General features: G+C 41.4%; 1 protein-coding gene across 1 annotated transcript; it reads left to right on the top strand.

Moving 5' to 3' along the window:
• Nucleotides 1-18,023: 18,023 nt before the first annotated feature.
• On the top strand, nucleotides 18,024-58,514 carry ren (renin). Its single transcript, XM_072912949.1, has 10 exons — nucleotides 18,024-18,062; nucleotides 44,432-44,661; nucleotides 45,851-45,998; nucleotides 48,952-49,075; nucleotides 49,175-49,293; nucleotides 55,508-55,704; nucleotides 57,193-57,315; nucleotides 57,520-57,661; nucleotides 57,768-57,866; nucleotides 57,942-58,514. Exons 1-10 carry the CDS (start codon nucleotides 18,024-18,026, stop codon nucleotides 58,101-58,103), a joined length of 1,383 nt encoding a protein of 460 aa, XP_072769050.1. The 3' UTR covers nucleotides 58,104-58,514.
• Nucleotides 58,515-63,880: the final 5,366 nt, after the last annotated feature.

The following is a 63,880-nucleotide window of genomic DNA, read 5'->3' as shown; positions in this document are numbered from 1 at the left end:
TAGGTTATTTATGTACACATGACCTGACACTTGAACTAATTTCTCATTTACAAAATCAAACAAAACACAAATTATGCCATTCCAGTTGGTTAATGAAGCAACCAGTGTTACGTACGGCGACGAAAGGAGACGACACAAAGGCAGGAATAAGTTCAATAGGTTTATTGACACTGATGATTAGTCAATCAATCAATCAATCAATCAATCAATGTTTATTTATATAGCCCTAAATCACAAGTGTCTCAAAGGGCTGCACAAGCCACAACGACATCCTCGGTACAGAGCCCACAAGAGCAAGGAAAAACTCACCCCAGTGGGACGTCAATGTGAATGACTATGAGAAACCTTGGAGAGGACGCATATGTGGGTAACCCCTCCCCCCCCTCTAGGGGAGACCGAATGCAATGGATGTCGATTGGGTCTGACATAATATTGTGAGAGTCCAGTCCATAGTGGATCCAACATAATAGTAAGAGTCCAGTCTATAGTGGGGCCAGCAGGAAACCATCCCGAGCGGAGACGGGTCAGCAGCGCAGAGATGTTCCCAACCGATGCACAGGCGAGCAGTCCACCACAGGTCCCGACTCTGGACAGCCAGCACTTCATCCATGGCCACCGGACCTGTGTGTCTTCCCCTCCACAAGGGAGAGGGGAGCAGAGGAGAAAGGAAAAGAAACGGCAGATCAACTGGTCTAAAAAAAGGGGGGTTATTTAAAGGCTAGAGTATACAAATGAGTTTTAAGATGGGACTTAAATGCTTCTACTGAGGTAGCATCTATAACTGTTACCGGGAGGGCATTCCATAGTACTGGAGCCCGAATAGAAAACGCTCTATAGCCCGCAGACTTTTTTTGGGCTCTGGGAATCACTAATAAGCCGGAGTTGGAGTATGTATGCTACTCAGTGGCGGGCCGTGCGTTTCCCACCTAGGCCTTCAGTGATGTCTGACTTCAATGATTACCTCTCAAAATACCATCATTTATGTCACCACATGACCATCGCTGGAGAAATACTATACAGGAACACATTTACGCACTACTGAGTATTGAATTACATCAACAGCGTGCATAACGGGTTATTTTCTGAGACATTTGAAAATCAATAAACCCGCATTAGCAATTAAAATATATCTTATGTGGTACTGTCAAAATTAAAATTGCAAAAAAAAACATATTAAAAGTGAAAAAATAAAGAAATAAAATATCTGAACTCACAATTCGTAGAACCCATTCGAGCTTCCGGTGTTGTATTTTCGTTTAAAATCATTACATCACCTTATTTTGCATAACCCTCTACCTCACATTGCCAATAAGAGATTGGAGAACTGGTAGGAGCAAGACACACACTAAGGACTGTGTTTGTTTACTTTAAGGACATAATTCACCACACCTGCTTACTTGACTTTGTCGTCATTATTCACTGCCATTTTTCTATTGTGCACATAAAAATGTTGTTCTTGTCTACCATTCATATATGCAGTTAAGAGTGAGTATTTTGGTGCGGCCCCTTTCAGTGACCGTCAAGAGTTTTACCCAAACGTGGGGGCTTGTTGTGACCACCATTTTGGGTCACTTTATGTAAAAAGATATTTCAAGTTGTCTTGCTTTCGCGTTACAAGCGCAACACTGGTGACCCCGACGCTTCACTGAATGCATTCAGTGAATAGTATCGACCATGACGGCGAATGCAGTTTCACTAAACCTACGCAGTGGCCTAGTGGTTAGAATGTCCGCCCTGAGATCGGTAGGTTGTGAGTTCAAACCCCGGCCGAGTCATACCAAAGACTATTAAAATGGGACCCATTACCTCCCTGCTTGGCACTCAGCATCAAGGGTTGGAATTGGGGGTTAAATCACCAAAAATTATTCCCGGGCGCGGCACCGCTGCTGCTCACTGCTCCCCTCACCTCCCAGGGGGTGATCAAGGGGATGGGTCAAATGCAGAGGACACATTTCACCACACCTAGTGTGTGTGTGACAATTATTGGTACTTTAAAGGCCTACTGAAATGCGATTTTCTTATTTAAATGGGGATAGCAGGTCCATTCTATGTGTCATACTTGATCATTTCGCGATATTGCCATTATTTTGCTGAAAGGATTTAGTAGAGAACATCGACGATAAAGTTCGCAACTTTTGGTTGCTGATAAAAAAGCCTTGCTTCTACCGGAAGTAGCAGACGAGTAGCGTGACATCTCAGGTTGTGGGGTTCCTCACATCTGCACATTGTTTACAATCATGACCACCAGCAGCGAGAGCGATTCGGACCTAGAAAGTGACGATTTCCCCATTAATTTGAGCGAGGATGAAAGATTTGTGGATGAGGAAAGTGAGAGTGAAGGACTAGAGGGCAGTGGGAGCGATTCAGATAGAGAAGATGCTGTGAAAGGCGGGTGGGACCTGATATTCAGCTGGGAATGACTAAAACAGTAAATAAACACAAGACATATATATATATACTCTATTAGCCACAACACAACCACACTTATATTTAATATGCCACAAATTAATACCACATAACAAACACCTCCCCCCTCCCGTCCATATAAACCGCCAATGCAACTCAAACACCTGCACAACATACTCAATCCCACAGCCCAAAGTACCATTCACCTCCCCAAAGTTCATACAGCAAATATATTTCCCCAAAGTCCCCAAAGTTACGTACGTGACATGCACATAGCGGCACGCACGTACGGGCAAGCGATCAAATGTTTGGAAGCCGCAGCTGCATGCGTACTCACAGTACCGCATCTACGCATCCAACTCAAAGTCCTCCTGGTAAGAGTCTCTGTTGTCCCAGTTCTCCACAGGCCAATGGTAAAGCTTGACTGTCATCTTCCGGGAATGTAAACAATGAAACACCTGCTGTGTTTGTGTTGCTGCAGTCGGCCGCAATACACCGCTTCCCACCTACAGCTTTCTTCTTTGCTGTCTCCATTGTTCATTGAACAAATTGCAAAAGATTCACCAACACAGATGTCCAGAATACTGTGGAATTCCATCCATCCATCCATCTTCTTCCGCTTATCCGAGGTCGGGTCGCGGGGGCAGCAGCCTAAGCAGGGAAGCCCAGACTTCCCTCCCCCCAGCCACTTCGTCCAGCTCCTCCCGGGGGATCCCGAGGCGTTCCCAGGCCAGCCGGGAGACATAGTCTTCCCAACGTGTCCTGGGTCTTCCCCGTGGCCTCCTACCGGTCGGACGTGCCCTAAACACCTCCCGAGGGAGGCGATCGGGTGGCATCCTGACCAGATGCCCGAACCACCTCATCTGGTTCCTCTCGATGTGGAGGAGCAGCGGCTTTACTTTGAGCTCCCCCCGGATGACAGAGCTTCTCACCCTATCTCTAAGGGAGAGCCCTGCCACCCGGCGGAGGAAACTCATTTAGGCCGCTTGTACCCGTGATCTTGTCCTTTCGGTCATAACCCAAAGCTCATGACCATAGGTGAGGATGGGAACGTAGATCGACCGGTAAATTGAGAGCTTTGCCTTCCGGCTCAGCTCCTTCTTCACCACAACGGATCGATACAGCGTCCGCATTACTGAAGATGCCGCACCGATCCGCCTGTCGATCTCAGGATCCACTCTTCCCTTACTCGTGAACAAGACTCCGAGGTACTTGAACTCCTCCACTTGGGGCAGGGTCTCCTCCCTAACCCGAAGATGGCATTTCACCCTTTTACGGGCGAGAACCATGGACTCGGACTTGGAGGTGCTGATTCTCATCCCAGTCGCTTCACACTCGGCTGCGAACCGATCCAGCGAGAGCTGAAGATCCTGGCCTGATGAAGCCATCAGGACCACATCATCTGCAAAAAGCAGAGACCTAATCCTGCAGCCACCAAACCAGATCCCCTCAACGCCTTGACTGCGCCTAGAAATTCTGTCCATAAAAGTTATGAACAGAATCGGTGACAAAGGGCAGCCTTGGCGGAGTCCAACCCTCACTGGAAACGTGTCCGACTTACTGCCGGCAATGCGGACCAAGCTCTGACACTGATCATACAGGGAGCGGACCGCCAAAATCAGACAGTCCGATACCCCATACTCTCTGAGCACTCCCCACAAGACTTCCCGAGGGACACGGTCGAATGCCTTCTCCCAAGTCCACAAAACACATGTAGACTGGTTGGGCAAACTCCCATGCACTCTCAAGGACCCTGCCGAGAGTATAGAGCTGGTCCACAGTTCCACGACCAGGACGAAAACCACACTGTTCCTCCTGAATCCGAGGTTCGACTATCCGGCGTAGCCTCCTCTCCAGTACACCTGAATAGACCTTACCGGGAAGGCTGAGGAGTGTGATCCCACGATAGTTGGAACACACCCTCCGGTTCCCCTTCTTAAAGAGAGGAACCACCACCCCGGTCTGCCAATCCAGAGGTACCGCCCCCGATGTCCACGCGATGCTGCAGAGTCTTGTCAACCAAGACAGCCCCACAGCATCCAGAGCCTTAAGGAACTCCGGGCGGATCTCATCCACCCCCGGGGCCTTGCCACCGAGGAGCTTTTTAACTACCTCAGCAACCTCAGCCCCAGAAATAGAAGAGCCCACCACAGATTCCCCAGGCACTGCTTCCTCATAGGAAGACGTGTTGGTGGGATTGAGGAGGTCTTCGAAGTATTCCCTCCACCGATCCACAACATCCGCAGTCGAGGTCAGCAGAAGACCATCCTCACCATACACGGTGTTGATAGTGCACTGCTTCCCCTTCCTGAGGCGGCGGATGGTGGTCCAGAATAGCTTCGAAGCAGTCCGGAAGTCGTTTTCCATGGCTTCCCCGAACTCCTCCCATGTCCGAGTTTTTGCCTCCGCAACCGCTGAAGCCGCACACCGCTTGGCCTGTCGGTACCTGTCCGCTGCCTCAGGAGTCCTATGAGCCAAAAGAACCCGATAGGACTCCTTCTTCAGCTTGACGGCATCCCTCACCGCCGGTGTCCACCAACGGGTTCTAGGATTACCGCCACGACAGGGACCAACTACCTTGCGGCCACAGCTCCAATCAGCTGCCTCGACAATAGAGGCGCGGAACATGGTCCACTCGGACTCAATGTCCAGCACCTCCCTCGTGACATGTTCAAAGTTCTTTCGGAGGTGGGAATTGAAATTCTCTCTGACAGGAGATTCTGCCAGACGTTCCCAGCAAACGCTCACAATGCGTTTGGGCCTGCCAGGTCTGTCCGGCATCCTCCCCCACCATCGCAGCCAACTCACCACCAGGTGGTGATCGGTTGAAAGCTCCGCCCCTCTCTTCACCCGAGTGTCCAAAACATGAGGCCGCAAATCCGATGACACAACTACAAAGTCGATCATGGAACTGCGGCCTAGGGTGTCCTGGTGCCAAGTGCACATATGGACACCCTTATGTTCGAACATGGTGTTCATTATGGACAATCTGTGACGGGCACAAAAGTCCAATAACAGAACACCACTCGGGTTCAGATCCGGGCGGCCATTCTTCCCAATCACGCCTCTCCAGGTTTCACTGTCGCTGCCAACATGAGCATTGAAGTCCCCCAGTAGAACGAGGGAATCACCCGGGGGAGCACTCTCAAGTACTCCCTCGAGCGAATCCAAAAAGGGTCGGTACTCTGAGCTGCCGTTTGGCGCGTAAGCGCAAACCACAGTCAGGACCCGTCCCCCCACCCGAAGGCAGAGGGAAGCTACCCTCTCGTCCACCGGGTTGAACTCCAACGTGCAGGCTCTGAGCCGGGGAGCAACAAGAATTGCCACCTCAGCCCGTCGCCTCTCATTGCCGGCAACGCCAGAGTGGAAGAGAGTCCAGCCCCTCTCGAGAGAACTGGTTCCAGAGCCCTTGCTGTGCGTCGAAGTGAGTCCGACTATATCTAGCCGGAACTTCTCAACCTTGCGCACTAGCTCAGGCTCCTTTCCCCCCAGCGAGGTGACGTTCCACGTCCCAAGAGCTAGCTTCTGTAGCCGAGGATCGAACCGCCAAGTGCCCTGCCGTCGGCTGCCGCCCAGCTCACACTGCACCCGACCTCTATGGCCCCTGCTATGGATGGTGAGCCCATTGGAGGGGGGACCCACGTTGCCTCTTCGGGCTGTGCCCGGCCGGGCCCCATGGGGACAGGCCCGGCCACCAGGCGCTCGCCATCGTGCCCCACCTCCGGGCCTGGCTCCAGAGGGGGGCCCCGGTGACCCGCGTCCGGGCGAGGGAAATCTGGGTCCTTTATTTGTATTCGTCATGGAGGTCTTCGAGCTGCTCTTTGTCTGATCCCTCACCTAGGACCAGTTTGTCTTGGGAGACCCTACCAGGGGGCATAAAGCCCCCGGACAACATAGCTCCTAGGATCATTGGGACACGCAAACTCCTCTACCACGGTAAGGTGGCAGCTCAGAGAGGAGATACTGTGGAACTTTGCGATGAAAACAGACGACTTAATAGCTGGCCACCATGCTGTCCCAAAATGTCCTCTACAATCTGTGACGTCACGCGCTGACATCATCATACCGAGACGTTTTCAGCAGGATATTTCGCGCAAAATTTAAAATTGCACTTTAGTAAGCTAAGCCCATATTGGCATGTGTTGCAATGTTAAGATTTCATCATTGATATATAAACTATCAGACTGCGTGGTCGGTAGTAGTGGGTTTCAGTAGGCCTTTAACTTTAACTTTAACTTTTACTTTAACTGAAGCTGCTTGAGTTCTGTTAATCTTCCGCAACTGCATGGTTTGCCTGGGCCGAAGCACCGTTTGCGTTGCGTGGTATCACCAAAGACGACACAAAGTTTTATTGTGTAATTTCCTCCCTCGGGAGTGCAACGGCGACCAGAGTGGTTAGCGTCCTTAGGCGTCCACCGGAGGGGAACAAGTATCTCACGTTGAAGGCTCATCTCTTAAAGACATTCAAGCTAGCTGCCTTTTTTCGTTCCAGGGGCAGTATAAATATACAGTATATATATACAGTATATATATATATATATATATATACACAGTATATATATATATATATATATACAGTATATATATATACACACACTATATATATATATATATATATATATATATATATATATATATACATATACATATATATATATATATATATATATATATATATATATATATATATATATATATATATATATATACATATGTATAGATATATGTATAGATTTGTCTTGCCCAACGATTTCCCCTTCTGTCTTCTTTTTTCTTCTTCTTTCTAGTCAAATACAAATAAGGCAACAAGAGAAATATTCCACACTTCTCTTTTCCCTTTTTTTTGGTAAATCTGTACAGTAGATATGGGCACCTATACCAACAATATGATTTGCTTGCACAGTTGGACAGGACATATTTAAAAAAATGAAAATACAAAAAAAAAAATTTGGGAAAAAATAAATAAACTTGGGATATGTTTTGTAGATTGTGGCGGGCCGGCCCCGGCTGTATATGGTAACGTGCGACACTTTGAATTTGAAGAAGTTGTGTGACTGTTTTTTGTCACGAACTCGCATGGCTGCGGTAACAATCCTCGAGCCCTGACTGGAGGGCGAGGCTGGCATAAATAGCAGCCTGATTGACAATTATGACCAGGTGTGGCACTGGCCACATATATATATATATATATATATATATATATATCAATCAATCAATCAATGTTTATTTATATAGCCCTAAATCACAAGTGTCTCAAAGGGCTGCACAAGCCACAACGACATCCTCGGTATAGCCCACATAAGGGCAAGGAAAAACTCACCCCAGTGGGACGTCGATGTGAATGACTATGAGAAACCTTGGAGAGGACCGCATATGTGGGTAACCCCCCCCCCCCCAGAGGAGAAAAGAAAAGAAACGGCAGATCAACTGGTCTAAAAAAGGGGGGCTATTCAAAGGCTAGAGTATACAAATGAGTTTTGAGATGGGACTTAAATGTTTCTACTGAGGTAGCATCTCTAACTGTTACCGGGAGGGCATTCCATAGTGCTGGAGCCCGAATAGAAAACGCTCTACAGCCCGCAGACTTTTTTTGGGCTCTGGGAATCACTAATAAGCCGGAGTTCTTTGAACGCAGATTTCTTGCCGGGACATATGGTACAATACAATCGGTAAGATAGGCTGGAGCTAGACCGTGTAGTATTTTATACGTAAATAGTAAAACCTTAAAGTCGCATCTTAAGTGCACAGGAAGCCAGTGCAGGTGAGCCAGTATAGGCGTAATATGATCAAACTTTCTTGTTCTTGTCAAAAGTCTAGCAGCCGCATTTTGTACCAACTGTAATCTTTTAATGCTAGACATAGGGAGACCCGAAAATAATACGTTACAGTAATCGAGACGAGACGTAACGAACGCATGAATAATGATCTCAGCGTCGCTAGTGGACAAAATGGAACGAATTTTAGCGATATTACGGAGATGAAAGAAGGCCGTTTTAGTAACACTCTTAATGTGTGACTCAAAGGAGAGAGTTGGGTCGAAGATAATACCCAGATTCTTTACTGAGTCGCTTTGTGTAATTGTTTGGTTGTCAAATGTTAAGGTGGTATTATCAAATAAATGTCGGTGTTTAGCAGGACCGATAATCAGCATTTCCGTTTTCTTAGTGTTGAGTTGCAAGAAGTTTACGGACATCCATTGTTTAATTTCATTAAGACACGCCTCCAGCTGACTACAATCCGGCGTGTTGGTCAGCTTTAGGGGCATGTAGAGTTGGGTGTCATCAGCATAGCAATGAAAGCTAACACCGTATTTGCGTATGATGTCGCCTAGCGGCAGCATGTAAATACTAAAGAGTGCAGGGCCAAGAACCGAACCTTGGGGGACTCCGCACGTTACCTTAACATAGTCCGAGGTCACATTGTTATGGGAGACGCACTGCATCCTGTCAGTAAGATAAGAGTTAAACCACGACAAGGCTAAGTCTGACATACCAATACGTGTTTTGATACGCTCTAATAAAATATTATGATCGACGGTATCGAAAGCAGCGCTAAGATCAAGAAGCAGCAACATAGATGACGCATCAGAATCCATCGTTAGCAGTAGATCATTAGTCATTTTTGCGAGGGCTGTCTCCTTAGAGTGATTTGCCCTGAAACCGGATTGAAAAGGTTCACAGAGATTGTTAGACATTAAGTGTTCATTTAGCTGCTGTGCGACAATTTTTTCGAGGATTTTCGAGATAAACGGAAGGTGGGACACCGGCCGGTAGTTTACCATGAGGTCAGGATCGAGGTTAGGTCTTTTGAGCAAAGGATGAATAACCGCTTTTTTGAATGCTAGTGGAACAGTGCCAGAGGAAAGTGATAAGTTTATAATATTTAGCACTGATGGACCTAATAATACAAAAAGCTCCTTAATAAGTTTCCCAGGAAATGGGTCAAGTAAACATGTTGTTTGTTTTGTCCCATTGACACATCTTAACAATTCCTCTAATGTTATTTCATCAAAGAGAGAGAAACTATTTTGGAGGGCGGTATCCTTCGTAGATACAGTCGTATCTGTGTTAATAGAACCCAGTTGTAGCTGCGATGCATTGTCTTTAATCTCCTTTCTAATGAGTTCAATTTTCTTATTAAAGAAATTCATAAAATCATCTGCTGAGTGGGTGGAGCTACTGGGAGGAGTCCCTTGTTGGGTTAGCGATGCTACTGTACTAAACAAAAATTTCGGATAATTTTTGTTGAGGTGGATGAGATTTGATATTTAGCTTTAGCTAGGGTAAGCATGTGTTTATAAGTTGTTAAACTATCACTCCATGCTTGATGGAAAACCTCAAGTTTAGTAGCGCGCCATTTGCGTTCCAGCTTTCTACATGATAATTTATGGGCTCTAGTTTCTTCTGTAAACCATGGGGTGCGCCTTTTAGGGGCTCTTTTAAGCTTTAGCGGTGCTATACTATCAATGGTGTCGCGCAGGGCGTCGTTAAAGTTGTTAGTGAGGTTATCAATAGAGCCGACATAATTTGGGAATGGTGCCATTACCGAAGGCAGTAGGCCAGCAAGAGTCATCGTTGTGGCAGCATTAATGTTGCGGCTGCTATAGTAGTTATTATTATTAGTTTGTTGACAATGAGTCAGAACTTCGAATTTTATAAGGTAATGATCGGACATTACTTTAGTATACGGGAGTATCGTAACTTTGGAGGTGGTGACACCCCTGACCAGCACTAGATCTATCGTATTTCCGTTGCGATGCGTAGGTTCATTTATTATTTGTGTAAGACCACAGCTATCAATTATAGTCTGGAGCGCCATGCATTGAGGGTCCGATGGGGTATTCATATGGATATTAAAGTCCCCCATTATGATTATATTGTCGGCGTGCGTCACTAAATCAGCAACGAACTCTGAAAATTCACTGATGAAGTCCGAATTGGGTCCTGGGGGGCGGTAGATAACAGCCAGGTGGAGAGGCAGCGGTGTGACAAACCTCATAGTAAGCATCTCAAACGAGTTATATTTGTTATTTAGGTTCGGGGTAAGATTAAAGTTTTTATTGTGGATGAGTGCAACTCCCCCACCCCTTTTAATGGGACGGGCAATATGCGCTCCCGCATAGCCAGGAGGAGACGCCTCACCCAGCGCAAAGAAATCGTCTGGTTTGAGCCAGGTCTCGGCGAGACCAATAACGTCAAGATTATTGTCTCTAATGACCTCATTAACTAATAGCGTTTTGGAAGATAATGATCTTATGTTTAAGAAGTCCATATTATAGGTAGTGGGCTGTTTTGAGGAGTTTTTGTTGATATATATATATATATATATATATATATACTGTATATACCAGTGACGTGCAGTCACTAGAGGCAGGTAAGGCGGGGCCTCACCTGCCATCATGGAAAGAAAAAAAATGTAAAAAGAAAAAAATGTAATTAAATTGTTATATGTATGCAGTGATTATACTATAAAGTTATTTTCCATTTAACTTCACCAGTTTTAGATTATTTTTTATTCAAAATCGCTGAATTTTCACATTTGCCATTCAAATACTGAGAAGAGACGGTGCGGTGAACAGCAGCCAGTTGAGGCACGTCACTCAGTGCCTCAACATGGACGGACTCGGCTAACTGCTGGCCTGCTGTGCAGTGAGACTGTATTGCTATATGAATTATATTATATATTTCCATAGTTTATTTAGCTGAGGTATATAATGTACAGTGTATTTTGTCAACAACTGTATGTGTGTAACGTATTTCTTGTGCTGAGCGATCATAAAACGGCTTCAAAAGACGCACTGGCTGAGGCTCCAGTAGCCCCGCCTCCTGCACCCCCGCTGTAGAATTGTTATATCAACTAAAGCCCACACTTAAACTTTCCATGTGCAAGATTGAATCTATTTAAAAAAGTTATTTCATAAGAAGCCAAAAAGTGCAAAAACAATAATGTTCGTGTTGGAGGAGTTGTGAATGACTGCAGGGCCACAACATTAGGTACACCTGCAGACTGCAGGTGTATCTAATTCACAACTCCTCCAACACGAACATTATTGTTTTTGCATTTTTTGGCTTCTTATTAAATAACTTTTGTAACCTATTTTTATGGGCTTTCCTCTTTGTGATGTTAAGTTCCTGTTATGCGCTGTTATACAGTATATGCCTTGAGCTCTTATTTTGAAGGCGCCAAGAGCGGAAGTGATGACATGTTGTAGTGGAGCGGAGGTTTTTGAAAGAATGTAAATAAAGTGGTCCTCGTGTAAACTGGAGTCTCCGTGTTTGTTATTTTGTAGTTTCATACAGTATAGGCGACATTTATAAACCCTCGGTTACACTTTTTTAAATAGATTCAATCTTGCACGAGGAAAGTTTAAGTGAGGGCTTTAGTTGATATAACACTCCTGTCAGGAGGTGCATTAATCCAGCACAACAGCGGCGAATGGACTTCATTTATAACTTAGTAAAGGTAAAACCATAATAATGTTTTTTTTATTAAATGTGCTTTTTTGTGTGCTACAGTTTGTATGTGTAAAGTTAAAGTTAAGTTAAAGTACCAATGATTGTCACACACACACTAGGGGGTAATGAAATCTGTCCTCTGCATTTGACCCATCCCTTGATCACCCCCTGGGAGGTGAGGGGAGCAGTGGGCAGCAGCGGCGCCGCGCCCGGGAATAATTTTTGGTGATTTAACCCCCAATTCCAACCCTTGATGCTGAGTGTCAAGCAGGGAAAAATGCTGGTATGAGCTTTTAAACATAACCCGTTAACTGCTGCCAATCAAATGGTGAATAAGATACTCTTTAGGGTTCATATGTTTGTAAATCTGACTGTGATGAAGTCAGTGCCTCACCAGCCATGAACCTCACCGCACGTCACTGGTATATACATATATATATATATATATATATATATATATATATATATATATATATATATATATATATATATACTGACGGCTGTGCTGGTGAGGCAGCATAGCTGCGGCCAGCAAGACCACTACCACCGGTCTTTCGGTTTGCCTGGCCGCACCCACCAACCAGACTACCAGCACCCGCTCCCAGGCTAGTTCTCACGCCAGTACCCGCTCCCGGGCTGGTTTCCATGCCAGTACCAGCTCCGACTCCTAGACTGGTGCCCACGCCAGTACCAGCTCCCGCTCCAAGACTGGTGCCCACGCCAGTACCAGTTCCCGCTTTTAGACTGGTGCCCACACCAGTACCAGCTCGCGCTCCCAGACTCGTGCCCACACCAGTACCAGCTTTCGCTCCTAGTCCTCGAACCAGTACCAGCTCCAAGACTGGCCCCTGTACCAGCACCTGCACCCAGGCTTGTTCCCGCTTCAGCACCACAGCCAGTGCCAACTTCTGCTTCATGGCCGGCCCATGCTTCAGCACCTTGGCCAGCTTTTCAGCCGTCCTCCACATCTCCGGCTCCGACGACGTCGTATTCCACTTCTCCGGCTCCTACGACATCGTCTTCCATGTCTCCGGCTCGGACGACATCGTCTTCCAAGTTTCCGGCTCCGATGACATCGTCCTCCACGTCTCCGGCTCCGACGACATCGTCCTCCACGTCTCCGGCTCCGACGACATCGTCCTCCATGTGTTCGACTTCGACGAAATCGTCCTCCACGTCTCCGGCTCCGACGACATCGTTCTCCACGTCTCCGGCTTCGACGACATCGTCCTCCACGTCTCCGGCTTCGACGACATCGTCCTCCACGTCTCCGGCTTCGACGACATCATCCTCCTCGTCTCTGGCGGACATCTCCACAGCGCCACCAGCCTTCCCGACGGCCTAGAAGGTGGCCGTTCCTTGGCCGTTTGACACGCCAGCTGCAGCGGCGGTCTACTCGCCGCCGCCACCAGACTCGTCCCCGATGGTTTCGGGGACACTTGGGCCGGCGACCCACCACCAGTTCCCCCCTCCACCCTCCCTTGTCTCTTGATCTCGTTGTTCTGCTTTCAGTCCTAGGACATCTGGACTCTGTCCATAAGGAGGGGGGTACTCTCACAGCGCGAGCTCGAACCCGCTTTTCTCCGGCAGCTGTGTCTGCCAGGACCCCCGTTGGCAGCACGCCGAGACACGCCCCTGCTCGCCCTGGCCGCGCCACGCCCACATGCCAGCAAGGCTGTGGGCGATCAGCAATCTGCACACCTGGGACTGATGAGGGCGAGCAGATCCTCTCCGGAACTTAATCTTCTATCGTGTACCGTAAGCCGACTACCCAGCTTTATGCTCTCTCTCTCTCTCTCTCTCTCTCTCTCTTTCTCTCTCTCTCTCTCTCTCTCTCTCTCTCTCTCTCTCTCTCTCTCTCTCTCTCTCTCTCTCTCTTTTCATTGTCCCATTTACTCTCTGTAAAGCACCAGTTCCATTGGCAGCAAAACAGGCCCAGAGCATAATACTACCACCACCATGCCTCACTTTTTCTCCTCCGAACATATTGCTGGGTATTGTGGCCAAGCAGCTTAATTTGTGTTTCATCTGACATTCATGGACAAAGATAAGACCTTCTGGAGGAAAGTTATGTGGTCAAATTGAGCATTTTTAATATTAGATGAGTTGAACTAATTAAATAATTTCTTGTTGGTTAATTAAAATAGAATTTACAATGAGGGTGTCAGAATTTTAAGAACTACATGTGAAAGACTCAACACTTTGTGTTGGAGCCTATCTATATTATTTATTTATTAATTGTTTTGACAATGAAATCAAATAATGTCAATAATGATGTTGATGAATTATTGGATGTTTTAGATTTCATCTTGATTGACTGATTGTTTTCAGCTGCTCACGCTCCTACTGGTGAGCCACTTCCTCCTCCTATAATTAAGAAGACGGGACAGCTGGGTGTCCTTTGTCTGTCTATCATGTTGAAGGAGTGAGGAGTGAAACAGTTTGTTTAACGCTAAACTATTTGGAAGCCACGCTAAACTATTTGGAAGCCACGCTAAATTATATTGAAGCCACGCTAAATAAGTTATTTTGATTATTTTGAAAGTCAACCACGGAGAATATGTTTTGTTTGTGAAAATAAATTATGATCATTTGGAATCTCGACATATCTCCGCGAGTGCTTATTAAGGAATTTAGTGAGTCAAACACCTCCTCCTCAAGACTACTCTGCATTACTTTATTTTTATTTTTTCGAACTTTTTGGAACGCAAGAGTAGCCGTAACAAGTAAACAAACTTCACTGAAGACCAAAAGGACCAACCACGATCGCTCTGCACCGAGGACAGCAAGCAGTCGGCGGGCCGTGAGTAAAATCAGCTGATGACGTCATGAATAAATGAATGAACGTGCGCTGCGCTGTATGGAATCATTCGAACGCTATGGAAAGGAAAGTTGCAGAATGTGGATGTGAAATGCAATAAAATAGGATGTTGGAAGGACATTTAAGAATGAAATAAGTGGACATTAATTGAGCTGTGTAATTATCTGGAATGATGTCTGGCACACCTGAGAAGGCAGCTGAACACGAGGACATGCTGAGAACGCGCATTGCTTCGCGCAGAGGCAGACTGGGCGCGTGCACGAGGAGGCTAAATGAAATAAAGACTTTGATGACTGATGTTAGAAATGCTGATAAAGTCAATGATGAATTTGAAGTGTTTAAAGGAGCTGTGAATGAATTTAAAAATGCTCACAACTTTGTGCAAGAACTATTTTCAGAAGAGGAAAAGGAAAATGATTATTATGACTGGTATGAACCCAGAATAATAAATTTGAATTATTTCATGAAAGATGTTGAAACATGGGAAAAAGAAATTGCACAATCAAAAGTTGGACCACTGGACAGCATATCAAATGTATCTCATGAATCAAAGTCTGCCACTGGATCAAAAGCCTCCAGATGTTCCTCAGTATCTTCAGAATTAAAAAAGGCCAAAGCGGAACAAGCTGCTACAATGGCTCGAGCTGCTGCACTGAAGGAAAAACACACCTTGCAACTGGAGGAAACAAAGCTTAAAGCAAAGATGGAGCAAATGGAGTTGGAAGCAGACCTCGCAGCATCAACTGCTAAAATTGAAATCCTTCAAAGTGATTTATTTCATGAAAGCCATGATGTGGCTCAGGAACCTCCAGGTGATGGCATGACTGAGTATTATGATTCTCACCATGATACAGAAACTATGGAGAGCAACGTGGACTTTATAGAGTTTGGTGCAATACCCAAGACCCCACTTCACCAAACCATCTTAAGTCTCCACAGACCTCTACTTAAAAGGAACACCAACACATCAAAAGATCTAAATAAACCTCAAAACAAAAATGCAACTGAAGGACACAAGACCCAGAGTGTAAATTGGACTCAAATAATAAATCACTCTGCACAAGATAATGTGGTTATTAATGCTGCTCATGATAACTTGGAAATGGTTATTCAAAGACAAAGTGACATCGCAAAACTCATTGTCTCACAGCAAAAACTGTCTCTACTACCAGCAAGAGAGATTTCGGTGTTTGATGGTAACCCACTGGCATATCAGTCTTTCATCCATGCATTTGAACACTTGATTGAAGACAAGACTGAGAATAATCAAGACCGACTCTACTACCTTGAGCAGTTTACCTCTGGTTTGCCAAGAGACTTGGTTCGCAGTTGTTTGCACATGGAAGCCAGTAGGTGCTATAATGAAGCAAGGCGCCTCTTAAAAGAACATTTTGGAAATGAAATGAAAATTTCAGGAGCTTACTTGGAAAAAGCCTTGAATTGGACAGCGATTAAAGCTGAGGATGGGAAAATGCTGCATGCATATGCACTGTATTTGAGAGGATGCTGTAATGTAATGCAAGATTTACAGTTTTTGGAGGAACTTGATATCCCATCAAACCTAAGGCTAATTACATCTAAACTACCCTACAAACTCAGAGAAAGGTGGCGAAGCACAGCTTATGAGACACAACAGAGAACTGGCAGGAGAATCAGATTTAACAACTTTGTGGATTTTGTGGAAAACCATGCCAAGATGCTTTTGGATCCGTTGTTTGGAGACATTCAGGACCAAATAACAACGAAAAGGCCTCTTCCAAGAAGCACAAGTGGACTAAAACCAATCAGCCAAAGAAGAAGCAGCTTTGCTACTTCAGTAGCTGTGAATACAGAGCCAGCAGCATGCACTGTAAAACAATCATCTGTTCCACAACAACCTGCTCAAACCACACCCAGTGGTATCAGCCCTTCATGTGGATATTGTCATGGCAAACATGCCCTGATTGACTGCTCACAATTCAAAACACAGTCACATGACAACAAGGTTGAATTTTTAAGAAGGCATGGATATTGTTTTGGTTGTCTACTAAAAGGTCATCTAAGCAAAAATTGCAAAAGAAGATTGTGTCATGTTTGCAAAATGAAACATCCTACTGTACTTCATATTTCAAGTGAAAAAGGCCCAAGTCAGGAAAATCAAGCAAAGCCCACTGCTGAGACAGAAGAAACCCCTATAAGCATAGCTCTTGTTTCAGCCGGTGATGCAACCGGGGCCGGGAAAGACTGTGCACTTGCAATCGTGCCAGTCAGAGTTAAGGCGGGAAAAGGGAACAGGTATGTTCAGACCTATGCCTTCCTCGATCCAGGCAGCACGGCAACATTTTGCACGGAGAATCTAATGGACCAACTAAAGGTGAAAGGACGCAAAACAGAAATTATTTTGCGAACAATGGGACAGGAAAAGCCTGCGAAGACCTATGAGGTCAGAAGACTGGAGGTTGGAGACTTGGAAGGGTTCACATCACTGGACCTGCCGAAAGTGTATACACAGAGCAAGATACCTGTCTCAAAGAAAAACATCATCACAAAGGCTGACTTGAAGAGGTGGCCATATCTTGGTGGCATCGACCTAAAAGAAATTGAGGCAGATGTTGAACTTCTTATTGGGACTGATGTTCCTCGGGCAATGGAGCCGTGGAATATAATAAACAGTCAAAAGAATGGACCATATGCAGTCCAAACCATACTGGGATGGGTGGTAACTGGACCACTCAGTTGCAGTGCTACAGAACATGCTGGGCCCACTGCAGTGTCAACTAACATAATCTCAGTATTTGAGCTGAAGGACCTCCTCATCAAACAATATAACCAGGATTTCTCTGAGAACATATTTGAGGAGAAAAATGAGATGTCAGTTGAGGATAACTGTTCTATGGAGATCTCCTCAAGTTCAATGTTTCTTAAAGATGGTCACGATCCTCTGCCACTGCCTTTCTGGGATAAAGACAATGTCACACCTCAGGATAAGTTCAGAGAGAAAGAAAGACATCGGCATTCCACCTCTTCTTCTTCCAAAAAAAGGCCATGACAAAGATAAAGAAAATGTCAAGAAGGACAAAGGAGACAAACGTGACAAAACAGAGGAACTCAGAGACCTGTACGGTCGAATGGGAAGCTTACCTTTTGACAAAGAGCCAATACCCTTAGAGGCTGATCCTTACACATTCCCATACGGCGGCAAGGGAGATGGCAAAGACGTGCACAGAACAATCGAAAAGGAGAAAAATAAGAAAATCAAGGACTCCACCAAGAACAAGACCATGGACCATGGAACAAGGAAACACATAAGACCATGGACCATGGAACAAGGAATCGCATAACAAGACCATGGACATAAGACCATGGAACAAGTAAAGACATCTCCAGATGCCAAAGGCTTTGTGAGAAGTGTTTTGGTTAAAACCAAGACCAACACGGTTCAACGACCAATAGATGAACTCTGCCTGCTAAGGGAAGCAGCTTGATGGACTGAGGGGGGATTCGGTTCTCCAGCCTCGATGACTCGATGACCGCTTCAGATACGACTATGGACTTTGAAGAGACTTGACCAATAACTCAAGTAACTTAATTAATTTTGAATTTGAAGAACATAATTGTTTGGATTGTATTGTTCCATTATGGCTCCTTTGAATATTATTATTTATGTAATTGTTTTGCTAAAGCACCCAATTAGGGGCCGGGATGTTGGAGCCTATCTATATTATTTATTTATTAATTGTTTTGACAATGAAATCAAATAATGTCAATAATGATGTTGATGAATTATTGGATGTTTTAGATTTCATTGTGATTGACTGATTGTTTTCAGCTGCTCACGCTCCTACTGGTGAGCCACTTCCTCCTCCTATAATTAAGAAGACGGGACAGCTGGGTGCCCTTTGTCTGTCTATCATGTTGAAGGAGTGAGGAGTGAAACAGTTTGTTTAACGCTAAACTATTTGGAAGCCACGCTAAACTATTTGGAAGCCACACTAAATAAGTTATTTTGATTATTTTGAAAGTCAACCACGGAGAATGTTTTGTTTGTGAAAATAAATTATGATCATTTGGAATCTCGACATATCTCCGCGAGTGCTTATTAAGGAATTTAGTGAGTCAAACACCTCCTCCTCAAGACTACTCTGCATTACTTTATTTTTATTTTTTCAAACTTTTTGGAACGCAAGAGTAGCTGTAACACTTTGTGTGACCACTGATTAGTGATCTAAATATATGTAATATCTGATATATTTGTAGACTAAAATGAGTGGTCAGGTGAAAAACAAATGCCCTTGCAGAGAGCGCAAATTAGCCTCTTTGTGTTTGAGCTGAAGGAAAGAAACTGGGACTCTGCCACACTGTTATGAAGGCAGTGGCCTGAATAGACATTGTGTGAAAGGTAGCTTTCCATCCCATTTCATCTCAATGGTAAGTGCTGGAAGAGTTCATTGACTGAGCTGTGCCACTGCCAATTTGTCTTGGGAAGGTTATTTGTCTTTACTTTACCAATCACATTCGCAGTGGTGGGTGGGGGGGTCTATAGGTATTATCCAATGTAAGAGACTGCTTGCTTCATCATGTCCACTGGTGTAAGTGTCAGCTGTAGATGGCAACACAAGTCGTCAAAGGTACAATGTATTGTATATGCAAGTCCTAGACTACTTGCATCGCTAACATCTTTTAAGTATTAAGGGTTTAAAGGGGACCTATGATGAGTTTTGTCTTACCTGAATTATAAATGTTACAGTGTTAGATTATGATGTTAAACAATGCCAAAGCATCAAATCATAAGGTTCATGCATTTGAGTGTGAGCACGCACACAGTTTTGGACGCCTCTTGCAGTCTAACTACGTTGTGACCTCACAGCGAGGTGGACCTATTTATTTGGACATTAAATGGTAAATGGGTTATACTTGTATAGCGCTTTTCCACCTTCAAGGTACTCAAAGCGCTTTGACACTATTTCCACATTCACCCGTTCACACACACATTCACACACTGATGGCGGGAGCTGCCATGCAAGGCCCTAACCACGACCCATCAGGAGCAAGGGTGAAGTGTCTTGCTCAAGGACACAACGGACGTGACGAGGTTGGTAGAAGGTGGGGATTGAACCAGGAACCCTCAGGTTGCTGGCACGGCCACTCTCCCAACGGCGCCACGCCGTTAAGAGCATCATCTCCTAAAATAAAAAAACCAGGCGCTAAACAGCCAGTGCAAACAATAAAATTGTGTGTACTATGAGTGCGTATGTTGCGTGTGATCGAGTAAGACTGTGTGTGCAATTGAAAAGTGGTGCAGACCGCCTTATTTGTATAGGTCATATTATGATTTTTTCCCTACATTTAAAACACTTCCTTGTGGTCTACAAAACATGCAATGGTAGTTCTTTGGTCTAAATTTTGCATCGATTATATTTTACAGCCATCTTCAAGCCACTTTGCGACCGTTTCTTCAAAATGTGCCGTTTTGTAGGCGGTCTTATTTGTCTGCCTCCACTTTAACTATGTCTTCTCCCTATCATCCATGTTGTAGTTTTTAGCGCTTTCCTATCGAATTTACTGACAGATATACATTAGAGTGGAGTATGCATGTGCATGTACAAGTCAGTCTGCCCCACAACAAGAGGATAGAAAAAAATAAGGAAATTAATATTATTATATTAACAACAACGTTGGACAATGGCGGACTTGCGCAAAGCTCTTTTGGGTATAACGTTACCACTTATGGAGATATCTGCTGACATCACCAAACTCAAAAGTTGTGAAAATTCCAAAGGGCTCGTTTGGAGGAAGTACTGTATGAAAGGTGGCTAGATTGTTTTATAAATATCTTTGCCCTGCCTCTATGGTTTGATTCCAACATTTCTGGACTTATACAAATCACAAATACACCAATAGGTTAGAAAAGTTGGTTTTGCAAAATAATTATTTTGCTATGTTTTGAAAAAAGCAGCAAACATGTACCACTTTTTATAAGCATTTTAGAAGCAGTCCTGTAGTGCATCTACAATAGAACCCACCGTTCTTTTCTTTTTGCACACTCAAAGTGCGCTCATGGAAACTACCAATGTGGGAAAAAAATGCAAAAAAATGCATATTGCAAGAAGTAATTTTTTCTGCATAGGACATATGTTAATATACAGTATCTTCTACATGAAACAAACAACCTCGTACAAAACCCACCAGCAGACACAGAAACACATCAATTGACTTTATTTTAATCAGCCCCTTAAGTGATCCAGCAGCTTTAAAATTATAAAATGATATTGCTGATTAGACAATATGTCTGATATTTTCATTTTTGTCCAGTTATGTTGACAAGCATACATGGGATGAAGCTGCTGCGCAATCGCCTCCTTTCTCACAGTCGTCTCTGTGACTGTGTCAGTTTGCACATACTTTTCAGATGTGCTAAAGTCAGACTTCCCTCTGCCCAGCCACTTCGTCCAGCTCCTCTGGATCCCGAGGCGTTCCCAGGCCAGCCGGGAGACATAGTCTTTCCAACATGTCCTGGTCAGGATGCCACCCGGACGCCTCCCTGGGGAGGTGTTTAGGGCACGTCCGACCGGTAGAAACATAAGAGAAGGTAGAAGAGATTTTAGATAATCATGAATCCCCTTTAAGCTTTTTTGTCAAGCTGATAGAACTCAATGTGCAATGTTACAATTACAATGTTACAAAGTAACACAATTAAACAACAATCACCACATGGATAATTAATCAAAATATAATGATGGTTTATAATAATTTAATCAATGTTAATAAATAATCATTTTTTAAAATACAATCTAGCTATTTCATATGCAATTTTTAAAGGTTTTTTATTTTTATTTTTTACAGGCAATATGAACTTTTAACGTACGATGAGGGGGCGACTTGTCCAGGGTGTACGCCGCCTTCCGCCCGATTGTAGCTGAGATAGGCTCCAGCGCCCCCGCGACTCCAAAAGGAATAAGCGGTAGAAAATGAAGGGATGGATGAACTGTTAACATGTTTAAAGTCCATGATGATGAGGCGACTTCCTTACACACCTTGTTCGAAGGCCTTGCAATGTGGTCAATTTGAAAACTGCTTTCGTTATAATGACAAGTGCAAATTGTCCTTCTACAATGATCAGGTAGTGCTGGTTCCAGTATTCTATATTGTTGCGGCATTCACATTTAGATTTCATGTTTAAAATAGATTAGATTCTGAGTTATGAGATGAGAGTCCACTATTCATTATGAAACATTGTGGAACACAGACTGTTTAGTCACAGTCAATAATCTGGTGAGTAGAGTCAACAATCAATGCAGAGGGATCAAATATTAACCAGTACATCAAACATTGTGCTAATTTGTCATGGTGGCCAGAGAACAAAAATATAATGTACAACATTAATGCATTGTGTTTTTAGTTTAAGGGACTTTGATATGAAACTGTTTGTTAGATTGTATAAAAAAATGTTTCGCTACATTATATGATAAAATTGGAATCATTAAACATTTTTTTTCCCCTCCCATACTGTACTTTTTATTTAACTCATAATTCTATTGAACTCATAATTCACTCGATACTTACTGAAGAGTAGTAACGTACCATCCTACGTTTCACCCCAAAAAAAAAAGTTTTATTTGTGAAACCTATATGGAAAAATTACCTATAATAACTAGGATCTAGTGGGACAGTTTTTTTTAAACCACAAAGATTGGCGACTGTCTAAGCTGTTCCACGACGTGGTGGTGCATTATTTATCTCCATATTTAACAAACTACATATATTATTTATTTTAGCTACTTCATATGTACATTAAAGCTGGGTAACAATCATGTTTTTCAGTCCAAATCCAGCGGGGCTGCAGTTCACCAGGGGGTTACTGAGCGTGGCCTATAGTTAAACACCTTTCAGCTTTCTTCTCCTGTCACTTCCTCGTGTGGTTGCATAACAGAATACATCAGGCTCATTTTTATATTAAGTGTGTCCCATGAAGAAGAACTGTCTATTTTGACCTTGTACACTATATATATATATATATATATATATATATATATATATATATATATATATATATATATATATATATATATATATATATATATATATATATATATATATATATACATAAGGTCCAATCGTGTGTGGCGTAAATTAATCATACAACTTATTTTGAGTAATGCGGGTTTGAATGTTGCCTATCTATCTGTACCCTGCCTTCTGCTCAAGTGCAGCTGGGATGGGTTTCAGCCCCCCTGCGACCTCGAGAGGGACAAGTGGTAGAAAATGGATGGAAGCACATGCTCCTTTACCATAACTAAGGATGCATCTTCACGCATCTTTGCACTGACGTATGCATTGACCTGATAACCGATCGTATAACAACCCGCGCTGCCTTTTAGGTAACCACACATAAATTGTGTGATCAATCTGCATATTACATGATTAATACAACAATTTCGGTGAATAATCACATGAGTTAACTTCTTATCATTGACATCATACCCAGCCCTATACCTGTTACTTAAGGTGCAATGCTTGGCCTGTCGCAATGCATAGAACCGTCCTATGTGCTTGATGGTCACCACCTAGTGCAAAACAAGAGCAGCAAATAGTGAATTATTCAAGCACAGAGAATACTGAATTCATGCAAGAAACAAAGCTCTGAAGCCTGCAAAACATGTCTGTAGGAATTCACTCATTGGAGAAATTTTCTTTATTTTGATATCAATTTCCATTCTTTTACTACTAAAAAGTACTTTCACATTGCTGGCATGACTTTACCAACATGTTGGCAATTTAGTGTTCTGAGCCCAAATATTTACTACTTGGCCTGCTTTGTCTGCATGCCTGTAAGATGATGGCTGGTATTTTAAAGGCCTACTGAAATGAAATGTTTTTATTTAAACGGGGATAGCAGATCCATTCTATGTGTCATACTAGATCATTTCGCGATATTGCCATATTTCTACTGAAAGGATTTAGTAAAGAACAACGACGATAAAGTTCGCAACTTTTGGTCGCTGATAAAAAAAAGCCTTGCCTGTACCGGAAGTAGCGTGACGTCACAAGTTGAAAGTCTCCTCACATTTCCCCATTGTTTACACCAGCAGCGAGAGCGATTGGGACCGAGAAAGCGACGATTACCCCATTAATTTGAGCCAGGATGAAAGATTTGTGGATGATGAACGTGAGAGTGAAGGATTAGAGTCCAGTGCAGGACGCATCTTTTTTCGTTCTGACCGTAACTTAGGTACAGGGGCTCATTGAATTCCACACTCTCTCCTTTTTCTATTGTGGATCGCGGATTTGTATTTTAAACCACCTCAGATACTATATCCTCTTGAAAATGAGAGTCGAAAACGCGGAATGGACATTCACAGTGACTTTTATCTCCACGACAATACATCGGTGAAGCACTTTAGCTACGTAGCTAACGTGATAGCATCGGGCTTAACTGCAGATAGAAACAAAATAAATAAACCCCTGACTGGAAGGATAGACAGGAAATCAACAATACTATTAAACCATGGACCTGTAACTACACGGTTAATGCTTTCCAGCCTGGCGAAGCTTAACAATGCTGTTGCTAACGACGCCATTGAATCTAACTTAGCTACGGACCTCGACAGAGCTATGATAAAAACAGTAGCTCTCCACCTACGCCAACCCTCATCTGCTCATCAACACCGAAACTCATCTGCGTTCTAGCGATCGACGGAGCGACGAATGACTTCACCCGATCATCGATGCGGTCGGCGGCTAGCGTCGGATAGCGCGTCTGCTATCCAAGTCAAAGTCCTCCTGGTTGTATTGCTGTAGCCAGACGCTAACGCTAATACACCGATCACATCTACAGCTTTCTTCTTTGCAGTCTCCATTGTGCATTAAACAAATTGCAAAAGATTCACCAACACAGATGTCCAGAATACTGTGGAATTTTGCGATGAAAACTGAGCTTTTTGTATTGGATATAATGGCGTCCCAATACTTCCGTTTCAACCATCGACGTCACGCACATACGTCATCATACCTAGACGTTTTCAACCGGAAGTTTCACAGGAAATTTAAAATTGCACTTTATAAGTTAACCCGGCAGTATTGGCATGTGTTGCAATGTTAAGATTTCATCATTGATATATAAACTATCAGACTGTGTGGTCGGTAGTAGTGGGTTTCAGTAGGCCTTTAAAACCTCTCTAATATAACGGCCTCGGTTAGTCATTCGTGGCTATTATCTAACGCAGTCATTATTCTTGAACAAATAAGAAACCAGTGCAATTAAAGTGGAGTAAATGTTTTTACAAGTGCGCATCAAAACCATGTAATGTAGTCCTTGTGTGGCATGTTTGCACTGGCCAGCAAACAGCCCAAAAAATGATATATTGCACCAGTCAAGTGTTTTGCCACGTCTTCTCGTTTATAGATCAAATGCGTCCAAACAACTTTTGACGGGTACTGCACGCCAAATATAGTATATCATGGAGCAGCCCTGTCCAGGATTATACATGCTCACCCACACTTACTTGTGAATCTTAGCGGCAAACATTTTGTATATATGACTGTGAATCTCATATGGGGGGCGAAGTTGGTAGAGTGGCCGTGACAGCAATCGGAGGGTTGCTGGTTACTGGGGTTCAATCCCCACCTTATACCATCCTATTCAAGTCCGTTGTGTCCTTGGGCAAGACACTTCACCCTTGCTCCTGATGGGTGCTGGTTAGCGCCTTGCATGGCAGCTCCCGCCATCAGTGTGTGAATGTGTGTGTGAATGGGTGAATGTGGAAATACTGTCAAAGCGCTTTGAGTACCCTGAAGGTAGAAAAGCGCTATACAAGTATAACCCATTTATCATTTATATAAAAGTGTTTATTTGTGTATTTATTTTTCAAACATAGGATGTCAATTTTCATGCAATATGTTTTGATACTCTTGGCAGGCCATCGTATTACTGTGTGGGACTTAGACTTGGAGCTTCGTCCAACCCTTGTGATGAGAGTGCAAGGGCACTAGTTATCGAGCAAAATGCCCGAGCTGTCAACTCGATGCTTAACGCTAATTTCTAATGCTCTAAAGGGGCCAAATTATGATTTTTTCCCCCACATCTTAAACACTTCCTTGTGGTTTAGATAACATGTAATGGTGGTTCTTTGGTCAAAATGTTCAGGATGCGCCATTTTGTGGGCAGTCTCATTTACGTGCCTCCACTTCGACTGTGTTTTCACCCCATCATCCTGACAGATATAAGTTATAACTTTACGCTACATTGTATTAGAAATGGCAACAACGGAGGACATATGTGCATGTATGAGCCAGTCAATAAGACAACAAGAGGATAGAATAAATGAAGGAACCTATTGACTACAATGTCGGACTCGTGCAAAAGCTCTTTGGGTATAACTTTACCATATATGGTGATATCAGCTGACGTCATAATTGGGAAAAATTTCACAATTTGTCCAAATTCCAAACACATGGTTTGGAGGAAGTATAAAGTAAGGCAATATTGTTTCATAAATGTGTCGGCCATGCTTCCATGGTTTGATTTCAAATGTTTCAGTTGTTTTCCATCATCTGCCTACTTCCTTTACACAAAAGCCACGTCACAAACCCACTAACGCGCTGACCTGTGGCGTCCATGCTTTCTCCTGTAGTAGACAGTCCTTGTTCATTTACAGAATCCAGTGTTCTGTGGAAATAAGCTGCTTTATCGAAAAAGGCTACCAGTGGTGTCTATCAATTTACGCTGCTGCTGCATAAAAAAATGATAGCTTAAAAGTTTCGAAACTCTGATTTAGATATCAAATTAAGTTCCTTTTGTCACGGCCCGAGCTCACCTCAGTGCGCATTCATGTGTGCGCTGCGCTGAGCGAACCTCCGGGAGCGTGCCGGGCGCGTGTCAGTCCGGCTGGAGCAAGGAGCTGCAATCAATCGCCAGTAATCAGCGCACCTGTCACTGATCAGAGGACCTGCCTTCATAAACCTGCACAACCTGCTATCCTGCGCCAGAACGTAGACATCTGTTCCTGTACAGCAAACAAATATCTAGCTCTATGCACTCTTGCGCTCTCTCTGTTTTCTACCCCGTCGTGTTGAATTGTCTCGTGTCCTCCTTGTCGTCCTTCCTGCAGCCTGCCTTCGTTCCCACGTTACGAGCTATGTGTCTCGTCTTCCCACGTTACCTCTGCTTCCCTGGCTGCCTTTTGGATCACGACCTCCCACCTGGACACAGACTTTAACACCTCTATATTGCCCCCGACAACCTGCCTGTCTGATGGACCTTCGAGCCTGCCTTTCCCCTCCGGGACTTCCGCCTCTCGCTTAACACTCCCGGTAACACACAACACTTAATTCCCACAGATAGTTGCACACACACACATTTTGGATTATTTACACACTCCATTCTATTGTGTACATATGTATATTAGAATAAATAGAGCTAAAACGACGGCCCTCCTGTCTGTGCCGTCTCCTCCTCCTGTACACATAACATCTTTGTTTACACTTTATCGAGCTGCACATGCAGGTGACATCAAGGCCATATTTGGGCCACATTGGGGGCCACATACGCATATACACTGCAGTCTGATAAAGATCACATTTTAATTGCAGTGTAAACAGTCAGCTGGATCAAATCTGATTTTGAAAAAAAATGAGAATATTGGCCGGAACAATCCATCCATCCTTTTTCCCTGAGTTCTCTGGCCCCGTCCTGTGATGGAGTGCTTTACGCATTTTAAAATTCTCTGCTCTCGTCTTATATTATCTTCATACCACCTTCATTGGTCTCTATCTCAGTTCCAAATCATTCTTGTTTGTACACATTCATGCTTTTCACACCATAGATCATACATCTACAATTATCTCTGTGCACTGAACATTTTTCAATCATCATTGTAGTTAATAAACTTTCAGTAGTTTGTAACCAACAAAACTACAATTTAAATATTTCAACAATCAGCCATTTCTATTTTTTCTCATTGGTAAAACATTGTGGTCCACATTGGGGGCTTATTAAACTAAAACATAGAAGAACCACCTTTTTGAGGGTCAACGAGGCCTTTCAAAATAAATCAGGCATGTCTGACCACAAACACACACGCACACACACACGCACACACACACACGCACACACACACACACACACACACACGCACACACACACACACACACGCACACACACACACACACACACACACACACACACACACACACACACACACACACACACACACACACACACACACACACACACACACACACACACACAGGGCAATGCTGCACCCTGCTGGCCAGATTTAATACAGCAATGTTGTTACCTTCAAAGCTGCAAGGAGGCAGAACAATGTGACAAATAACAATAATTTTGGCACATCAGCTTAAAAAATGTGTGATACACAAACCGCTCATATAGATGTACCCCCTGGTTCATGTTTTATTGGCCCTTGGATTGGAACATAAAGAGAATCAAATTGGTTGGTTTGAAAAAATTATTTCCAACTCTCATGTTCTGAAAAATGTACCACTTCCACCTCTTTACTTCGCTCTTACCACAATGGACAATTTCAAAAAATTAGAGGTGGTGAAACACCTTACAGATTTATAACCTAACCCAAAACCTTAAATAACAGTGAGTATACTGAGCTATTTAAAATGCATCTTTAAAAAAATCTACTTGCCATCTGTCCTCCCCTGATGACCTGATGTTATACTGTAATCAATAATATCATCCTAAATGATTATGATAATACCTCACACCTGAAGCGCCCGCTGGCACCACTTATATCTATCCTAACTGTGTTCGAGTTCTTCTCATTGTTAAAATGGTTTATCTTTAAAAAGTAATAACAGGATAACGCATATTTCACTAATTTATGACCTCATCTGAGCTTCTATTTTTTCAGTCTCTCCAATTTTTACTGCTATAACTGACTCACAATTTTATGTACTATCCTCCTCCTGATAGGACATTTTAAACATAACATCAAATATGTCATACATGTTGACATATTGATTAGGTGTTATGTAACTGGTATTACACTGCAAAAAAGAGCCGTCAAAACGTTGGATTAAAAAAAAGACGATTTTAGGAAAAAAGACTAAAAACTATTGAAATTAACTGGCTGCATTGAAAGATCATTTTACTTGAAAAGACATCTTAAATTAAGATTTGCACATTTAGACTTTTCGGCTAGAAATAACTACTTCATTCTGAAAGCAAGCATTATTCAACTTGCAATTTTTAAATTAAGCATACCCGAGATGTTCTTTAAACACGATTTTGAAACAAAATATTTTATTTGAATAGTTATTTTTCTCAGAGAAAAAATAATCTTAGAGAAAAAAGTCATTTAAAGCATTTGTACGCACGTACAACACTTAAGACCTTCAGTATATCAGTATGTGGAATTAAATTATGGAATGGATTAAGCAAAGAAATCAAACAACGTACTAATGTGATCCAATTTAAAAAAACTCTTCAAACTTAAAGTGTTTACAAAGTACAACGAAGAAAAACCATGATAAACATTCTGAATGTATCCATTCATTTTTAAGATAATCTTACTTATTTCACCATATGAAATATAACTTACTTTATCAATTATTATTTATTTATTTATTTTTATTGTTATTACTTATGGAGTATATTGTGAATAAATTGAGAACAGGAAGTGAACAAAAGTTTTAGCAACTGCTATGCAAAAGAAAAGAGGTAGGATTAAATAAGATTTGCTTCATCCTACTCCTTTTTGAACATGTTGAATAGAAAAACTGGAAATTGTGATGTATCATGTTGTATGCAGGCCTGTTCGAAATAAACTCAAAATCAACTCAACTCAACTCCATCCATCCAACAATATAAAAAATATTATTCATGGTAAGATTAAGTTTAGTCAGTGACTAAAAATCTTGGCATGTGGCAAATAATTTGCAGTGTAAATGGGTTACACTTGTATAGCGCTTTTCTACCTTCAAGGCACTCAAAGCGCTTTGACACTATTTCCACATGCACCCATTCACCCATTCACACACTGATGGCGGGAACTGCCATGCAAGGCACTAACCACGACCCATCAGGAGCAAGGGTGAAGTGTCTTGCTCAAGGACACAACAGACATCACTAGAGTGGTAGAAGCTGGGGATCGGACCATGAACCCTCAGGTTGCTGGCAGGTCCACTCTCCTAACCACGCCAAGCCGTCCCCAGTGTACTCACACTGACGTTACTCCTAAAAAACTGACCTGCAGCTGTTTTGGCATTGTTTTGGTGTTAATTTGGCAGTGAAATTAGATGACAACCCATTTAAACTATTGTTGAGGTTAACAATAAAATAATGGATACATTTTCGTCTTAGGATGATTTGAATTCACTCAAAAGACATAGGCCTATGTAGTTTTAATTACGAATGTAAATTAACAAGACTTTATAAAGAAACCTATGATGAGGGGTTAAATATTTTAAAATCTAATATTTTTCTTCTGTGCAGTTTAATTTTTAGATGGGACGAATGAGGGACGGTTTCAGGGGCTTGACTGATTCATGTGGGGGCTAAAAAACTAAACGATTTTCATGACTTCAGTTTTCCATTTTTTTACATCAAAATCAGTTATGATACAGATACAAAGCATATTCCTTATACAATTAATCTTAACTGAATTCGACCACAGAATAATCAACATATTAGTGAAGCCTAACACAAGCTACGATGGCAAAAATGTTTCACGTGCAAAGGTGACAAACACAGCAAAGGACAGCGCTCATGCGCTTGCTAATAGCCAAACAATATATTCAAAATGTGACAAGTGTTTTTATCCATATGCTTAATTGTTGAAACCTGACAACTATGCATTGGATATATTGTTTTGAATCACAACATTTTTCTGAAGTCAGCCATTGATTTTATTGCAGAACCACTTACACATATTTTTAATCTTTCCTTGTCTAGTAATGCGATTGCTAACATATGGAAATCTGCCTATATGTTACCTTTGTTGAAAGGAGGTGATCCCACAGCTGTTAACAACTACAGACCCATCTCTAAATTATGTATTTTAGCGAAAGTTTGTTTGCGAACAACTTAAAGAATTTTTAGACAACCATGGTCTTCTATCAGTCAGAGTGTGTAGGTGACGAACCCCAAGATGCAGAGAAGGAGGCAGGCATTGTGCAGGAAGACATGATTTAATGTCCATGAAATAAAGACAAAAAACACAAACCAGGAACTAGGAGGACAAACTGGAAACAGGGAACAGGGATCCAGCAAACAGGGACTAAGAACAATTAGACAGTAAGCTACAAACAGCTACAGAATATAGCTTTCCGCTACCGCATACAGCTACACTGACATCGACACGACAGGTAGGAACGACAATAATCCAGCGCAGAGTGGAGGACAAAGCAGGTCTAAATAGCAGCTGGCTGATTGACACCAGGTGTGGCCCGGTGCCAATCAGCCACAGCTGAGGGAAAATAAGCACTCAGGGAGACAATCAGGAAATAACCAAAATAAGAGTGCTGACAGGAACTAAAGACAGGAAACAAAGACAAACGCAGAGGAAAAACTAAGACAGCCAGACTGTCAGGGACAAGCCTGACAGTAGCCCGCCTTCCCATAACGGATACCAGACGTTCTAGAACCCCCCCCCCCCAAAAAAAACAGTCCAAAGTCACGGGAGGGTGGAGGGAGGACAAGGCGGTGGGCCGCCAGGCCAGGTGTCCCCGTAACCAGCGGGGAAGAGTCAGGTGGCGACGGCGAGTTGAACGCCGCCGCAATTGGTGAGGCGGTCGCCTGTGAAACGACCACCACAGTTACACACACTCTTGTATCTTTTGTCAGCTACATATTTTTAAACCTTTGCTCTTACCTTAACTGTAAATGTATTTAATTGGGTTTACCAAGATTTTAGGCAAAAATCAATGTTATGTTATAGTTTTCCTGATTAAATGTATGCAGAAGTCAACCATAATTTTGCATTTTTAAAACAGTTAACACAGTCCTAAACAGCGGCACTCATTGGTCAAAATGACACATTTTACATTAGTATTGCAGCTTACGAGCTTAATTGATTCTGTGACAAAACTTTTAAAATTTTAATTGGTGCAAATGTTTGCTTGCAAATTAAAGCATAACAATCATCTGACTAACAGCTCTTGTCTCAAAACACTCTTAAAGGGGAACTGCACTCTTTTTGGAATGTTGCCTATCGTTCACAATCATTATGAAAAACATGACGAGTAGACAGATTTTTTTTTAGGGCATTCTAAATATTAAATTAATTAATTTAAAAAAGTCTGCTTACCGTTGGTAACATTTGGTTACCGTTCAATTCTTCCTATAGAGCCCCCTAAAAAGCATTAATTTCAAAAACGCATCACGTTTGCTTTTTTTCCTTCTTCATCAATGATTATTAGGGTTGTACGGTATACCTGTATTAGTATAGTACCGCGATACTAATGAATCATATTCGGTACTATACAGCCTCTACACCTGACATCCACTGTAATGCTACCAAGTACAGGAGCGTACTATGATTACGTCGATATTTTTTGGCATCACAACATCTTCTTTCGGTTTTTTACTTTATGTATATTATGTTTATAAACTCAGGAAATATGTCCCTGGACACATGAGTACTTGGAATATGACCAATGTATGATCCTGTAACTACTTGGTATCAGATTAATACCCACATTTGTGGTATCGTCCAAAACTAATGTAAAGTATCAAACAACAGAAGAATAAGTGATTATTACATTTTAACAGAAGTGTAGATAGAACATGGTAAAAGAGAAAGTAAGCAGATATTAACAGTAAATGAACAAGTAGAATAATTTTCTACCACTTGTCCTTAATAATGTTGACAAAATAATAGAACGATAAATGAAACAATATGTTACTGCATACGTCAGCAGACTAATTAGGAGTGTTTGTTTGTTTACTTACTACTAAAAGACAAGTTGTATTGTACGTTCACTATTTTATTTAAGGACAAACTTGCACTAAGAAACATATGTTTAATGTAGCAAAATATTTTTTATTGAAATAAAACCAATAATGCAATTTTTGTGGTCCCCTTTATTTAGAAAAGTATCGGAAAGTACCGGTAAGTATCAGAAATAATTTTGATACCGTTACCAAAATATTGGTATCGGGACAACACTATTACTGACTGCAGACTTCATGAGCGCCAACAAACATAATAAAACATCACTTACTGTACAAGGTCTGCTGTCATTAGAATGCCGACTGCTAGGATGTTAATATATTCCCATTTGGATAAAAGATTACTCAAAATCCTCGCAAAGAAACATGGTGGGAGGTGGGGTTTTCGTCCTCGCCAGTCCCAGGTCCTAAATAGCTGTCAAAATGTCCCAACTTGTCGGATTACCTTCTCAGGCATCTCATGTCCAGGTGAAATGCATGATTTATGATCTACAATAAACTTACAGGGAGCAGGGAAGCCAGAAAGCGGCAGACCACACGATGATGTAAACAAAGGGACACCCGAAAGTGATCACGGCGCTGCTCTAAATAGTTTATAAACGTTAGCTCTTATAATAACAACATCACTAATACTTGGTTAATATTGAAGTCACAAAATGTAAAGGGAGTATTGTTGGCGCTTTTTGAATGGTTATTTATCTGATTTTTATTTAGTATTTAGAATGCATTCAAAAATCAATCTATCGTCATGATGTAACTGGGCAAGCACTCGTTGAACTGGACGAAAAGGGGACGTTACAATTCTCGGGAGGGGCACTGAAATTTGGGAGTCTCCCGGGAGGTTTGGTAAGTATGAGAATTAGCGGTGTACCAAGGCACCGCCGCTGTATATGATCGGCGGGCCAGCTCTAGTGTTAATTTGATATCGCCTCACGGGCCAAGTGAAATTACACGGCGGGCCAAATTTGGCCCGCGGGCCAGAGTATGACACCCATGCTCTAAATAATTTCAAAAACGCATCACAGCGTTCACTTTGTTTTTTAACAACATCACTGATTATTACACACTGCAGACTTCATGAGAGCCAACAAACATAATAGAACATCACTTACTGTACAAGGTCTGCTGCCATTAAGATGTCGACTCCTAAAATGTTTATATATTCCCATTTAGATAAAGAATTATTTATAATCCTCCGGAAGAAAAGGTGGGTGCAACCAAGCGTCTTGCCATTTCCGTGTCTAAATTGGCTGTCAAAGTGGACCAACCAATCACCCTCGTCCTTCTACTATCCAGGTGAAAGGCATGATTTATAATCTAGAATCAGTTGTTCATGTCAACATAGGCACACAATCTCGTGATCACGGCGCCGCTTTGTGTTGTCTGCGTTAGCGCTTATAATAACAATATCACTAATACTTGGTTAATATTCAAGTCACGAAATGTAAATGGAGTATTGTTGGCCATTTTTGGATGTTTTTTCTATTGGGTTTTATGGGCAGAATAGAAGACATTCCATTGGAATAAAAGCAGACTTTTATTTACATTTACTCACAAGTTAGAATTCCTTAAAAAAAAAATACATCCCTCGTCATGTCTTTCATAATGATTGTGAACGATAGGCAAAATTCCCCAAAAAAGTGCAGTTCACCTTGGAATTTTACCAGACACATTTGGTATACTTGCACCAAGTATCAGCACCGGATCAGAATCGCCGATACCAGCTTGAATATGATTGGGTATTGGATCAGAATGAAAATCAGTGGTATCGGACATCACTAGTGTAAAGGCATGTCAAACAGGTGCTTCAGTGTTTTCATTTGGTTTCTGTTTGGTTACCAGAGCTTAAACAAACGGCATGGACTGTTTGAATAACAGCTGTGTCAAATGCTTTGCAAAAGGGAGTAATGGGGGGATATATCTCAATCCAATGACAAACGGTTAACACATTGAGTAGAGGCGTCTCTTGTTCTGCTGATGAAAACTGAGTGAATCCCACTTTCTTTCTTTCTTTTCGCAGGCCAAGCAATCACGGACAAAATTTAAGACATGAAGACATTTGGACTCCTGGTGATTGAGTATTCACTTGACGCAGGGGGACTCCAAGGGATTATATGTTACCGTTTTTCTTCAATCTTATAAGAAAAACAAATGATCTTTCTGCTGTTTTATGTTTCCCATGGCCAGCAGTGGGATGACCTCTCAGGGGTGGAAGGCCAGGGTGAAATGACATAAAGGTCTCCCTCCGTAATGTGGGAAAAGGGCTAGCTGGTATCTAGCTTGGTGGGGGGTTAAATGTCAGATGTCAAATGTGAGATTGTCACCAAAATGCACTGTCAAAAGTTTTATTTTAAGCCTAATTGTGGAAAAAGGGATAATTCAAGCATAAAGCTATATTTTCTATAATGGAATAACTTTAGATACCAAAACCAAATGGCAGTTTTATTTAATTATTAATGAACCACAGGAGCTGTTTTTTCCAGCTGTTTCACCCACCCAGAGTTAGCACACACAGTAAACATCAATGACTTTATGTAGCCGGTCATAAACATGTAAAGGCATACATACTTCTGGATGGTGCAGAGACAACTCTGAAGTAAACCATTCAAAATAAAAGTTGATTTGCACACCATGCTGAACAAGTCCTCTTGCAAGCGTTTCAAACATGTTGAAATGCTAAAACATTGCTAAAAACTGATTCAGCTTCACGGCAGGTTGCCAAAACGTTTATGTCTTTAAAATGAAATACAAAGCAAGTAAAAGTCCCTTATAAATAATACATGCCGTATAATTATTAGGTCTGTCAAAGGTTAAGCATTAATTCATGCGGTTAATCTTAATGCATCAGTCAAGTAAAAATAAAGATTCATATATTTATTTAAATACACAATTAATTTTTAAACAATAATAAACCCAAGGCAATTCATCTGGCAGGTCTGATAGAGGCTCAGTTCAGAACTTGGGGGACAAATTTTAGCAAATTCCTAAAAACACTGTAGTATTCCTGTTGTATAGTCAGTAGTCATTTGTTCAACTTCTTTAGTTATACTTGTGGTGTTCCTCAAGGTTCCATTTTAGGCCCTCGCTTTTTCATCATTTGGGCTTTTCAACTGTTGGCCCGCGAGTTCTGTTCATAAGACTTAAGGAAGACTCACATTTTGCAGCAGATTCTTAAAAAACACTAGACATTATCTTTGACAAACATTTATGCAGAAGGTCCTTAAATACAGCAGAGCGCTCTTGTAACGTTGACAAAATAAATAGACCAAAATCAAATGTCTACCGTTGAAGATACCGGTTCTCCGAATATACAAAATAAGACTAATAGTGAAGGGAGAAGTCCAGCAACCCCCCAGAAATGTGGCCCCAAAACAATGTAACCTTGACCGTTACGTTGTTTTTTTTATTGAATTAAGATCAATTGAAAAACGCTACAACTGGTATATTTATGGTAAAATTCTGGTGACTGGGCTGCCAGTTTTTACCCATGAAATCTACTGACTTTTTGTACCGTGTAGATTAGTACAAAACTGATTTTCTTTCCAATCCGATACCGAGTAAAATTCAGGCTGGTGTCGGGGATACTGATCCGATACCAAGACTAGTGCAAGCGTATCTAATATGTTTGGTAAAATGTAAAAAGTTGTGTATTGCATGTCTCATAGCATAAAGCAGGGCTGTCCAAACTTTTTGATTCGGGGCCGCATGGGGCTAAACAAATTTGGCTGCGGGCCGAAAGCTGACTGCATGTAAAGTAACAATGTATACACACACACACACACATAAATATAGCCTGTGTCCTGGGCATGACGTTACAGTGCATCCGGCAGTGGAGGCTCCTCTATGGGGTCTTGGGGCACTAGGAGGTTAACCCCTTTACTACTGTTACCCCAGGTCGCCCTTGGCAAAGGCCTAGTACCTGACTGCCCCCTAGCCAGGGATACGGTGAAGACCTCAACGGCGGAGCAGGCGGAAGACGGTAGATTTAAGAACTACCACAACGGCTGCAATGGCGAAAGAAGGCTGCAGCAGAAAACGGTCCCCAGTCATCTTGGACTCCATGCCACTGGACCCTGACCCGATTCGGTCAAGGATCGTGTGGTGACTGTCTGTGCACCAGTCTCCCCACGTAAAACAAAGTCACGCACAGGCATCCTTCATAAAGAGATACACCCCTACCAGGAGGATCGTCATACTCGTTCGAGTGACCGCCGATGATGATGAAATATAGCCTATACATACAAATATATATATATATATATATATATATATATATATATATATATATATATATATATATATATATATATATATATATATATATATTAGGGATGTCCTGATCCGATATTTGGATCGGATCGGCCGCCGATATTTGCAAAAATATGCGTATCGGCAAGGCATGGGAAAATGCCGATCCAGATCCAGTTAAAAAAAAAACTCCATTACATATAATACATATTATATTATATTATATTAATACATATAATACACATTATATATACATACACACAAGGTATACATTTATATAGTTCTGAACTTAATGTACTTATATAGATATTAAATATATGTGTAATGTAATTAAATATGCATACATTTGATATTGAAATCCCTACACTAACTTCAATTTTTTTTAAATAATTATTTTAAAAAAATATGTGTGCGGTTTTAAAGTGATCTGTGATAACATTTAGCTGTTTTTACACACATAATCTGCGATTGCAATGCTTTAAGTCTGCATATTAATTTGATACCAAATTAACGAGGGAAGTTTTCCAAACATGTAAAATTACAGTACAACCTGCGGTTAAACCATATTTTCGATGGCTGTCGGGGCTGACGAACTGTGTATATGTATGTATATGTGTGTGTATGTATGTATGTTTATATATGTGTATGTGTACATATGTGTATGTATATGTATATATGTGTATGTGTGGGTATGTATACGTGTATGTGTGTATGTGTATGTATATATGTATGTATGTATGTATATTTCTGGGGGTACGCTCTGGGCCTGCCTGTCAGACGGGGGTCGACGCCTCAGGCTACTGCATCCGAACTGCGTGTCTGGAGCTCCTGGGTCCCGCTGTCCATCCCTTCCGGGTGCCCGTCTTGGTTGGGGCCTGTTGGGCCTAGTCCCTGCGTCTATTGTGGTAGCTTGGTGCTGCAAGGTATTCCGAGGTGCTGCGAGTCGGCCAGTTGCTGGGGTAGTGACCTTGTTTGTCAGCATGTCTGTGATCTTCTTTTAATTCTTTTTTTTTTAAATTAATTAATTAATTAATTAATTAATTAATTAATTTATTTTTTAATATATTTTATTAATATTATTTTTTAATTTTTCCCCTCCCTCAGGGGGGGGGCTCGGCGGGGCGGTTGCTGGTTGTTCCATCTCCATCGTTGGGGTCCCTGCGGGTGGGGTGGGTGGTTCCCGTGGCCCTGTGCCTGGGTGGTCCTGCGGCGGCCGGTTTGGGTGGGGTGGCCGGGGGCTGGCCTCGCCGCGCTCTCCGGGGGTGGGGGGTGGGCTCGTGGGGGCCCGGTTGCCGGTGGGGCGGGGGCGGTCTTCCCGTCCGGTTGCGGGGAGTCTCTGGGTCCCTCGGGCGGGGCGTCTCGCCTTTCTGCCCGTGTGGGGTGTGGTCTCTCGCTGGCTTGGGGTCTGGCTGTCCCCTGCTTTTCTCGTGCCCTGTCCTCTGCCGGGTGCGTCTGTCTGCGGCCTGCTGCTGGCCCTTGTGGGCGGTACGGTGGGTCGGGCTCTGGGGTTCCTGTCGTTGGCCGGCTTGGCTGCGTGGGGGCGGTGGTCCCTGGTTCCCTGGGCACCACGCCTCCTGTTTGTGGGTTGGGCTCTCGGGGGTGATGGGGCCGTGCTCTGGCTCCCACGCACTCTGGGAGTCGAATGTATTGTACATGCAAATTCACATATGCTCACATACGTACATAGGTACCTACGCTCCCACATACATACACAAATACAGTACATATTTACCTACCTAATGTTCGTACATCCACACGCACATTCAATATACAAACATACACATACACATACTGTACATATACATTCACTGTACAAACACATATACACATTCTGTACATATACATTCATTGTACAAACACATATACACATTCGGTACATATACAAGTACATATGCATACTTACACTCATGCACATAATCACGTTTCATCAAACATATATTAACGTTGTTGCCCTAGGGTAAACTGGGTGTAACACATGGCACACTGACAAAGCTTAACCTATTGTGACTATAACAATCTACAAGGTTAATGTAGGTTGCTTCTCTTTCCCCCCCTCCATTTTTCTGCATTCTTTCGTATCTCAAGTTATCATTACGTATGTGTGTTGTTGCATTTGAACAACTGTGTTGTTGATAATAAAGGTAAATTATTGGTATTGTTCATTATCAATAGCGCTATTTCTATTGGTATTTGTATTGATCCATTTGTAGTGTAATAATGCTCATTGTCATTTCTGTATTATTTTTTATTTTTCGCTAACTGCTTATTTGCTATTACTTTTACCATCATATTTGTACATGTCATATTTGCTGATGTTGCTCTATTGTTGTTGTTGTTGTTGTTTGCTGTTGTTGTTTTTGTCTCTCTGTCTAATCCCCCTCTTGTCCCCACAATTTCCCCCTCTGTCTTCTTTTTTTTTCTCTTTCTATCCCCTCCTGCTCCGGCCCGGCTGCACTAAATGATAATATAAATACATTTAATAAAGTCAAATACAAATAAGGCAACAAGAGAAGTATCCTACACTTCTCTTTTGTAAAGTAAATCTGAACTGCCGACATGGGCATCTACATCAACTATATGATTTGCCTGAGAAGCTGGACAGGACATAAAAAAAAACCAAAAAAAACCCCCATATTTTCGAGGGTAATCATCAATACGCTGTTATATGGATGCGTGCATGCACAGACACACACACACACACACACACACACACACACACACACACACACACACACACACACACACACACACACACACACACACACACATTACAAAACTATTTTACGCCGCCACCACACACACACACACACACACACACAAACACACACCCACACATTACAAAACTATTTTACGCCGCCACCACACACACACACACACACACACACACACACACACACACACACACACACACACACACGCATCACAAAACTATTTTACGCCGCCACCACACACACATACACACACACACACACACACACACACACACACACACACACATTACAAAACTATTTTACGCCGCCACCACACACACACACACACACACACACACACACACACACACACACACACACACACACACACACACACACACACATCACAAAACTATTTTACGCCGCCACCACACACACACACACACACACACATTACAAAACTATTTTACGCCACACAGCAGAGCGTTGATTGTGATGTAACAACAGTAATTTGTACCAAAATAACATTTCAGTTTGAATTGATTAAAGCAAGCTAAAACAGACTGAACACCAACACATAACTTCAACTACTTCAACTGTAACCCCCCACCCCCCACCCCCCAACTCAGATCCCGACGACAATGATAAATGATAAAATAAATAAATGGGTTGTACTTGTATAGCGCTTTTCTACCTTCAAGGTACTCAAAGCGCTTTGACACTACTTCCACATTTACCCATTCACACACACATTCACACACTGATTGAGGGAGCTGCCATGCAAGGCGCTAACCAGCACCCATCAGGAGCAAGGGTGAAGTGTCTTACTCAGGACACAACGGACATGACGAGGTTGGTACTAGGTGGGGATTGAACCAGGGACCCTCGGGTCACGCACGGCCATTCTTCCACTGCGCCACGCCGTCCCAATATCAAGTATAAACAATAAACCGTTGAATATTAAGACTATGTTTGACTCCTACCTTATTTACTTCCCTGACAACCTCCTTAAAGTTTGGTAATCAATCAGAACTATCAAGCAGCTAAAATGTGCCAAGCATGGGGAACTGTTTTGCATATCACCCAACATGCACTGTAAAGGACTCATATATGTGTAATTTCAAATTATATATACGTGTTTTATAATGTCACAACGTTCAATGAGCAGGAGCTGTGTTATGTGTGACCATGATTTGTTGGTTATAGTTAATATATACCATGAGTGGGAAAATGTGTTTAGATTGGGTACTGTAAATTGATGCTGTGTTCTAGTCCCTTTGAAATTAAACTCTTGGTTAAACACCATCAATGCTGTTAAAATGCTTAGAATCAATCCACAAAGAGGATACAGTTGAGGTAAAAACACTCTGTGATGTCTAGCGGGCCGCATTGAAGACTGAACCCATTTGCGGACTGTAGTTTGTACACTCCTGGCATAAACAATACAAGACAGAGTTATTTATTTATTTCAAGCTCTGAAGTATATTGAGGTAGTAGCATGAATAACAATATAGTCAAGCTAATAAAACAGAAAATATCGGACACAATCATACCTGGCACACGAAAATGGTGGTTCAAACACTAAACAAAGGAAATGAGTAAAATAATAAAAACATTAATATAAATGTATTATTCAGAACAACCGTTAGAAATAAAATCTAATGCACAATTCAGTTACGGGAACATGTTAACGTGAAAATACTGCACATGTAAATTAACACTCTACAAAAGCATCCAACACTGACACATTGCCTCATTCACAAGTTTAGTTACTTTTTTTTAATGTGAGAATCGATATTACAACATAAATATCTGGAATCGGCGCTATTGATATTTGCGTCATGATCAGAATCAGAATCAGAATCAGATATACTTTTTTAATCCATCCATCCATCCATCCATCCATTTTCTACCGCTTATTCCCTTTGGGGTCGCGGTGGGCGCTGGAGCCTATCTCAGCTACAATCGGGCGGAAGGCGGGGTACACCCTGGACAAGTCGCCACCTCATCGCATACTTTATTAATCCCCGAGGGGAAATTAAAATGTTCAGCACAATCCCATTCAAGATCAGACAAACATTACAGGGAGACAGAACAGGATCGCTGACGGGTCTGCCAACTTCCGGCGCTCCTTACAAAAAAGGTGAGAAACAGGTAAACAATGGGGGGGGTGAGGAAAAGAATAAAAAAAATCGATGATCTGCACATAACTAGTGGAAATAGTTTAGTACAAATAAATGATGTGCATTCAAGTAGTGAAGTGAAGTGAATTACATTTATTGTAGCGCTTTTTCTCAAGTGACTCAAAGCGCTTTACATTGTGAAACCCAATATCTAAGTTACATTTAAACCAGTGTGGGTGGCACTGGGAGCAGGTGGGTAAAGTGTCTTGCCCAAGGACACAACGGCAGTGACTAGGATGGCGGAAGCGGGGATGGAACCTGCAACCCTCAAGTTGCTGGCACGGCCGCTCTACCAACCGAGCTATAACCGAGATGTTACTGTTAAAAATGTTAATGTTAAAAATGTTACTCTTTGACATTCTGACTATAAATTGTCATTTGTATTTGTAATTGTCATATTTCCTTGAAGTGAATTTAAATAATGTAATAATTTATGCAAAATTAATGTGCTTGAAAAATGTAATTGACAGCACTAATAATTATACAAAAGATTGAAAGTGATTTTTCAATCTTACTGCACTCGTCGTGTGCGTCATATGTAACCACGTACTATCATTTACTGGAAGGTGGACTTATTTTCTTTGCGGCTGACCTCTGACCTCTGCCAGGGCTGATGAGAACCCTCTCATATCTCCTCACTCGACTGGGTGGTCAGTACATGACTCCGGACTGACAGGCTAGATACTGTGGGAATCCTCCCTGCAGTAAAACCCAGGAAGCGCAAGCTTGCAATGATTAGGTGTTCAGCTGTGTTGGGTCGATGCGACGCAGCAGAATTTACAATTTGAAAAATCAAAACACTGCCAAAATACAAAATACACTCACCATCGGCAAAGCTCAGCTGCCAACAATTTATATCAAATACTTTGCAGTGAATTCACAGATGTTCACTGTCCGCCTTGTCTGTTGGAATAGAAAACGGATATCTCAAAAGTTGAATTAACTTTGCGTGCCTCAGACTGAAACGCTTCCGATGTTCATGCAAATCTCAGCAATCTCTGCAGCTGCAAAAGAAAGCTGCATGCGCACCTCCTGCTTTCTGTCGTCAATGGCTTCCAGAAGGTCAAAGTGCAGACATTTCACTGGGACCTGTTTATCACAGGAGGGGTTGTGGGACCAATTGGGACATGCCGGTGGGGGGGGGGTTGAGTTTTTTTTTTTTTCAAGTGGACACCTCAGGGAACGCTCCCAGCCAGAATCAGTCGCCTGTCGGTGAAGAGGACAGTTGAGATGCTATAAAACAGTTGGGCGGACAGGACCCCTCAGCTACAGCTTCAGCTTTCACAACTTTAACTTAATATTAAAAGAAGGAGTGGATTCAAAGGTCAATTATTCAGCTTTCATTACTGGCCTCCGACTGTACATCTGCCACCTGATGTCCATGAAAGCCACCATGCCAATGTTAACGGCTTATTGGGGGTGTTTGGTTGCGATGTTACTGACAGTCAGCACAGGCCATTCTTTGAGGAGGTAAGACTTCTTTTTTACATCAGTTACTGTAAACATCTTCAGACAATGGGTGTCATACTCGTTTTCATTGAGGGCCACATCCCAGTGATGGCTGCCGTCAGAAGGCCATTTTTAACAGTGACTAATATGTGAATACAAATGTATAAGGTTTGGCTTCATGATATTATTACACCATGGCCGATGCTTTTGATTATTTTATATTTTACAACATACACAGTAAAAAAAATCGGTAGACTTTATGGCGGAGCTAATCAACGAAATTGTTTTGGGGGCCACATTTCCAGCAAATTAAGGACATCTCTCTTACCTATTATTCTTATTTTAAATTCCTGCAAATCTGCTGTACTTAAGGACCAACTGCAAAAAAGCTAGTCAAAGATCATCTACCTGGTATATGACAGCACCCGAGTGTTTTTCGGAATCTGCTCCAAAAATGTTTGTCCAAGTTTTTCAACTGAATTGGGCAGCTTAGTTGCCAGAATTTTATTGTAAAATTAACTGTAAATATTAGAAATGTACCAATGTTTTTTACGGTAAAATCTAAGGTTGGAAAAACAGTACAGTAAAATTCTGGCATTTGAACTACCATTTTCTTTTCTTTTTTATTATCTATTTACAGTGTACAATTTGTTGGATAGGTTCCATTGACATGGGTCAAGCTGATATTTAATTATTTATTTTCATTAAAAAAAAAAAAATTCCGATGTATGATAATGTAATACATGTTGCAATATAAAATAATAATAAAGTTTAAAAGATGTGCAATTGCATTCAGTACATGTATTTTAGTGCTGTCAAATTTGTCATTAGATTAGTCACACTTTTGAATGGGATTGAATCATGATTAATCACAGTACCGTATTTTTTCGGACTATAAGTCGCTCCGGAGTATACGTCGCACCGGCCGAAAATGCACAATAAAGAAGGAAAAAAACATATATACGTCGCACTGGAGTATAAGTCGCATTTTTGGGGGAAATGTATTTGATAAAATCCAACACCAAGAATAGACATTTGAAAGGCAATTTAAAATAAATAAAGAATAGTGAACAACAGGCTGCATAAGTGTACGTTATATGACGCACAAATAACCAACTGGGAACGTGCCTGGTTTGTTAACGCAACACATCATGGCAAGAGTCATTCAAATAACTATTACATATAGAACATGTTATACGTTTACCAAACAATCTGTCTGTCAGATTTGTCACTGACAGTTCAGTTAGGTTTTGGTTTTTCCTGTCTTTGTTTCCTGTCAGCGCTCTTATTTTGGTTATTTCCTGATTATCTCCCTGAGTGCTTTGTCCCCTCAGCTGTGGCTGATTGGCACCTGGCCACACCTGGTGTCAATCAGCCAGCTGCTATTTGAACCTGCCTTCCTCTCCAGTCAGTGCTGGATTATTGTCACTACTACCTGTCATAATACTTGTCGTTGTAGCTCTGTCTACTTTTGTTCACTCTCCTCATGTCATAGTTCCTTCGTGTCACAGTAAGTGTTTTTGTTTCTTGTCGACAGTTAGCCTTTGTGCTATTTTAGTTCATAGCCAAGTTTGTTCTCCGCCTTGTGCGCACCTTTTGTTTGTACCCTTTTGTTTGTTTTTTTGCTATAGTATTAAATTATATCATGTTTTCTCGCTCAATGCCTGCCGTCATCTCTGCATCTTGGGGTTCGTCACCAACATACTCTGACACTGTCACTCCTAATTGCTAAATCCGATTAAATCTTCCTCCCCGGTGTCGCCTCTGGTATGTCCTTTCTTTCTGCTGCTCGATTGCCGTTCTCTGCTGCATATTTCACTACTTCCAGCTTGTAATCTGCAGTATATGATTTCCTTTTCGGTGCCATTTTTGTTCAGTCCTTCTCAGTTTTTATAAGTTGCCGCCAATGTTGATGTGATCCATTTTAATAGCTACGGCAGTAGCATATAGCATATAGCAGTTAGTATCCCATGACCCACAATACACTTCTACCATGACCCTCCCCCACTGAATTCTTATTGGTTGACGTGTGTGTGACGATTGCTGCCATTTGCTTCGTCTCTTACGCGAATGAGATAAATAATATTATTTGATATTTTACAGTAATGTGTTAATAATTTCACACATAAGTCGCATGAAAACTATGAAAAAAACTGCGACTTATAATCCGAAAAATACGGTATATTACGTGCTTGTAAATTTAAATAACTTATCACTTACAAAATACCCAAATATTTGGACACAAATGCAATGTAAATGCTTTTTTTTTAACCTTTTATTACTTTACTACAATATGAACTTTACGAATTATACTTCATTTCATTTGCGTCACGTATTGTAACAGTTTTATGTAAAGTCCTACTGGGCTGTATTTTGAAGCGCCAGTCTCCTCACTCATCTTTGCACATGTATTGACCTGATCACTGACTACAAGACAACCCACGCCACCTCTCAGGTAACCATCTGCGGTTAAGATAAAGGAGCGTTTGGGGCCAAAACTAGCTGGGTGACAAATCTGTGTTGATTCATGATTATATGACAGGTCCCTCATTTATTCTATAAGTGGCTTAAAACTATGGAATGATGTCCTTGACAGGAATAAAGTGGTTCAAGATGTATGTGCACATTGTGGGTTAGTTTGTTTGTTTTTCGTCTTCCTCACGAGGATGACTTTTCTGTAAGGTCTGCTTTGTTTTCAGAATACGCTTGAAAAAGATGCCGTCTATCAGGGAGACACTACAGGATATGGGAGTTTCGGTGGAGCAGGTGTTGACTGAGCTAGCCCAGATGAACTCACAAGACCTAAGCAATGGAACTGTTCCCACACCTCTTATCAACTATTTGGATGTGAGAAAAGTTGCTCCTCTGAGTATTAAGAAATGCATTATTTGTGTTTGCGTATGCGAATGTGTGTGTGTGTGTGTGTGTATGTGCTTGTCCAGCCGACAAAAACTCAAAATGTCCATTTTAAACAACTTACACAATGGTTTTAAGGTATTCTTTAAAGGGGACCTATCGGGATTTTTTACTTTTCTGACTTATAAATGTCGTTACAATATTGGATACTCCTGTTAAACAATACCAACGTGTTAATTCATAAGGTTCATGTATTTGGGTGTGAGCTGGCACGCAGTTTGGAAGAATGTGTTTTTTAACAGAGGATACAGTCAGGGCCCTGGGGCTAATGGGGTTTTGCCCCCCCCCCAAACAGAACACGAACAATGCAAATATATGAAAAAAATATTTTGGTCATGAATACATCTCCTTCGCGACGGGTGCATGCACATCTGTGTGAGTGTAATAGAAGCTAATCAATTTCAAGCAAAATGCTGGCAATGCGCGAGACTGCCTGTGTTATAGCTCAATAGTAGTACGCTGGTCTTTCACACGGGCGATGCGAGTACAAGCCCCGCTCAGAGCAGTAGGAAAAAACAACGCAGTCGAGAGAGAGAGAGTACACAATCGCAAGATGAGGCTCAGCTATTTGTGATTGACAGCTATGAACACCAAACATTGCATTCTGCTGTCAAAATCGGGGGCCCCTGATTGGGTGGGGCCCCCAGGCATCAGCCCAGGTAAGCCCGTGCATCAAGGCGGCCTTCGATACAGTGTGGTGGACGTACAGTGCTCGTAGGCATTTCTAGTATTTGCTGTCGGCCAGCCTTTTCCCCCTGTGCCTTAGGCTGTAAGACAGTTATGGATGTAGCCTCCGGTGTCATTCCTTCTCCCGCTTGCTCAGATGTCTACGCGGTATAGCTCGGTTGGTAGAGCGGCCGTGCCAGCAACTTGAGGGTTGCAGGTTCGATCCCCGCTTCCGCCAACCTAGTCACTGCCGTTGTGTCCTTGGGCAAGACACTTTACCCACCTGCTCCCAGTGCCACCCACACTGGTTTAAAAATGTAAATTAGATATTGGGTTTCACAATGTAAAGCGCTTTGAGTCACTTGAGAAAAGCGCTATATAAATATAATTCACTTCACGTCTAGAAAATAAATATTTCCGTATTTGTCCGCAACAATTTACACAGAACTGTTTTGTCAAAATTGGCCACTATGAAATGGGATTATCAGGGAGACACTACATGATATGGGAGTTTTGGTGGAGCAGGTGTTGACTGAGCTAGCCCAGATGAACTCACAAGATTATCAACCTTTTTTGAGCTAAGGCACATGTATTTCATTGAAAAAATCCGAAGGCACACCGCCAGCAGAAAATATTAAAAAATTAAACTCAGCCGCTGATATTGACAATAAAAAGTCGTTCTCACAAGTGTTGGATATGAATTCAAACAATAACCAAGCAGTCATCTATAGCTCTTGTCTCTAAGTACTGTCACGACTTGTCACTACACACCTTGACTTATTTGGAGTTTTTTGGTGTCTTCCTCTGTGTAGTGTTTTAGTTCTTGTCTTGCGCTCCTATTTTGGTGAATTTTCCTGTTTTGTTGGTATTTTCTTGTAGCAGTTTCATGTCTTCCTTAAGCGATATTCCCCGTACCCGCTTTGTTTTAGCAATCAAGACTATTTAAGTTGTCGCTGCCCTTCTTTGTGGGGACATTGTTGATTGTCATGTCATATTCGGATGTACTTTGTGGACGCCGTCTGCTCCCCACGCTGTAAGTCTTTGCTGTTGTCCAGCATTCTGTTTTTGTTCACTTTTTTTTTAGTTTCATTTTGCATAGCCATCCCGAAGCTTCTATGCCTTTTCTTAGCGGAATTCCCCCTTTGTTGATTTTTGGTTTAAGCATTAGACACCTTTTTACCTGCACAATGCCTCCCGCTGTCGTCGAGACAGCACTGACACTCAACGGCACATTTCCATCCATTTTCTACCGCTTATCCCTTTCAAGTTCACGGGGGGTGCTGGAGCCTATCTCAGCTACAATCGGGCGGGTACACCCTGGACAAGTCTCCACCTCATCACAGGGCCAACACAGATAGACAGACAACAAACACACTCACATTCACACACTAGGGCCAATTTAGTGTTGCCAATCAACCTATTCCCAGGTGCATGTCTTTGGAGGTGGGAGGAAGCCGGAGTACCTGGAGGGAACCCACGCAGTCACGGGGAGAACATGCAAACCCCACACAGAAAGATCCCGAGCGCAGGATCGAACCCAGGACCTTCGTATTGTGAGGCAGACGCACTAACCCCTCTGCCACCGTGCTGCCCTGGCACATTTGTGGATTATAATTACTAGTTTGCAAAGGATATTTTTAACCCAAATAGGTGAAATTACATCATCTCCCACGGCACACCAGACTGTATGTCACAGCACACTAGTGTGCTGCGGCACAGTAGTTGAAAAACACTGTGCTAGACGCCGAGGGGAAAAGACGGCATCTTGGCGACATTATTACTTAGTTTGAAGGACCACAAGAGAAAGTATGATAAAGAATTATTTTCATCTAATCGTGGCATGCAAATGACGACACCGACATGCAGCGACATACATGCTGATAAAAGCAGCTTTTTTGTGTAGTACCATATCAATGTGAGTGTGCAGGTGTACCCAATGGTATGACCCGTGAGTTTTAATACTTTAAGTGTCAGATAAAAACATAGCAGTGATTTTAGACTTCACACTGCTTGCAGACACACGCAGGGTTATAAATTTGACTGTGGAGCAAAATTTACACAAAAGCATATCCTATACGTTTTATCTAGACCACAAGAAAGTGTGTTAAATGTAAATCAAAAATAATCATAGGTTCCCTTTAACAATGTTTCAGGAACTTCCACTGTCTGAATAGGAATATGCAGCATGAATATAAAAATATCTGTTTCCTGTTTAAAGACTCAGTACTACGGGGAAATCAGCATCGGCTCCCCGGCTCAGATGTTTAACGTGGTATTCGACACGGGGTCAGCTAACCTGTGGGTGCCCTCACAAAGCTGCTCTCCATTCTCCACGGCCTGCTGTAAGTATTACGCACATGCAGCGCTAGATCTGTTTGCTTTGACTCAAAGTGAAAGTGTTCCACCACTTCAGTCAACTACAATGAATTGTGAACTTTCAGTCACTCATAATCGGTATGATGCCTCCCTGTCACGCACATACATGGAAAACGGAACAGGATTTTCTATCCAGTATGCTTCAGGAAACGTCAGGGGATTCCTTAGTGAGGATGTAGTTGTGGTGAGTCCAAAACATTTCAATACTTTATTGGTGCCATATTCCTTTATTTAAAAACTACACAACCAAAATACAATTGTAACAAGCATATGCAGCAATATAGATCAATATATTGCTCTTGTTCTTCTTTCAAGCAACACATTTTCTGGCCATTTGATGCAATGCATAATTTGTAGGATCAAGATAGTTTCAGACGCTAAATTACTCGCAAAACAACACTAGCAAGGATTATTTTTTACATACTATCTCCATTCAAGTCACTGCTCTGCATTAATTATAGAATGCATATTGGAAATCAAATGATCCTGGGTTGTTTAGTGTTTACTTCGGCAAATTAGCTTTCATGCAATTTAAAAGGGAACTGATTTACAGTTTGGTAATTAAAGTTAAAGTTAAAGTACAAATGATTGTCACACACACACACTAGGTGTGGTGAAATTAACCTCTGCATTTGACCCATCCCCTTGTTCACCCCCTGGGAGGTGAGGGGAGTAGTGAGCAGTAGCGGTGGCCATGCCCAGGAATCATTTTGGTGATTTAACCCCCGATTCCAACCTCTTGATGCTGAGTGCCAAGCAGGGAGGTAATGGGTCCCATTTTTATAGTCTTTGGTATGACTCGGCCGGGGTTTGAACTCACAAACTACCGATCTCAGGGCGGACACTCTAACCACAAGGCCACTGAGTAGTAAGGTAAGGTAAGGGTATTGTACATTTAAACGTACAAAGTTACATGAATGTACATTAAAAAAAAAAAGAGTAGGAAGAAGTCAAAGTTATTTAATCCTATCCCATGTCAATGTCACAGCAATTACTATTAATTTGTTCACTCCCTGTGAACAATATGTTATCAATTGATGATAAAAAAAAAGGGGTACAGCTCTGTATATTAGGGCAGTCAAAAATAACAAGTTAACTCATGCGGTTAATCTAAAAAAATATCACATGTTCCTGAGATCGGTAGGTCATGAGTTCAAACCCCGGCTGAGTCATACCAAAGACTATAAAAACGGGACCCATTACCTCCCTGCTTGGCACTCAGCATCAAGGGTTGAAATTGGGTGTTAAATCACCAAAAATGATTCCCGGGCGAGGCCACTGCTGCTGCCCACTGCTCCCCTCACCTCCCAGGGGGTGAACAAGGGGATGGGTCGAATGGAGAGAATAATTTCTGCACACCTAGTGTGTGTGTGACAATTATGGGTACTTTAACTTTAACTTTAACTTAACTTAATGGTTACCTGAAAGGCGGCGTGCAGTGTTATACGGTCAGTGATCACAGTTATAGCATACACAATTTCACTTAAAAATAAGCCCTGTCTACATTTGAGATAAAACGGTTACTAAGTTTTGAGCAAATAATTGAACTGCATAGAAGTAAAAACATTTAAAATATGTTCTTCTATGACATTCTGACATTGAAATTGCATGTGTATCGCAAAACAAGCGAGTTAGCTCTCTGTTATCAATGTGCCGCTAACACATAGTTTGTCTGCCTTAGCGATTATAATAAAAATATCACTAATACGTGGTTAATATTGTTTTGAATCTACATACTCAATGTAAATGGAGTATTGTTGGCGGTTTTGGGATGGTCATTTAGAGTGATTTGTGGGCTAAATAGAAGAGCCCCCCTTGACTCAATCATTGTTAGCTGACTTTTATTTATTTATTTATGATTCAAAATGCAAAAAAAAAGAAGAAAAACTTATATGTTCTTGTCTTACATGGGGATTGTGACTGATAAACAGCACAGCTCTTTCCCATGTTTGCGTCTTTCCGGTATGACTGATCTGCTGAAAAGGTCAGTGTGCAGACAAGTTCCTACCGTGACGCCATCACATCTCCAACGTACGAACATTGCTGAAGGCATATGCAGCAGAATATTCCAAACGGCCGTTTGAAATTGTTGGATTTTGTGGATGTTTAGACAATATTTTCACATAATTTGCGGATTGGAAATATAATTGGATGTGGTTAAACGGATAAAATGAAACACAATTCATCATGTAAAGATAATACATTTTTCCATTGGTACTTTAAACAATCTTGCCTTCTTTCAAACTTGCACCAAACGAGCCGTTTGAAATTTGAGACTTTAGTGACGTAAATTGCCTTACTTAGGTAAGCCGATATATTTTACAATTTCTCCATTTATTTGCATAAAGAGTTTTGCACGAGTCCTCAATTTTTATTAAGTTGTAGTCCAAAATTGTAGTCAGTACGTTCCTTATTTTTTCTATCTTCTTTTTGGGGGACATACATGCTTGTAGAGGCACATGCATGATAACATCCTCCGCTGTAGCATACAGTGGCGTATAGTTCCAACTTACATCTGTAAGACTCTATATGGAAGCACTAAAAAATACAACATGGTGGACATGCAATCGAAGGAGACCTGTCTTGGGCCCCTTTTACAATAAGCCGGATAAGGTTATCCACGGTAAATCACACCTAACCTTATCCGTGTCCATACACAACAATGCCACCGTTTAAGACTCCCTCCCCCTCCGTCGAAAATGCGCACGTCATAGTCGCGTCCAGTGTTGCTTTGTGTGCACGTTCTTAAATGTAACTTATCTGAACAATATCCAGTGTTATGGTATTTCATTTAACTGGTATCCAGTGTGCTGTGGGGCCCTATTGTAGTGAATCACACCTGAGCCATCATAAATGAATCAAATCTTTATTAGAGACGTAAACAATGTGATAAAGAACATTTTACATCAGTTAATCTAGGGATCTAGATATCTGGTCAGGACACTCCTCACTCTTTTGCCTTCACCTTCATTGTCCATTCCTTTTTGGTGACTTTATATACTCTGGACCTAGACGTTGAGTCCACGACATACATGGCGGACAATAACTGATACAGTCTGCTTTGCCAGTCCAAAAGCATTCGCTATTTTCCGTAGTTAGTCTTCCCTCGACGACCAGGTAATACAAAGCACACGCTACCTTTTTTATCACATCCACGGGAGTTCGCATTCTCGTTGACAAATGGACAAAGTTTTTCACCAAGTAGAATCACAGTTGACCTGGACAATGGAAAGTTATCTTGCTGTCTGAGAAGTGTTGTATCCCAAATAGCTGCAATCACTTTCTCTTAAGGTATTCATGTGTGATTTCCACAAGCGTCTGTACATGTAGAAGAAGGAGAAACACGGGCATGTCTGGATGACTTGCCTTCAAATTTCCAGTGGTTAGCTTCGAGTTACAAAACCGCTTTATTATGAAGCTGGCTGTGGCGCGTTCTTTCTGAAGTCACTTCCTGTGTGGGGCGTGGTCTTTCTAGCGTCACTTCCTTTTCGAACTCAGTTTGTAAACGATCAATGAGTCCATACAAAGCTAAGTGCCTGAGATTACACTTAGCCGTGTAAAAATGTATCCGAGGAGGTGAACCTTAAACGATGGTTTAGTGTGGCTGACACGGGGCTTAGACTAAATAATTATTCGTTTAAGGCAGTGGTCCCCAACCACCGGTCCGGGGACCGGTACCGGTCCGTGACGCATTTGTTACCGGGCCGGAGAGAAACATAACATAATTTATAAAGGAGTGCATTTTCTCCGACTTAACTTTGGTCTGTCCCATTAGACCAGGGGTGTCAAACTTGTTTTCATTGGGGGCCACACCGCAGTCATGGCTGCCATTAGAGGGCTGTTTGTAACAGTAAATAATTAACAAATGTGCCTATGAATTAAAATAGTTTAAAAAAAATCTACATAAAGAGTAAAACAAATCTGCTGATTTTACCACTGTTTTTTACAGAAAAAAACTGGCAGCTTAGTTGCCAGTAAAATATATGGTGGTTTTTTTTAATTGTTATTATTATTATTTTTACAACATATTACCGTAAATAGAAATACAGTACCAATGTTTAATTTTATTTTGGCAAGTCAGATGCCAGTTTTTACCATAATAAAATGTGGGACCATAAATTCATCAACCGTGAATTTTACAGTAAAAAACAAAACAAACCTCCCTAAATTTTACAGTAAAATCTATTGGTCATTTTTATAGTGTACAATTTGATGGATAACTTCTAGACAAAAAATCACTTCATAGTTCTAGACAAAAAATCACTTCATATTCTCTACTGCTCACTAGTGTTACCATATCTGAGTTACTGTGTAGAAATATGGGGAAATAATTACAAAAGTACACTTCATTCATTAACGGTGTTACAAAAAAGATCAGTTAGAATAATACATAATGTTGGATATAGAGAACATATAAATCCTTTATTTATTGAATCAAAGATACTGAAATTCTACGACATAGTGAATTTGCAAACAGCTAAAATTATACACAAAGCAAACTATAACCTGCTACCCAAGAATATACAACAATTCTTCTCAAAAAAAGAGGAGAAATATACCGTAATCTTAGAGAGAAATGTAATTTCAAACATTTGTATGCACGTACAACACTTAAGACCTTCAGTATATCAGTATGTGGAATTAAATTATGGAATGGATTTAGCAAAGCAATCAAACAATGTACTAATATGTATAAAGTTGATTTGATTTGATAATATGATCCACTTCAAGAAACTCTTCAAACTTAGTGTTTACAAAGTACAAAGAAGAAGAACCATGATAAACATTCTGAATTTATTTAACTCATCCATTCTTTCATTCTTTCACTCTCAAAATAATCTTACTTATCTCAACATATGAAATGTAACTTACTTCACCAATTATTATTTATTTACTTATTTTTATTGTGATTACTTATGGAGTATATTGTGAATAAATTGAGAACAGGAAGTGAACAAAAGTTTTAGCAACTGTTATGTAAAAGAAAAGGGGTAGGATTAAATAAGCTCTGCTTCTTCCTACTCCTTTTCGAACATGTTGAAAAGAGAAACTGGAGATTGTGATGTATCATGTTGTATGCTTGCATGTTCGAAATAAACTCAAACTCAAACTTACTTCAAAATCATAAGTTAAGCAGATATGTAAGTATTTATTTGGATTTTGACCAACAAAGTTAAATAATATAATATTTCTTGCAATATTGGACACTATTTGTTTTCCCTGTCAAACTAGAAAAAAAACCCTAATATCTTTAGTAAGGAAATAAGAAAGTAGAGAAAGAAAATATAAGGTATTTTATTGAAACATATTATTTCCAGGCTTTTGCGGGCCATATAAAATGACGTGGAGGGCCAGATCTGGCCCGCGGGCCTTGAGTTTGACACTTGTGCACTAGACACACCAATGAGCTTGTTTATAGATGTACAATAAAACTCCTCATGGGAAGTTGCCAATTGTTATAACTTTGTGACATGATACAATGCACATTAATAAACCTATCAGACAGAAAAGTGACAGATTGTAGCCAAAGGCTGATTTCCATCTGCATCTCATCGCAAAGAAACACTAATTCAGCATTATAGTGAGTTGTATTTTTCATGCACTAATTCTTGCTGTATTTATCTGGCACAAGTGGAAAGCCGGTACCTGAAAATAATGCCTACATTAAACCGGTGCAAAAAAGGTTGGGGACCCCTGGTTTAAGGGGTTAAACGACTTAGTGTTGACATGGCCTTAGAGAAGGGCTTTAACAAGTAAATAAGACCGCCCACAAAACGACGCATTCTGAAGAGACCGTCAGGAAGTGGCTGGAAGATGGTCTGTAAAACAAAATCCATGCAAGATGTTGACCAGAGAACCATCATTACATGTTATGTACTGCAGAACACAAGGAAGTATTTTGAATGTAAAAAAAAGAAAATCATAATATTACCCCTTTAAAAAAGACCCCAATATATGGACTTAATGCAATTTTATGTCAGAATGTCATCCAGTAACATTTCCAAGTCCAGCCAGTGTGTATTTTGACCTGAAATTTGCACACCAGTCAGAGTCTCCTCACTTTGCAGTGACCATATAAAAACCCACACCGCCTTTCAGGTAACCATCCACAGATAAGGTAAAGGAGCATGTACAGTCAAAATACATTGCGTGATTAATCTGCATATATACATGAATATTGCAATTAATTTTTGTGATTAGTTAACTCGTTATTTTTGACAACCCTAATATAGTATTTTTTGTTGCGCTCAAATATAAATTATTACAATATTTGTTAGTTCGACAACATCCAAATTTAAAATGTTACAATCTTTATTAAAAATGACAAAAAAACAACTTGTTTTTAAGAGTTGATGGTTTTTGATTGCATCTTACCGTAACTTTTCCTCTGCTCTGAGGTTGGTGGCATCCCTGTGATCCAAGTGTTTGCTGAAGCAACCACGCTGTCTGCCATGCCCTTCATCTTTGCTAAGTTTGACGGAGTCCTGGGGATGGGCTACCCAAATGTGGCCATCGATGGCATCACTCCAGTGTTTGATCGCATCATGTCTCAACATGTCCTCAGGGAGGAGGTGTTCTCTATCTATTACAGCAGGTATGTATAGTGGTGAGGTCAGCTGACCTCTTACTGCCATGGTTATTAAAACATACCGGTAGTCACATATTCATGAAATGGCTTCACAATGGATGAACTTGTGTCTAGGGAACTTGAAGGTCAACGCAGTCACAATGCTGTTATCTGTTTCAATTGTATTTTGCATGGCATTTTGCAATGCAATAAGATGATATACCAAATAGCAGTATATGTAAGTCAAATAAATCATTATATTCCCTTTATGCTTTCGACCAGTGGTTTCCAACCACCGGTCCGGGGACCGGTACCGGTCTGTGACGCATTTGCTACCGGGCCGCAGAGAAACATTAAATAATTTATAAACAACTGCATTTTCTCCGACTTAACTTTCGCCTGTCCCACTAGACACACCAATAAGCTTGTTTATAGATGTACCCTTTTTTTCGGAGTATAAGTCGCACCGGAGTATAAGTCGCACCTGTCGAAAATGCATAAAAAGAAGGAAAAAAACATATATAAGTCGCACTGGAGCCCGGCCAAACTATGAAAAAAACTGCGACTTATAGTCCGAAAAATACGGTACAATAAAACTCCTCATATTAAGTTGCCATTTGTTATATTTGTTATAGCTTTGTGACATGATGATAAACATCCATCCATCCATCAATTTTCTACCATCCATCCATTTTCTACCGCTTATTCCCTTCGGGGTTGCGGGGGGCGCTGGAGCCTATCTCAGCTACAATCGGGCGGAAGGCGGCGTACACCCTGGACAAGTCGCCACCTCATTGCAGGGCCAACACAGATAGACAGACAACATTCACACACTAGGGCCAATTTAGTGTTGCCAATCAACCTATCCCCAGGTGCATGTCTTTGGAGGTGGGAGGAAGCCGGAGTACCTGGAGGGAACCCCCGCAGTCACGGGGAGAACATGCAAACTCCACACAGAAAGATCCCGATTGAACTCACGACTACTCAGGACCTTCGTATTGTGAGGCAGACGCACTAACCCCTCTTCCACCGTGCTGCCATGATAATGAACATATAAAATATAAATGTGACAGATTGTAGCCAAAAAACTGATTTCCATCTGCATTGCAAAGAAACAAGCCCAGGGCTCCCACTAATTCAGCAATATAGTGAGTTGTATTTTTCATGCACTTAATTTTTGCTGTATTTTTATCTGGCACAAGTGGAAAGCCAGTCCCTGAAAATAATGCCTACATTAAACCGGTCCGTGGTGCAAAAAAGGTTGGGGACCACTGCTTTAGACAACTAAGAGGAATCTATACAACAATTTTAAACATTTTGACTGATTTCTTAATGTATTTAATACAATTTTGCTCAGACGAGAGAAAGCACAGCAACTGTTTTCTTTTACTTTGCTAAGATACCTTATGTGAATCAGAGATCATAAGTTTCAAATCTAATATTACAATGGCAGCACTGAGAATGCACTACACGATGTATTTAAAAAATCTGTAAAAGTGCTGCATTGGTTTTTAGGGACCCCCAACATTCCCCAGGTGGAGAGCTAGTCCTGGGCGGCACAGACCCAAACTACTACACTGGAAACTTTAATTACATGGAGACCAAAGAAATGGGCAAATGGGAAGTCATGATGAAAGGGTATGTCCTTCTTTTCCCTCTCCCACTGTCGATAATTCCCTATGGTGTCAGACTTTTATAGAGACATGGGTTCGATTCGCCAGGAAAGGCATTTGGCATAAAAACTAAGTTACAACCGTTCATGTGATTGACTCACTGCGATGACCCCTGACAGGGGAAAAGTCAGAAGAAAACAGCATCTAATTCATTCATCACTTCTTTTAGTGTTTCTGTGGGGACAGAAATGATCTTCTGCGCAGAGGGCTGCACAGCTGTGATAGACACGGGCTCCTCCTACATCACTGGCCCGGCCTCATCCGTCTCTGTGTTGATGAAAATTATTGGAGCCCAGCAGGACGAAAGTGGGGTAAGCATGTTTTTCTTCCACAAATGCAACATGGTTTCATGCTGGAAATATTTGCCAGACAGAATGTTCTTTTCGTTACTGCACCATGAGTGATGTTTTCAATCAGTACAAAGTCAACTGTGACACAGTGAAGACGTTGCCAAGTATCGCCTTCCATCTGGGTGGCCACGAGTACTCACTTACCCAGGAGGATTACATTATATGGGTAAGTTGGACAGTGGTTGCTGAACAATTGATGTTTAGTATACTGTCGGTCATAAACTATTTCCTTTGGCTCCAGCAATCCCAGATGGAGGGGGATGTCTGCATTGTCACCTTCAGGGGCTTGGATGTACCACCCCCTACAGGTCCCATTTGGATTTTAGGAGCCAACTTCATCGCTCGCTACTACACAGAATTTGACCGTCGCAATAATCGGATAGGCTTCGCTGTAGCAGTCTGATGCTCTTTTGGTTTTTGCGGTTCATAAATGCAACATAATAAGGAATCGTCTGCCATCGTCCTTTGCTTCTTTGAATTTCTGCTTTCCTGAACTGCCAAGCTTTGTTTCATTCAGAATGTTTACATGCACTAAAACAGACAGATTCCCCTCCATTTTTACACTTCTATAAGAAGTCAGTCATTAGTGTAGTGTACGGTATCTACGAAATGCTAGAGGCCAAATTTGGTGATTTGAAGGAGAATGCTACACAATAGCTGTCACTGGTTGTAGCCATCTATTCAAATGGATAACTTTGATTTCCACAGCTCTTACATGGTAAGCTTTTAATGTGTTTAAATGACATTTAAACACATATACAAATTCCCAGTGTGAATGATTAAAAAAACATTTTCACAATGCTTTGAATTATTATTACATGTCAATGATGTTGTCCAAATTATTGTATATGGGAATTCCATTCTTACTTCACTTAATAAGTTTGACAAAGCAGGCGCTTGCACTGTACTTTTTAGATGTTCCTCTCATTCAGTTAAATATATTTATTGAGAGGCATTGAATGTGTTATGTTATGTTGTGTACTTATCATAGACTGACAAAATAAACAGATAATATTTTAAGTGTATTTTTCTTCAATTTTAAATAAAATGAAGTTTTGGGCATTGAAATACAGCTGTTCACTCAGTTGTATTTGTGCTCAGTCACCATGTCACATACTGAAACTGGCTTTTTCTACAAAATTCTACTATGTATTGAACAGGTAGGTTTTTATTTTGCTCATTTACTGTCAAAATATTGAATTGTTTCAGCTATTGTAGCATTAATTTGTCTCCTTGTTGGTGTAAACATCACACTTTTCCCTGGCTTCGTCTTCTGGTGCATGCCAAGAAAGCCCGCTCCAATGATTGATCAATAGAAGTACATATATACAGTATATATATTGTTTAAATGTTAGGTTTCCAATTATATAGAACATGTGTGTTGATCCAATCCAATAAAAGTCAAATGCAATCTTAGGTGTTTCTATGTGTTTTCAACCAAATCCATACAATAACTCACATTATAAATGGTAAATGGTAAGTACTTGTACAGCGCTTTTCTACCTTTTTAAGGAACTCAAAGCGCTTTGACACTATTTCCACATTCACCCATACACACACACACATTCACACACTGATGGCGGGAGCTGCCATACAAGGCGCTAACCAGGACCCATCAGGAGCAAGGGTGAAGTGTTTTGCTCAAGGACACATCGGACATGACTAGGATGGTAGAAGGTGGGGATTGAACCAGTAACCCTCAGATTGCTGGCACGGCCACTCTCTCAACTTCGCCACGCCGTCCCCATTATGGTTGTACATTCAAACGTAGTGAATGAAGACCTTTCTGATATTTGTTGATAAGTACTTACAAGCCAATGCAAAAATGTGTATAGTGTGGTGAAATTAATTTTTTACTGACAATTCAACCGGCTGAAATCTGTGTCAAATTATTTTTGCGATCACAAGTTTTATAAGGATAAGTTAACACAAAGAAATGGCTGAAACTCCTTAATCTCTAATATGTTTGTCATGGCTCATTAATAATTGAATATCTATGTAAAGTAACAGACAATCAGTTTTACAAAGAATTTGTCGTTTTTCATGTGTACTGCATATACATTAGTATCACATATAAAAACACAATACTTCTCCAAAGTTTTGGAATAGCCAACAGAATTTGTGATTCAGCATTTGCAAGCCCAGCAAATCTGGCAATCTGAAACATTTGAAACAGTAGTCTATATATCGAGTACACAGACTACCAACTACCTACCGATACATCTTTGGATCAACAGGTTCACTCTCATTATCTCTTTGTTTTCGCATGGAGTTGCTTTACAATGAGTCATATCAGCAGTAGGAGAAAAACTCCCGTCATAACCACTGCCAGCCATCTGACTACACAAATCTGGCCTTATAAATTGTTTTAACAGGATTGTGTTTAATAGTGTAAACCCATCTGGCCTCCATTGAATGTTTAAGATAATTTGGAATTACAAAATAAACATATTCTATAATTGTCAGAGGTGGGACCAAGTCATTGCTTTGCAAGTCACAAGTAAGTCTCAAGTCTTTACCCTCAAGTCTCGAGTCAAGTCCCGAGTCAAGACAGGGCAAGTCCGAGTCAAGTCCAAAGTCAAGACTGGAAAGTCTCAAGTCAAGTCCCAAGTCCTGCATTTTGAGTTTCGAGTCCTTTCAAGTCATTTAACCACAGACTAATATATTTACACAGATTGTGTATGCTTTTAAAACGCTGTATTTATTTATTAAAACAAGTGCATTTGAAATTGCAGGGAATAAGATAGTGCTGACATTGCACTTCAAAATAGCACTATTAACCAGTAATTTTAAACATGTAACTCATTCCTTTACAGAATAAACACATTTGAAAAAAAACAAGTGCAACTGTACTTATTTGCACAAAAGTGTTAACATTGTATTTCCATGGCATATTGCATTGTAACTAGTTCCACAGCAGTTTCTATCCTGTTCTTACCTTATCTCATTGATCTCATCTCATACTGTATGTGTGTTTATGTGTGCGTACACATGAAAAACATAACAAATATATGAACATAACAATGAACAGAGTTGTACTTTTTAGATGTCAGGACCCTATGCAATATGTACACATACTCTTAATATAGTATACATTTTAACTGACCTTTATTTGACTATGTTTGTCTTTTTGTAGGTGGCTAAAATACACGGTGCTGCTGACTGCCGTCTAACGTTACGTTACTGTGTGTGATACATTGACTAACGTAACGTTATGTATAGGTACCTCATGAAACCCTGCTTAAAAAAAAATCACTTGACAAAAAGTATGAATAAGGTAGCAAACTTCAGTGGACGCAACAGATTGCCGTGTTTGCAATGACGTTATAACCATAGACATCTTTTAAGTAGACGCAGCATTGGTTGCTGTGACCTGAGCAATTTGGCCGCCATCTTGAAGTGCTGATGAGGAGCCGGCGAGCAGCCGAAACTGACAGTTGACAGGTAGAAAACAAAGATGGTGTTCAGCGTTTTCCTGCTCAAATGAGCGGACTGTTGAAAATAGGAATCGGGGGATTACTTTTCACAAGTGAGATTTAACATTAACGTACTATTGGTTGTATTTTATGAAAATAATATTACCACAGAGTTGAGAAGGATCAAAGATCTTCAATATTTGTATGTGAAAATCACAAAGAAATCTTCTGTGGGAGGATGACGCCCCTACAGGGGTTTGCTTTACAAACTTTCAGCCCCACCTAAAACAAAATTCACCAGCCGCCACTGATTATGATGCATTCTCATTTTAGGCAAAGTATAAGACAATACTTTCTTAACAGTATAATTGTAATCAGGAATCAGTCTTCAAGTAACAATATTCAAATACTAACATTGTTGGGTAAAACAGAATTTGGTTTTATTCTGAATCCAGTGAAACAGATTGGTGGTTTTAGCTGATATGAAGACTTTCAGGTGTTTATATATGTTTAAGTATTTGGCAGACGCTTTTATCCAAAGCGACTTACATAAAATAATACATATAAAACAATCACTGCAAACATTATCATTTAAGGGAAGAATGTAATAGAAAATATCAATACAAAGTGTCAAGACAGAATAAACTCTCTGCTGCTGAAGCAACAGAGATACAGTCTATGGTCCCTAAGATATATAGATATCTAATGTATTCATACATTGTTTATGTAGGATACACACATATGTATATATAACCTAATCATATTGTTTCTTCAATTTAAAAATAGATTACCGTTTTTTTCCCCCTTCTCTGGGATTATATTCCCAGTTTTGATCTCGGACGTCTGGTCACGTATAGCGTATAAGAATATTATATTACTGTTAAGCAAACTATGAATAATAAAACACGCCAAAACATGTGTCTGTTATCATAGCTACACGTGTGACAAAAAAGGGGGTGAAAATCAGTGGTATTCAGTGAGGTAAAATGAATTAAATGCACTGACAGTTCATTGCTCCTGCCAAATGAATTGCACTGAGTGGAGCGGATCACCACTCCAAGATGGCGGCCACGCGCCTCGTCTGCGCCAGTAGGCAGTAGCGCTCGATGCTGCGTCTACTTATAAGATGTCTATGGCTATAACGTTAGCAGTGAGTTTGCAGCCTCACTGATTTAACTACACAGCAAATAAAAGTCACGTTACTTAGCCAATAAACGTTATCTTACATTCAAAACTTACCCTTCTTTGTGCAACTTCAAATGTCGAACGAAGTTGGAAGTTGTTGCGTCTCCGTCTGTAATATTCGAACTGCGTGATTTGCATACCGCAATTCGTTTTTTGTTGACCAAGTCGTAGTTTTTATACCCGAACGAAACCAACTTTAACATAATTGTTTCTCACTGGCACGTTGTTGGACAACTCTTGTTCATTGGTTGTACTGCAATTTGATTGGATGAATGCTGCGTGATGAAAACAACGTAAATCTAATTTGATTGGCTGTTGTACTGACAGCACACCAGCTGATAGGAACAACACGCTGATAGACAGACGAAGAAAATGAAAAATACGGAGCGCTCCCAAATAACTTTTTAAGCTTTGGATTTTGGGGAAAGTGGCAAGTCATGTCAAGTCATGTCAAGTCAAAAGGCTCAAGTCCAAGTGAAGTCACAAGTCATTGATGTTAAAGTCTAAGTCGAGTTGCAAGTCTCTTCACATTTTGTCAAGTCGAGTCTAAAGTCATCAAATTCATGACTCGAGTCTGACTCGAGTCCAAGTCATGTGACTCGAGTCCACACCTCTGATAATTGTACCTCATCCATGGACTAAAGCTGCATTGCTTTTATCTTGAAGGTGTTTTTTATTCACGAACAAAATGACATAATACGTAAATCAAGACGTGTGGGTGATTGAATCGTTGTCACAAGCAGGTCGCAAGATGTCTTTGGCCCTCAAAATGTCCGCTCATGCTAAAAAAAGAAAGGAAGATGCTGAATACAGGATTTTGAACAACAAATGGACTGCTACGTATTTATTTACTTAAGTCGTTTAGTTTGCGGAGAGCAGATGGCTGTGTTTAAGGATTACAACTTGAGTCGGCATTAGGAGACGAAACACGCAGAGAAATACAAAAACCTGACTGAGGTGGGAAGGGTGCGGACATCAGAAGCTATGCTGGCTAAGCTACGAAAGCAGCAAGGCTTTTTTACCAAGCTTCACACATCCACGGATGCAGCAACCAAGACTAGCTTTGTGATATCCCACAAAAAAGAAAAAGTAAGCCATTCTAAGAGGGGGAGTTTGTCAAAGAGTGCTTGGTGGACTCTGCAGTACTAATATGCCCTGAAAAAGAGAAGCATTTGAGCAAGTCCCGCTGTCCAGGCGAACCGTGACGAGAAGAATCAAGGACATAGTTGGGAATCTGGAGCTTCAGTTGCAACGTAAAGTGGCAAGTTCTGACTTGTTCTCCTTGGCTTTGGACGAGAGCTGTGATGTCCGGGACACAGACCAGTTACTCGTATTTGTCTGTGGGATTACGAACTTCAAGATTACGGAGGAGCTGGCTGCAATGCGGTCAATGAAAGGGACAACGACAGGGAACGATCTGTTCACGGAGGTAAATGCATGTATGGACACACTGGCACTGAAATGGGACAGACTGGCAGGTGTGACAATGAATGGTTGTCCAAATCATACGGGGTAAAATGTCGGACTTACGTTTGCCAGATAAAGTGACTGAAATCGACGCAAATCAGAAAATGGTATT

Source organism: Nerophis lumbriciformis, linkage group LG01 (assembly GCF_033978685.3).
Source record: "Nerophis lumbriciformis linkage group LG01, RoL_Nlum_v2.1, whole genome shotgun sequence".
NCBI lineage: Eukaryota > Metazoa > Chordata > Actinopteri > Syngnathiformes > Syngnathidae > Nerophis > Nerophis lumbriciformis.
The sequence above is the reverse complement of the archived record's forward strand: the minus strand, read 5'-3'. Positions and strand labels throughout refer to the sequence as shown.

Coding starts and splice junctions, on each gene's coding strand:
- ren (XM_072912949.1), top strand. CDS start 18,024: ATGGAACAAGTAAAGACATCTCCAGATGCCAAAGGCTTT. Junction 57,662..57,767: donor CCCAGCAGGACGAAAGTGGG/GTAAGCATGTTT, acceptor GTTTTCAATCAG/TACAAAGTCAACTGTGACAC. Junction 57,867..57,941: donor AGGAGGATTACATTATATGG/GTAAGTTGGACA, acceptor CTTTGGCTCCAG/CAATCCCAGATGGAGGGGGA.